This window comes from Pipistrellus hanaki (assembly GCF_964339955.1).
Source record: "Pipistrellus hanaki genome assembly, chromosome: 9".
NCBI lineage: Eukaryota > Metazoa > Chordata > Mammalia > Chiroptera > Vespertilionidae > Pipistrellus > Pipistrellus hanaki.
This window is the reverse complement of record NC_140511.1, coordinates 39520253-39590775: the sequence shown is the minus strand read 5'-3', so window position 1 is coordinate 39590775 and position 70523 is coordinate 39520253. Positions and strand designations below refer to the sequence as shown.

General features: G+C 44.5%; 4 protein-coding genes across 10 annotated transcripts in view; 1 reads left to right on the top strand and 3 right to left on the bottom strand.

Moving 5' to 3' along the window:
* The window catches only part of KCTD14 (potassium channel tetramerization domain containing 14), a 6273-nt gene extending 749 nt beyond the window's left edge, over nt 1-5524 (bottom strand). Inside the window, exons 1-2 of one of the 2 annotated variants that reach the window (XM_084895025.1) lie at nt 5375-5524; nt 1-485 (exon numbers count right to left, since the gene is read on the bottom strand). The exon at nt 1-485 is cut by the window's left edge and continues 749 nt beyond it. In XM_084895025.1, the coding sequence (XP_084751151.1) occupies nt 1-485; nt 5375-5440 (551 nt within the window). In that variant the 5' untranslated portion in view covers nt 5441-5524. Of the gene's footprint in view, nt 486-5356 lie in introns of both variants that reach the window. The other variant, XM_084895024.1, reaches the window with a different exon arrangement.
* Nucleotides 5525-32353: 26829 nt separating this feature from the next.
* On the top strand, nt 32354-38515 carry THRSP (thyroid hormone responsive). Its single transcript, XM_084894679.1, has 3 exons — nt 32354-32439; nt 32536-33114; nt 36152-38515. The coding sequence occupies exon 2, from the start codon at nt 32645-32647 to the stop codon at nt 33089-33091; it is 447 nt and encodes a 148-aa protein (XP_084750805.1). The 5' UTR covers nt 32354-32439; nt 32536-32644; the 3' UTR covers nt 33092-33114; nt 36152-38515.
* A 123-nt stretch (nt 38516-38638) lies between these two features.
* Nucleotides 38639-46826, bottom strand: NDUFC2 (NADH:ubiquinone oxidoreductase subunit C2). The gene is made up of 3 exons (XM_084894680.1): nt 46510-46826; nt 40582-40725; nt 38639-38820 (listed from the first exon to the last, which is right to left on the bottom strand). The coding sequence occupies exons 1-3, from the start codon at nt 46676-46678 to the stop codon at nt 38771-38773; spliced, it is 363 nt and encodes a 120-aa protein (XP_084750806.1). The 5' UTR covers nt 46679-46826; the 3' UTR covers nt 38639-38770.
* Nucleotides 46827-50643: 3817 nt separating this feature from the next.
* On the bottom strand, nt 50644-69254 carry ALG8 (ALG8 alpha-1,3-glucosyltransferase). 6 transcript variants are annotated; one of them, XM_084895021.1, is made up of 13 exons: nt 69103-69254; nt 67821-67899; nt 65952-66145; nt 64705-64814; nt 63679-63746; nt 60927-61053; nt 60582-60685; nt 59689-59809; nt 58114-58212; nt 57272-57377; nt 55869-55966; nt 55498-55570; nt 50661-53457 (listed from the first exon to the last, which is right to left on the bottom strand). In XM_084895021.1, exons 1-13 carry the CDS (start codon nt 69195-69197, stop codon nt 53226-53228), a joined length of 1506 nt encoding a protein of 501 aa, XP_084751147.1. In that variant the 5' UTR covers nt 69198-69254; the 3' UTR covers nt 50661-53225. The 6 variants fall into 6 exon arrangements, with proteins under 6 accessions (XP_084751148.1, XP_084751147.1, XP_084751145.1 ...); XM_084895018.1 differs by having other exon boundaries at nt 50674-53457; nt 57272-57411; nt 58114-58253; nt 69103-69252; XM_084895022.1 differs by lacking the exons at nt 57272-57377; nt 58114-58212; nt 60582-60685 and having other exon boundaries at nt 50644-53457.
* Nucleotides 69255-70523: the final 1269 nt, after the last annotated feature.

Here is a 70523-nt window from a genome sequence, read left to right as displayed (position 1 = left end):
TCCAGGACCCGCAGGGAGTCCGCGCAGTGCGCCGCGTCCTCCTCCGTGCGCGCCGCGCACACCAGCACGTGGGAGTGACGCGCGGCCACGGCCTCTGCGCGCGCCAGGCGCACCATGAGCTCCAGGTTCTCCCCGTAGCTGGGCACCCGCAGCAGGAACTGCTTCCGAGCCACCTGCTCGCCAAAGATCTGCGGCGTGTCCTCCAGCAGCTTGATTAAGGGCGTGATTTCGAAGAACTGAGCCTCGCGGTACACTTCGGGGATGTGCTGCTTGGGCACCTGCCCGCTGCGCAGGTAGTCCAGGATGGGTCCGAAATAGGTGCCGGGGCGGTCGATGAAGAATCGGCCCTCCCCATCCTCCTTCGTGGAGGCCTTGGCTGAGGTGCAGAACATATCTGCCAGCCTCGAACCCGGGATTTTTCTCAGGGTGCTCACAGTAGTGGTGAAGATCTCTCCGCCCACGTTCAGCTTCACCACAGCAGATGTCTGGGGGGTACAAGAGGCAGTGAATCAATAGCGCCACCTCTAGGGGAGCTCACGACTATGTTTTCATACAAAGAAGAACCCCGTAGACTCGGGTAGAGAATTGGCTTCAGCTATTGGAAGGCACATCCTAACACAAGGGGTTTATACTTACGCTGCAAAGCTCCAGAGAATGGGCATTTTAAAGAAGACAAAGGTTTCAGTTTGATCTAAGACTATCCATGCAAGCATTTCAACGTTCTCATTTGGATCACAGAATGTTAGTCTAGGAGGCTGCGGTGGAAACAAGTCCCAGCCACATTACTTCCAAAGTCCGTGGTCTTTGGCAAGGCTTTTTTCCTCCTTGGTTCTTAGTGTCCTCATTTATAAAATGGGATAGGAAGCTGATGTCAAGTCAGGAGTTCCCGATGTGGGATGCTTAGGTCTAAGACATATAAACAAAACAAAACAAAACAAAAGGCAGGGGGTGGGGGTTGAGGGTGCAAACCATTTCCAACTTCCAGAAAGGATAAGAAGCCATACGTGCACTCATCCAGGAAGCATTTCTTGAGTACCTACTGTGTGCCCACATGCTGTGCTGGGAGTTGGGGATAAAAATTCTTATTTCATATAGATCAGAAGTTCTGATTAGCAGTTGACATGACTTTGATTAACAAATAGAACTTGTTTGATAATGGGTTTGTTGTTGTTGTTGTTATTGTTTGTTTGTTTCATTTTGTTTTTCAAGATATGGGCCCATGGGGATTAAATAACAGAAAAACCCTGGGTAGTGAAAAGGCTAGTAACACCAGATACACTGAGTATAAGGCTGTAAGGTTGGTACAAATTTAAGTTAGGTTTACCTGTTCAACAGATTATGTAGAGGCCTCCTCTCTATGTAAGACCTTGGGCTGAGCACTACAGATGTCGGTGAGACCCACGCAGTGCCTGCCTGGGTGCCCACAGCCCGTTGCAGAGAGAGACGTGGAAACAGACTGACAGGCTGCCTTCGGGGAATACTAAGTGCTGCTGCACAGGCCCAGCAGAAGACTGTATAGAATTATTATGTGTGAGGTGATGTATCAGCTGTTGTCCTTACAAACTAGCTTCTGGAATAACTTGTTACCTAAAATTCACTCAAAAAAAAATTCACTCACTCATTCAATAAAATATGCATGTGCCTAACTTTGTGCCAGATACCTGGGGCATAGGGAGGAACAAGCAGAAAGCAGTCCCATTCCTCAGAGTCCAGTAACTGTGCAAAGCATGTTGCAAACAAGCTCTAACTCAATTCTCATAGCTATCCTGTGAAGAATGTATTAAATCCCCATTTTACAGGTAAAGAAACTAAGACTTAAAGAGATGAAGTAAGTTGCTTAAGAGCAACCATATATTAAGGGATGGTGTCAGCATTTGAACTCAGGTCCGACTTATTCTGAAGCTTGTGCTCTTAGTTATTATATAAATTAATTTTCCAATGCCTCCAGCCTTCTTTTCCTTAATTACCCATTCATTTAAAAAAAAAAAAAAAAAAAAAAAAAAGCCGAAACCGGTTTGGCTCAGTGGTAGAGCGTCGGCCTGCTGACTGAAGGGTCCCGGGTTCCATTCAAATCAAGGGCATGTACATTGGTTGCAGGCACATCCCCAGTAGGGGGTGTACAAGAGGCAGTTGATCGCTGTCTCTCTCTCATCGATGTTTCTAACTCTCTATCCCTCTCTCTTCCTCTCTGTAAAAAAAATCAATAAAATATATATTTAAAAAAAATAAAAAAATATGTAGAGATGACCTATTCCATTGAAGCCCCTCTTAAACAGATGGATACGGCATAATCCCTGCCCTCAAGGAGCTACAGGGGAGGGGGGGAAACAGATGACTTAGCTGTGTAGAAAGGAAGACTCAAAGGCAGGCAGAGTCAGCTTCTTGTGGGTGTGTGTTGGAGGTTGTCAGGGAAGGTTTCCTAAGGGTTGCTGCTGCAGAGAAGACCTGTGCAGTGTTTGAAGGCTGAGTTACCAACCTGGGAACTCTAACCACTGGTCACTACAGGACCAGAGCCCAGGAATGTCCTTCTGATTTAGGTGTGACCTCATTCTCAACTTATCTGTGAGCTTTAGCTCTAAGATGAAAACACTGGGATTAAGAGAGCCAGAGACAGCCAAACTGCTAGGGGAGATTTCAGTTGCCATGACAACAGCTCCTACCAGGGGACACTTCTACTGGCTGGAAGGGAGAGGAGAAAGGAGAGGATGCCCTCTGACAGCAGCCAAGCAATACAGCCATGAGAAAAACAAGGCCAGAACCTGTGACTCCCTCTTTCTTCCACAAACCTCAAGGTCCCTTGGCAAGGTTTTTCGGTGAACCCTGAGGTCCCGCTGGACAGCTGGTAGTTAAATGCAAAGTCGCAGACTTTAACACTCTCATCACTCCTGCACCACTGAAAGCTCACCGGTGCTCTTAATGTCCCCACATTGCAGGCGAGGAAAGCTCAGAAAGAAGGGTCACACGGAAGTGATGAAAGAAGGAAGTGATGAAGTTGGAGCTGCATTAATCCATGTCAGTCTGACTACAGTGTAACAGGGATGCCCTATCACTCCCCCTCCCAACATCCAGCCCCACTGTGCCAACGATTAGCTAGGTGCCTGGGGCAGCCCACTGCCTTCTCTGGGCCTAAACGCGTTGTCTGTGAAAGAGAGAGGCAAAACGGATGAAGGGAACGCTAAGTCTCTCCAGCTCTGAAAATCTAATGAATCCACTCTCAACTGTCATTTCCGAAGCTCATTTCCAGATGCTTCACAAAATAGCTTCCTGCCCTGACATCCTCAGCCCCCATTTCTTTGTTTATCAAATAAGACCTAGCTCCTGTCCCCAAGCTTCTTAATTCAGTCCCTCTCCCCCTCCTTTCTAACAAACACTTCCAGGCTCTTTGGAAACCCCATACTTCCAACCTCATCCATAAGCACTACAGTGTGCGTACCTAGCAGATAAAGACTGCTTTTCCACCCTTCTTCTGAACCATCTGCCCTTCCTTGTGGCATCTCTTTTCTAAAAGTCACCCTGCCACAGCATTCCTGAGTGGGATACCTGTCCCTGGCCCGTGTGCATGGGCAGGGGACAGATGGTCTCTAGGAGCCCCTACTGGGGGCGAGGCTAGTACTGGCCATGAGGACAGAGGGATGAATCAAACATGCCAGCTCTCACTCAGTTCTAGTCAAAAGGGTCCTTAACACCTCTGCAACCCCCCACCAAACATCATACATTTTCTTAGGCCACCCTTATTGGAGCCAGTGAAGGGACATCTCCATTCTCATACACCCCAAACCCCTCAAGATCTCCCAGCAACCCACAGCCCTGACCTTTCCTATTGTTTCCTATCTCAGTTGTCTGAGCAAAAACTCAGGCGGTAATCTTACATTCTGCTCCTAATCTCAACCCTTTCCCCGCCTCAAGCACACAAATAATCAGTGACCAAATCCTGGTGATTCTAAATGTTTGGTCAGTTCCATGGCACCCTGCCCCCCTCAAATACCCTCCCCCAACCCAATCTCTACTCTGAAAACAGAGTAGTCTTTCTTAAGGGCAAATCTGGTCTGTCTCCTCCTGCATTGAACATTTCCCTGACCCTACATTCTCTTCCCGATAAACTCTAGACTCCTTCATAGGCTTTCTAGGCCTTTGGCAGGGCTGGCAATAGGCCACCCACCGGAACTGCCTGCTACTTCCCCACCCCCGCCCGACCAGAGCAAGCTGGGCCCGCTTGCCAGCAGGATTCACTCATTACCCACACTCCCTTCACTCCGTCCACTCATCCTTCAAGCTAATGCCTCCAGGAATCTTTCTAGATGGGCTGTCTTCTTGTGATCCCAGAGGGCCCTGCACTTCCACAGTCTGGTAATTACCTATCTTGTCATTCCCTTTATCATCTGTATCCCCATTAGACTGTGAGGTTCCTAATGGAAGACAATCCCTGATTCATCTTTCTAACACCAGTACCTACCCCAGGGCTCCTTGGGCCGGGCCCGGGGATGCTCTATAAATGTCTGTTGAACAGAAGGGAGCTAACCAGCAGCACTGATTTATTCTGATCAAGGCCAATGTTGCCCTGCCTGGCATCAGGCACATGCTGGCTCCATCCCCTGTCCAGTAATTCATTCAGACATTTACTGAGCACCTTGGGCAGCCCTGCCACGGAGCAGGTGACTTTGTCAACGGCCAGCAACAATGACGTTAACATCACCAGATGGGGAAGAGCCAGTCTCCCCACTCCTGGATCTGCTTTCCCTTCCCATAAATCTCCAGATGGCACCTCGCCCAGGAGAGATTGGAGTGCTCTGCTCCTGGAGTGCCTGGGCCCTTTCCAGATCCTCCCCCAAACTCTCCTTACCTAAGCCCTGGGAGTGGGCAGATTGCTAAGGATCTGGCCAGAGGGCAGGAGAGTGTGTGTGTGTGTGTGTGTGTGTGTGTGTGTGTGTGTGCGCGCGCGCGCGCGCGCGTTGGTGGTGAGGGAATGAAACACGGTCAGCCTGTGGCTGGGTCTGCTTGTCCCACCAGCAGGAGGGATGGGAGCAGGGGGAAGAGGCAGACAGCCAAGGAGCGGAGGAATAGGACCAGCCAGGGGACAGAGAGAGAACATACAAAAAGCAGGTAAAACAAAGAGAAAAGACGGAGGAGACTAAGCAAGGCAGCCAAGCAGGAAAGAGGGCAAAGAGGAGAGCCTGGACTGAGCCAGAATGGGATGAGACCGCGGTGGGGGAGAGGAGGGGAGAGAAAAGCGGGAGGAAGTCAGGAGAAAAGAGCGTCCAGCCAGAGGAGGAGGTGGCGTTCCAGAAGCCCGGGGAGCGCAGACGGAGCGGGGGTGTGGACGGGGACCCCAGAAGGAGTGAAAGAAGGGACAGCCCACCTCGGGCTGAGCACTCACGTTAGGCGGGTCCCCGGGAGGCGCTCGGGGGGGCCGCAGGGAGCGGGACGTCGAGGTCAGGCTCATTATCCCCGCTTTGCAAGCAGCTGGCAATGCGCAGCCTGACCGCCGCTCCTGCAGCTGGCCCTGCCCGCCACCTGCGAGGCACCTGTCGATGGCGGAAATGCACCCGCTCCCCGCCCTGGGGGGGTGGGGGGGGGAAGGCTGGCCCCACGGTGTGGTTAGAATCCCGGGTTGGCCTGGCCTCGGACCTGGCTTGCCATGAGACCTTAGGTTTGTCATTGCCTGGTCTCTCACCGACAGCCAAATGGGGGCGGCAGAGGGAACTGACATCAAAGCAGGAGACCTGCCCTGACCGGTTTGGCTTAGTGGATAGAGGGTCGGCCTGCGGACTGGAAGATCCCAGGTTCGATTCCGGTCAAGGGCATGTACCTGGGTTGCTAGCACATACCCAGTAGGGGGTGCGCAGGGGGCAGTTGATCAATGTTTCTAATCTATGTCTCTAACTCTCTATCCTTTTCCCTTTCTCTCTGTAAAAAAGTAAATTTTACATATATATAGACCTACTCACTACAGTTCTAGGGGGTGAAGGACCACCAACACCCATTTTACAGATGAGAAGAGTGAGGCTCCAGGAGATAGGGTGGCCAGTGTGGACTATATATCCACCTGAAACCAGCTGCTAAAAGTACAAACATGACCTTGGAAGAAAAGAACTAAGATGCCTGCTGAGCGGGTTATTTTGCTTGTTAAAACTGTGAAAATTACTAAAGGAAGCCTCAACTAAACTGGAGTCCCTACCGCCTGTAGGGGGAGCTCTCAAGCTTTCTACTCATGATTAATTACTCCCAAATAGGGAGAAATAGATTCCTTGGGTCCAATTGGAAGATGTTTTCTATTTTATTAGCCCAGTAAGAGGAAGGGAGGCTTTCTCCTTGCCTGGCAATAGCTCAGCCAATGAGAGTCTGTCACAGCTTAGCCAATGAAAAGCCATTATGTCTGCACTCGAAGTTTCCTGCAATGGACTCCTTATAACAGCCCTCCTAACTGCCCCCTTTCCTCTATAAACTGTGCCACTCAAAGGTGAAAGCTGTGGAGACTTACCTGTCTCATTGTTTCTGGGCGGGAAACACTCTTCCCTGAAAATGTCTGGCTATAGGCTAGAGTTCAAATAGGTCTGGCGGCAAAATGTCCACTTTTTTTTCATGGTCAAAACCAGCAACAAGCCCTGGCTGGTTTGGCTCAGTGGATAGAGCCTCGGCCTGCAGACTGGGGGATCCTGAGTTAGATTCGGATTCCGTTCTGGGGCGCAGGCCTGGGTTTTGGGCTGGGGGGGGGGGGGGGGGGAAGGAAGGGGAGGAAACGTGCTGGAGGCAGCTGATTGGGAATTTTCTTTCATCGCTGATGTTTTTTTCTCTCTCTCTCCCTCTCCCTTTCTCTATGAAATCAACAAAAGTATATTTAAAAGAATTTTTAAATTTAAAATGGACCTGGGTTGGTAGTGCCCTCAGATGCCTGACAAAGAAAATAAAGACCCTTCCTGTAGGAAAGAGCACAGAGTCCACACCCAGTCCAACAAACTCAAGCTCACAATCTAAAGTCACAAACCACAAAAGGACACAAGGTACCATGAGCAAGAGTCAACAGACCCACACCACCTCAGATTACTGGATATAGAATGTATGTTTAATGTGTTTAATGTGCTTAAATAAACACAAGTGTGTATTTAAAACATGAGTGAAGAGCAAAAAGATATGATAAGAAATGACCAGTCAGATTTGAAAAAAAGCCAAATAAAACTTCTAGAAATGAAAAATAAAATAGCTGAAATGAAATTTTACTAAAACTTAGTAGGGGTTGAGAACATGCAATCAAGGGAACAATGCTGTACTCTTTTTCATAATTTTGGCAAATATTGCTGATAATATGCCAAATGTGGGTAAGGATGAAGGAAAACAGCTCCTCAAACGTAGTTGAGTGGAATGTGAACTGGTGTGCTTTTTTTTTTTTTTTTTTAAAGTAATATGGCAATATCTACTAAAATAAAACCCACCACAGACATCATTTGACTCAATATTTTTATTTTTGGGAATTCATCTAATAGAAATAAAAGCACTACCCTGAAAGGATATATATGAACTCATATGTTTATTACTGTTTTGTTTGTGGTGGCAGAATTGGAAACAAAGGGGTATGGTTGAATGAACCAGGATTTGTTTGGAATACTATGTAACTATTTACCAGTAAAAGAATGAAGTATATCCTATATCTATTCATTCAACCATGATTTATCATGCAGTTAAAAATAAATATTGGCCCTCTCCAGTTTGGCTCAGTGAATAGAGCATCAGCCCACGGACTGAAGGGTTCCAGGTTTGATTCTAGTCAAGGGCATGTACCTTGGTTGTAGCTTCAATCCCCAGTAGGGGTTGTGCAGGAGGCAGCTGGTCAATGTTTCTCTCTCATCGATGTTTCTGCCTCTCCATCCCTCTCCCTTCCTCTCTGTAAAAATCAATAAAATATATTTTCATTTAAAAAAATAAATGAATAAATATTGGAGATTTCTAAATTCTGACCTAGTTTACGGTGACATGGGACCCATTATGGTGCCTCCCTTGTGAAAACGGTGAAGAAAATTGAGTCAGCCAGCACAGCAAGTACACTTGCTCCTTCTATGGCAAACCTAAGTTGAAGAGATGAGCTGTGGGATCTGGCACTGTGGTTCCTGCATGAAAATAGTAGCCGGTGATGCCCGGACTTACAGCACCACTTCTGCTGTCACAATAAAGTCAGCCATCAGAAGACTGAAGTAATTAAAACACCAGTAGAAGCTCCACAATTTGAAACATTGCTAGCCTATAATGAAGGGGTTAATTTACATAACAATAAATAAATCAATAAACGTCAGTGTATACAGTGGGAATCCATTTGTGTAAAAACACAAACATAACAAACGTCTTCTATAAATTTCTATCTAATTTATGTGAGCAAATAATCAGAAAGGTGTAGAATGATACACACTGGGTGACACTACTGGTTATTCAGTAGGGTCTGTGTTGAAATAGAGAGGGACAGTTATTGATTTTTTCCCCCATAATAATATATCTTTGTATTATGTCTCTAGTTTCAGTGAACATGAAAACTTATAAAAGAGGAAAAGAAAAGGCAGTACCATAAGACAAGTTGTTTCTGGAGGAAGTCAGCTTTTTAATTTGGGGAATCTGGGAAGGCTTCACGGAAGAGGTGGCATGGAAGAGGTGGCAAGCTGGGTATTGAAGGAGGAAGAAGTTCATTGAGAGAGGTTTGTAGGGGATTCTTCCCAGCATGGGGCTCAGCTGTGCCAAGTGAAGGAGGAAAATGGAAGGGAAATGACTATGTGTTGAGCTCAGATCTTTCTATCAACCCTTCCAAACAGATTTAATAACAGTTGAGGAAACTGAGGTACAAAGCAGTTAAGTGAATGAATGACTTAAATGACAGATGGTAACTGGCAGCACCGAGCTCAGACTCCATCTCTTTTTCACTCCAAAATTCTCATTCTGCGACTATGAATAATTGTTTTATATCTGGGTTCTATGGTCTGAACGTTTGTGACCCTCTGAAATTCATATTTTGAAACCCAATGCCCAATGTCACGAGGGTGCAGCCCTCATGAATATGATTAGTGCTCTCATAAAAGAGACCCCAGAGAGTTCCCTAGCTCCTTCTTCCACCATATGAAGGCACAGCAAGAAGATAGTCATTCATGAACCAAGAAGTGGGCTCTCTCCAGACACCAAATTGACCAGCGTCATCATCTTGGACTTCCAGCTTCCAGATTTGTGAAAAAGAAATGTTCGTTGTTTAGCCACCATCCAGTTCATGGGATTTCTGTTACAGCAGCCCAAAAGGGACAGAAACGCTGGACAAAGTATGTGCCTTGAACATTATGACTCTGCAAATGGGACCGAGCGATGGGGAGGCAGCTGTGATCTCCTCAGGGCAGGCTGCGCCGCCTGCTGTGCCTGGGCTGGGGAGCCTCCCACAGGCTCCGCACGGCCCACCTGCCCACTTCCCCTTACGTGCAGTCCCATCTTCCCAGGGCGCTGATGGGCTGCATGGGTCAGGATGTTTCCACAGGGGGCTGAGTTCCGAAGCGTCATCACCCCAGAAAGGAGGGCTGGACACTCGGAGGGACAGTGGACTCTTCTGACTGTACCAAGCAGCCTGGGCTTGTCGTGCTATTTTCTGTTTCTCCTCCAGCCCCAGCTGCCCTGAGATACGATCTGCACCCTCATGCCGCTCTGCCTTTGCTTATGCTGTTCCTTCAGCCAGAATGCCTTTTCCCGCCAACTCATGCTCTCTGGAAAGCTCCTACATAGCTCTCAAGGGCCAACTCAAATGATCCTCCTCTTCCTTTGATAGCCATTAGGGCAATTATTTGACCCCCACCCCCCTCACCCCCCGTTCAAAATAGGAACTAGCACCTCCACTCTATGTGTGAGGACCCCCTTCGGCACCGGGAAAACAAAGACCAGGGTTCTAGTTCTGGTTCTGCCATTCGTGTGTCACCTTTGGAAAGTCTCTTCCCTTCTCAGGGCCTCAGTTCTCCACTCATCCCCTGGTGGGGATTGGGATATTGTCTGAGATGCTCTCTGCAATTCTGTCTTGCTTGATGCTATGGCAACAAAAGAATTCAGACAGCTCTTTGGTGTTGCCTCTGACTGGTTCTTGTTTCCCTTTGGCCCGATTCCAAGAGCAAACACTGCTTTCCTCTGCCCTTCTCCCACTCACCCTGCTCTTTGTTCTTCTTCCTCAGACAAAACCAAGAGCCCCTCTCCTCTCCAGGCAGCTGGGCTTTGGGCCAGCAAGCCAAGTGGCAGCTGGGACTCAGATGAAAGGGCCCTCAGAGGACTGCCCGTGGCTGAGTGCCCAGCCCAGCTCAACCCACGCCTGGCAGCCCTGGGCCCAGCTGTTCCACAAGGCCTCCTGCCACCACTCCCACACAAGGCTCCCATTGTGAGTTCTACTGCAAGGGAGACCTGTGCCAACCCACAGGGACCCTCTTTCCTTCCCTCTGCTCCTGGCCTGCTTAAAAAATACCCAGGTCTTGCCGAAACCGGTTTGGCTCAGCGGTAGAGCGTCGGTCTGCGGACTGAAAGGTCCCAGGTTCGATTCTGGTCAAGGGCATGTGCGTTGGTTGCAGGCACATCCCCAGTAGGGGATGTGCAGGAGGCGGCTGGTCGATGTCTCTCTCTCATCGACATTTCTAGCTCTCTATCTCTCTCCCTTCCTCTCTGTAAAAAAAAATCAATAAAAAAAAAATAAAAAAAATACCCAGGTCTTGAGAGAATGGTCCAGGGCTGGGCCAGAGTGGCCTGACTTAGGGCCCACATTTTGTAGAGCTTTGTTCCATTTACTCTTCAGCACAACATTGGTAGCAGAGAATACTGCTTACCTCCTGCCCCTTCCTCTTTTTCACCTCTTCTAGTTCAGTTCTACTGCTAGCATCCAGTCAGACCTGGGGCCCCAGTTTCCTCAAAATGGGGAGGAGATAGCTGGGGCTTGTCGGTGGTTAAAGATCCCTTCTAACATCATCAGTTGTGGTTCCTTCTAGTGAAAGTGATGTCAGGATGAGCCATTGAAAGCCATTAAGTGCCCTAGCCAGTTTGGCTCAGTAGATAGAGCATTGGCCCAAGGACTGAAGGGTCCCCAGTTCAATTTTGGTCAAGGGCACATACCTCGATTGCTGGCTCAATCCCCGGCCCTGGTCTTGGCACATGCAGGAGGCAACTAATCAGTGTGTCTCTCTCACATTGATGTTTCTTTCTCTCTGTCCCTCCCTCTCCCTTCCACTCTTTCTAAACATCAATGGAAAATATGTTCTGGTGAGGATTAACAACAAAACAAACAAATAAACAAACAAATAAATAAAGCAAAATAAAACCATTAAATTCCATTCACTCTCTATAGGTACTTCTTATTTCTTTTTTTTTTAAAAAAAAGAAGTCATATGCTTATCAAGGTGATCATTTTGTAAGTTTATGCAAATATCTAATCACTATATTGTATACCAACTGTAATTAAACTTTTTTTAAGTGAGGGGGAAAAAAAAGAAGTCATGTGGAGGGCAGATTGTATGACCTGAGTTCAAGTCCTGGCCTTGACATTAATTGCATGGTCTTGTGTAAAATCCTTCTTCTCATGCAATTAATGTCTGTTTTGCTACCTGTCTAATGGGGGCACTGGGATAGGTAATACAGTCCCCTCAGTGCAGAGATGGGAATGGGTGGCTGTCACCTAAGTTTATCAACCATGAACATTGAGTGGACAGCTCCTACTGTCCCTCCTTTGTAAAGAATCGTGGGTTTCCTCTGGGGACAGCCCCCTCCTTTACTCTCTACTATCGCCATCTTGCCACTACATGTAGCTTGAGGTTAAAGTTGACATATGAAGGAAAATAGAAGGGAGGGATGATGAGAAATTGGTACCTGGCTATCACTTGAGCACTGATTAAGCTATACCTCAGGCCCTACCTCTGGAGTTTCCAGTTAGGTGACCTAAGTCATTCCCTTTTGACTGAAGCCATTTTACATCGGATTTATCTGTCACTTACATTCTAAAGAAGCCCAATGAGAATGGATCCTGTGCTGTATCTCTGCCATTTGTCCCTCCAGATCTGCTCTATCTTCTCCCACCCTGGGTAGCTGATCCTTAGGAGTTATATCCACAGACTCCTTGACCTCTAGTTTCCATCTGAGTATGGCCAATGGGAGGCCTAGCAAAAGAGCAGAGAGCAAAGGTAAGCTGAGGTCAGAGTATACATTCCCTGATCAGCCCTTGCAGGACAGCCGATCCCTTTGGCACCTTTTCCACACAGGTATTCAGGTATTCATTTTTTAAAATATATTTTATTGATTTTTTACAGAGAGGAAGAGATAGGGATAAGAGTTAGAAACATCGATGAGAGAAACGTTGACCAGCTGCCTCCTGCACACTCCCTAGTGGGGATGTGCCCGCAACCAAGATACATGACCTTGACCGGAATCAAACCTGGGACCTTTCAGTCTGCAGACCGACGCTCTATCCACTGAGCCAAACTGGCTAGGGCCCTACCCAGCTATTCTCTCAGCTCCTTCAGGACCCCACTGTTACTAGCCCCGGGGGACTGCACTGTTCCCTGTTGCTCCCCGCAAGCCCTGCCATACCTTTATACCATCTCTATATTAACCTCTCCTCGAATACCCAGGGCAAGGAGCCACCTGTGTCCTATGTGTGTTCTTGAGAGTGTGTGTGCACATGTGCATGCACTGTCTTTGTGCCAGTCCCTTGGCAATTCATCACCAGTCGGGACAGGAAGGGAACTGGTTTTACTGAGTACTCACCACGGGCCAGACTCCACACAGGACACTTTGTACGCATGATTGAGTTTCATCCTTCAAAGTCTCTGAAAAAGGTATTTTTAGCCACATTTTACAGAAGGTGAAACTAAGACCCAGATTGGTAAAGGGACTCACCTAAAGTCCCATGGCTGAGTGAGTGGGACCTGGATTTGAAACCCATATACACTGTCTCTAAAACCTGTGCCTTTCAGCCCCTCAGGGTACTGCTTTCCAAAACGCCTAGTTCACGCTCATCCTTAGGTCTCAGCTTAAATGTCACCTTCCCCAGGCAGCGTCCTAACTGAGACCACCCTGTTTGAAGGAAGTGGCCGAATGATGTCTTTTTCATAACACATCATTCTTTTCCTTCAGAACATGAATTTGTTTTTTCTTGGTTTGATGTCTGTCCCACTCATGAGATTCCGAGCTCCGTGAGGGCAGCCGGTCTCCAGATCTGTTTTGTTCACCACTGTTTTCCATACGAGGCCCCAGAGAAATGCAGTATCCCTCTTACATGCCGTTGCTTTCACTTTCTGCAGTTTCAGTTGCCCATCCATGGTCAATTGTGGTACAAAACTATTAAATAGAAAATTCCAGAAATAAAAAAATTCATACATTTTAAATTGTGTGTCCTTCTGAGCAGTGTGAGAAAATCTCCCACCTTCCCTCGCCATCCCACCTGGGGCATAAATCATCCCTTCGTCCAGCAGCTCCGGGCTGTTGCACAGGCGTAGCCATCCAGGCTATCAAATCAACGGTCTCATATCCCAGTGCTTGTGCTCAAGTGACCCTTATTATACCTCATAATGGCCCCAACCCACAGATAGTGATGCTGGCAGGGTTTTTTTCTTTTTTTTCTTTTTTATTATATATTTTATTGATTTTCCACAGAGAGAAGGGAGAGGGATAAAGAGTTAAAAACACCGATCAGCTGCCTCCTGCACACCCCCCCAGTGGGGATGTGCCTGCAACCAAGGTACATGCCCTTGTCAAAAATCGAACCTGGGAGCTTTCAGTCTGCAGACCGATGCTCTACCACTGAGCCACCCCGATTAGGGCTGGCAGTTTTGATATGACAAAGAGAAGCCATAAAGTGCTTCCTTTATATGAAAAGGTGAAGATTCTTGTCTTAATAAGGAAAGAAAAAAAAAATCATGTGCTGAGGTTGCTGTAATCTACTGTAAGAATGAACCTTCTATCTGTGAAATTATAAAGAAAAAAGTTTTCTAGCACACCTCAAACTGCAAAAGTTACAGCCACAATGTATGATAAGGGCTTGGTTTATATGGAAAAGGCATGAAACTTCATCTTAGGCATGTACATGTAGGAAAAACAGGGTCCGTATAGGCTTTGGTACTCTCTGTGGTTTCAAGCATCCACTGGGGGTCTTGCAATGTATCCCCTGTGGACACAGGAGACTACTGTAATTGCTAAGTGAAAAAGTGTCAAAGGAAAGGAACAAATATTTACTAAGTGCCTGCCCAAGGCCAGGCATTTTACATAGATAATCTTATTTCCTCTTCAGCACAGTCTTATGAGGTACACGTTGTTATCCTATCATGCTGATGAGGAAATCAAGGTAGAAGAGGGAGTGTGACTTTCCCAAAGCCACAGAGACTCCGCAGGGGTCAAACACGGGTCTCTCTGATGTCACAGCTGTACCCCTGTGTGTGTCCCCTACTCAGGAGCTCACAGTGGGGGAAGGGCCAATCTGTGGAACTCTGTTTGTCATTCAGAAACTTGACAAACAGAAACTTCAGGGAGCGAATAGTGTTTGCTGCGGCCACTCACCTGGCACTGGCCACTCCCAGGTCCGGTGGACACACACCCTCCCAGCCCAGGCAGGAAGCATGCTCTTCCGTTTGCCCTCAGGCTCTTGGCTCAGCCCTACCTAGTCTGTGAGCCTCTGCAGAAACCCTGTCCTTGTCTTGTTTGTAGGGCTGCCTGCATCTAACAACCTGTCCACCCAGTCCGCAAGAGAGGGCTCTGAAGACTGAGCCCTGCATGCAGGCGAGTTCATCAGCTGGTGCCAATAAAGAAGGGGGTCCTGCCAGGCTGGTGTGGCTCAGGGGTTGAGCATCGACCAAGGGGTCATAGTTCGATTCCTGGCCAGGGTACATGCCGAGCTGTGGGCTCAATCTCCAGTTGAGGCATGCAGAAGGCAGCCAATGATTCTCTCTCATCATTGATGTTTCTATCTCTCTTTCTTTCCCTTCCTCTCTGAAATCAATAAAAATATATTAGAAGAAGAAGAAGAAGAAGAAGAAGAAGAAGAAGAAGAAGAAGAAGAAGAAGAAGAGGAGGAGAAGAAGGAGAGGAGGAAGAGGAGGAGGAGGAGGAGGAAGAGGAAAAAGAGGAGGGTCCTCCTGCTAAATCTTCAAGAGCACACATCGGGCCAGGCTGGTACCTGGGAGGATCCATTCCTTCCCCCCTCCTTTGCTCTCAGCCCCTGCCCATTTTGCTTTTTAAAATCAATGCCACCCAAATGGGGGGCTTCTGGGATGCTAAGCAGTGTTCTTTGTCTTGGGCTGGGTGATGGTTATCTTACCAGACCAAACCGGGTCCGAATGCTCAGTAGTCGCCAGTCAAAAGGCAACTCCGAGGTGATTTTATGAAAAAGAACTTTATTGTAAGCCAGCAAGCAAGGACACACCAGGGATCGTTCCCAGAGCATGGTGTTCCTGAACAAAGTATCCAACCCATCTTTATTAGGGGAAGTCATGCATAAACACTGAAGTAGACTTCGTAATTGCATGTAGAGGTGGTAACAGTCCTGGGCATTCGAAGTCGGGAAACATGGTTATTCATGCACCAGCATGTTCAAGCATGATAATGCGGATGCAAGTTCAGGAGGAGGTCATTGGAGAGTCCTTCAGGCTGCTCCAGCTGGTTTTAGGCGAATTAGCAGGTTTTCCCCCTGGTCCTGCAAAACAACTTGAGTTTGTTCCTAAAAAAACATTCTGGTGCTCAAACGTCAGGGCTTGCGTAGGTATGGATAAACATCTAAGTCATGGTCTTTTTGTGAGACTTTCCGCAAACTGCAAGAAAGCATTACACAAACCTTATAAATTTTGGAGTGATCTAAGTGGGGTTACCGGTTAAATGAGACAATGTGATAAACTGTAAACAAAGGTTAAGCTATGGTAGGCGACCTACGAGGCTAATGTGTAGATTAGGTTACAATTACACAGGTGTGTTTGGGTTACTTTTTGTGAAAATTACTTGGGTGCATTCCTCTTTATATACTTCAATAAAATGTTTACAAAAAAAAATAAAAATCAAGCTATCCACTTATGCCCCAGGCTTCCCTTCCTGACCAGCTAGGAAATAAGGCACTATCTTTCCAGCCGTCTTCCCTCTACACATCCAATACACATCCAGAGATCTTTTCATCTAAGAAAAGCATGTCAAACTCAACTTGTGGGCCACATGCAGCCCACAACGAATATTTTTGTGGCCCAGCTAATATAATGGCATGTAAGAAGCATTTTAATAAAAATTTCATAACTTAATTTCTACAATATCCCATTACACATAATTATTAATCATGGAACTACAACATTCGCTAATGACTGATTACTATAATCGTGTTGCATTCATTTCTCTCCACTAATACTAGCAGCGAATATTTTAGCAGCTGGTTGCCATGTCATGAGTCTTGTACTGACTTGTCTGGTGTGCACAACAGGAAATATTTTGCTTTCGGAGAACAAAAAAAATAGGTTTATTTTCATTATGCTTATTAATGTGTGCAGTTATTCAGTGTCTGGTAAGTTAACATTCAAGAAAAAGTATTAATTTTTATTAACATGTTCTCTTATTTTATGTTAACAATTACTCATTTATTTCAGCCCTTTGTATTCAGCATGTCTCTATCGAAATAAACCTACGTTTCTATGAAAATGGAAGCTTTTGGTTTTTTGCGGCCGACATAAACATAAATCTTGTTTATTTGACCCGTGTGAACCTTTGAGTTTGACATGCTTGATCTAAGAGTTTCTGACTGAATCCTGCCCAGCAAAGACAGGGCAGAACAAAGTAACCAACGTGGACGGTACCCCAAGTCCTGAAACCCCCAGAGTCCTGGTGGGAGCTCGTCCCTCCCTCTCTGAGTTACCTCTGGTCCAGTCTGAGGCAGAGATCTATCTATTTCTCACCAGACCCTCTTTCTCAGGGCATGCTGCCAGCCTCAGACTCAGCACTGTGGGGCTGATTACCGTTTATCCTCAGGACCTCTGCCAGCTGGTCCTTCTCAGGTTCTGGGAGAGAAATTAATTGCAGCCCATCCAGCTCCAGGCCCGGTGCAGAGGCCCTAGGTCAGTGGTCAGCAAACTGCAGCTCTCGAGCCACATGTGGCTCTTTGGCCCCTTGAGTGTGGCTCAGAGTTAGAACCACTTCTTCAAAATAGACTCGCACAGGCCAAAAACTCGACTTCTGCTCATGGGCCACGAAGTTTCAATCGCACTGAACGTGTGCACCCGCTGGTGGTATTTAGTGGAAGAGCCACACTCAAAGGGCCAAAGAGCAGCCACGGGTGGCTCGCTGCCGACCACCGCCCTAGGTGATTACCCCACACAGACACCTTTTCACACTGCCCCAGGACACCTGGACCCCAGAGAAGGGAGGGGCTCTGCACGCCTGGTGGGTGGGGATGGCAGAACTCCCTGCGGCTGAACGCAGCCTGAGTGTCAGATCCGGCTCCTGGTGAAAAGCCACGGAGGCCAGTGCCAGCTCCTTAAACAAAAGGGGAATTTTTTAGAAGACTGCCAATGTTGACAGAGGAAGGGGTCAGCCCAGTGGCAGAGTCCTGGCAGCGATCGCACTGCAGAACGGAGCTGGCTTCTGCTGGTCACAGGCAGGGCGCTGGCTTCACCAGGGGCAGGTAGAAGAAGAGTCTAATTCCTCGGACTTCTGTAATTTGAGCAGGGACTAGGACTTACCCCAGGCAAGACTCTAATGGGAATTTCCCCCCAGTGGGAGAGCATGGGGCTAGTAGGGAAGCGCTAGGGTCTGGACTTGAGATTGTCAAAAAAGCAATAGTTTCCTTAGCACAGGCTGAACTAAACTGAAAACACGACTTTGAGCTCAGGTAGGGGAGAGGTTGTGCCACCCCCATTATCACATCCTTATTCACTAACAAAATTAGAATCATATCATTTTAAAGATTAATTTAAACACACACACACACACACACACACACACACACATATATATATATATATATATATATATATATATATATGTTTTTATTTTTTAATATATTTTATTGATTTTTTACAGAGAGGAAGAGAGAGGGATAGAGTTAGAAACATTGATGAGAGAGAATCATTGATCAGCTGCCTCTTGCACACCCCCTACTGGGGATGTGCCTGAAACCAAGGTACATGCCCTTGACTGGAATCAAACCTGGGACCTTTCGGTCCTCAGGCCAATGCTCTATCCACTGAGCCAAATCGGTTTCGGCAATATATATAGGTTTTTAAAATATATTTTTATTAATTTCAGAGAAGAAGGGAGAGGGAGAGAGAGATAGAAACATCAATGATGAGAGAAAATCATTGATCAGCTGCCTCCTGCACGCTCCCTACTGGAGATCAGGCCCACAGCCCGGGCACGTGCCCTTGACCGGAATCCAACAATGACCTCCTGGTTCATGAGTTGATACACAACCACTGAGCCATGCCAGCTGGGCTTTATTTTTTTTATCTAGTATCAAGAGAATTCCCCATATTATTAAGGATTTTTCTGCACCATTATTAATATATATATATGTATATATATATATTCTTTACAGAGAGGAAAGGAGAGGGATAGAAAGTTAGAAACATTGATGAGCTGCCTCCTGCACATCTCGGGGATGTGCCCACAACCAAGGTACATGCCCTTCACCGGAATCGAACCTGGGACCTTTCAGTCCACAGGCTGACGCTCTTATCCACTGAGCCAAACAGGTTAGGGCTGCACCATTATTTTTAATGGCTGTATAACATTGTACTGTGTGAATGTATCATTTCTTTCTCTTTTTTTTTTTTCTACTTTAGTATAAATAGCACTGTTAACAAGCATCCTTTATAGCTAAGAAACTGCAGGAAGTATTCACCTTTTTGAGGATCTTATTCTTTGTTGCCAAGTAACTAGAAAGGCTGTGTCTACCACTGGGCACACGGGTGTGGCTGCCCTGAGTTCTGCTCCGTGTTCAGCATCTGACCCCTCAATAGGGCTGCCAGGGCTATAATCGAGGGCTGAAAACATGAGCTAGCTTATAGCCAGGGCCTGAGAACCAAGCCGGGCCGCCTCCACTGCACTTCTTGCTGGCATCTGAAGCACACGCAATTTCTTCTGGATTGATCCAAAATGCCAGCTAAGGCACTCACCCACTTCCTGCTCCATGTTCTCTCTTTTCTCCCCTCTCACTCTCCTCTGTTTCCTCCTTTCTCCTGCTCTGCTCCTTTCTGTTTCCCCTTTAACTCCGGTATTCTTTCTCTCTGCATCTTTTCTCTCTGCTTTCTCCTTCACTTTTTATTCCAGCCTTCTTCTTGTCTTTTTTTCTCTTTCTCCTGGTGGCTCTCAGTCCTCCACCCACCGCTGGGCAGAGTGAGTCATACTTTCCCCAGGCTGGATAAGGCATTTTCCGTGTAGGGCTGGATTTGAATGAGAGGTGAGTTTGCCTCCCACAAAGGGCAAACTGATAGGTCACAGAGTTGGGAGCTGCCTGGTAAACCAGGGTGACTCAGGGCTTCCAGGTTGGGAGATACACAGACCAACAAGCTTCTCTGAGAGGCCCAGTCAAGCTTGGGGGGTCAGCACCCGGTGCCTGATGGCTCGCCAGGGCAGCCTCGGCATGGTGCAGCAGAGTGTGGTCGCCCCAGTGAGCAGGCCCACTCTCTGTGGGCAGACTCAGGGCTGGATACTGGGGGACCAGGAATGCAGCAGATCCAGGCCCCACAGCCAGCCGTGGTTCTCATTGTGTGGTCTCACATCACTAATGGACAGTCACCTGATCAGGTGACTGTCCATTAGTGGAGAATGTGTGTGTGTGTGTGTGTGTGTGTGTGTGTGTGTGTGTGTATCCTGTAGGGCACATGCAGACTCTGCAGAAAGGAACAGAATGGAGGCCTTTCTTGAAACAAACCGGAGGAAGAGGGCTTCCATTAAGGAGTGAGGGGACTCCAGCAGAAAGAGGCCAGAGTGTGGGGAGGGGTGCAGAAGCTGTGGGGCTTTAAGCATCCTGAAGGAGGAGGCAACCGGGCCCTGTTTTAGGGGTCCTGCAGGAGAATGGTGGGGTGGTGGGACTCCCAGGAACCCACCAAAGTGCTCCTCATAGGAAGGGTCAGTATTTGGAACCTGTCACTCCCAGAGGCCTCTGGTATAGTTAGACTTCTCCTTCCCCCAGTCCTGGAGAGCCAGGGGCAGCCGGGAGGGGCCCGAGGAGCCCAAGACCCAGACAAGGTTGGAGAGAGGCTGCCCAGTTCCCCAGTCCTTCGCCAGGTGTCCCCGCCAGAAACGGCCTCAGCGGGGCGCAGAGCTACAGCGAGTGGATGCGGGCGGTTTTACTCTGACACTGGCCTGCACCTAGCTTATTCACGATCTGAAATCACCTGGCAATAAACGGGAGACTCTCAGGAGAAGCTGGGGGAGCTGCCGAGATTTCCTCCGCGAACAGTATAGATCTGTGGTCAGCAAACTGCGGCTCGCGAGCCACATGCAGCTCTCCGGCCCCTTGAGTGTGGCTCTTCCACAAAATACTACGGCCTGGGCGAGTCTATTTTGAAGAAGTGGCATTAGAAGAAGTTTAAGTTAAAAAAAAAAAAAATGTGGCCCTCAAAAGAAATGGCAATCTTTGTACTGTTGATATTTGGCTCTGTTGACTGATGAGTTTGCCGACCACGACCACGGGTATAGACAGAGAGAGCCCACGGAATCCGTGCACAAGGGCAGTGGCCAGAAGGAAAGAACGAGGTTGCGCGCTCCCACCTGCAGTCAAGCCCCTTGAATAAACAGTTCAACCCGATCGTGACGCCTCTCCTCCAACGGAGAGAGGATTTTCTCCGCTCTCCTCCCCTCCCGCCAACCCCTCCCTATGAAAACCCGGCGGACAAGCATCGCCTGGAGACGTTGGTGTTTCCACGGGCGACGGGCCCCCGCGCTGGCGGGAGTCCAGGGACCCGGGTGCCCAGGGCTGCGGGGCGGAGCCCAGGTCCTGGCCTGCCCGGCAGCGCCCCCTGCTGGCCGGAGCTGCCGCAGGCGGCTCCAGCCTCGGCGCCCAGTTCTGGGGCTGGATCCGGCTCAGCCTCGCCAGAGTCTTTGCGGGGAGACGGGCATACCCTCGCCAATGGAACCAGACTAGGAGAGGTGGACACTTGGAAGTGGGATGAGAGCCTATCCGACGGGGGAGGGGCTGACCTGGTCAGAATGGTCAGCCGGAGCATAAGGCTGGGCAAAAGGGGGTGAGGCAGGAAGCGGTGGTGGTGGTGGAGGGGGGAGCGTTGGTGGAGGTGGAAAAGTTATTGTGGAATTTGGGACAGTGCAGGCAAGTTGAGGAGTCATCAGTACTCTTGTTTACGCTTTTGCTCAAGCTGCTACCTCTACCGGGAAAACATTTCCCACTTTTCTTTCTCTTCTAAGTACATAATGTTAGAGAGCCCTGGCCGGTTTGGCTCAGTGGATAGAGCATCGGCCTTTGGATTCAGGGGTCCTGAGTTCGATTCCTATCAAGGGCATGTACCTTGGTTGTGGGCGCATAACCCATAGTGGGGAGTGTGCTGGAGGCAGCTGGCGGATGTTTCTCACTCATGTTTCTGACTCTATTCCTCGCTGTAAAAAATCAATAAAATATATTTTTAAAAATAAATAACTAAATAAATAAAATATGCTAGAAAATGAATATATAAATATCCATGTACCCATTACTGAACTTGATAAATAAGACTTAACAAATGTAAAGGCTACTCCTCCCTTTCACCCGCCCCCTTCCCAGAGATGGCTCCTTAAATGCATGTTTTCATTCCCATGTTAAGTTTTTATTTACTGTATATGTATGCATCCATAAATAATATATAGATGCATGAAATCAGAAAAATTATAATAGGTATATCCTTTATTACATATACTCTAAAGACTATCTGTGCTATCTATACTTTAATGTATAATATACACCCTGTAGAATTATGTAATATTTACATACATACATATATAGTGCATGTACTGTGTGTATAGTGAATAAATAGATCTAAGAAAGAGAGAGAAAACCACATTTCCCCTTATCATCCTGCACTTAAGGTTATTCTGACTTTTCTCTGTCTTGATCACTCCACAACGTTGTTACTCTTTCAGGAAGCTTCCCCAAGGACCTCTCTTCTCTGTGCCCTGTGCTCCTGGGGTTCTCACCCAGCCAGGCTGAAGTGGCTTAGCTGTCTGTCCTCCTCCCCCATCAGGCTCTAAGCTTCCTGGGGGCAGGGACTGTGAATCCGGGTGTCCCTCCTGCCCAGCTCGGAGCCTGGGCCAGAGGTGCGGCTCAGGTTGTTGTCCTGCTGGCAGAGAATAAAACCAGAAAGGCTAGTTGACGCTTTGAATGGCAGGGTAAGACTTTGGACTGCATCGTGACTGGTGGTTTTCCAGCTGTGCCTGTGGAGTCCCTGGGTTCTCTGGAGCTAACTCTAGGGCTAATGAAAGATGGTCAGCTATAGCCCCCCTCATCCTGCTTCAGCCAAATCAAGTTATTTTCCATTGAGCTTCTGTGCAAAATTTCATGTAAAGGAGTGTCGTGGCATGTAAAAACAAACTGAAAGGGATGAGGAGTGCGATGGGTACAATAATAATGGCTCCCAAAGAGAACAATGTCCAAATCCCTGGCACCTGTGAATAGGTCAGGTGACTAGGCAAAGGGGAATTAGGATGCAGGTGGAAGGAAAATTGCTAATCAGCGGACCTTGAGATCAGAAGATTACCCTGGATTATCCAGTCAGGCCTAATATGATGACAAAAGCCCTTGTAACTGGAAGAGGGAGAGCCAGAGAGCTGGCTTTGAAGATGGAGGAAGGGACCTCAGACCAAGGAATGCTGGCAACCTCTAGGATTTGGAAAAGGCAAGGGAATGGATTCTTCCTGGAGCCTCCAGAAAGGAACGCAGCCCTGCTGATACCTTGATTTGAGGCCAAGAAGACCCATTTTGGACTTTTGACCTCTGAGAATAATACATTAAAACAATTTTTTTTTTTAAATCCTTACCGACAACCCAAATATGTGCCCAACTAAAGCACCCCTCCACCCGCCTCCCTCCCCTCCAATGCCTTCCCCTAGTGTACACAGGAGGACACCCAACCAACTGAGCCACTCTGGCTGGTACATTTGTGTTGCTTTAAGCCACTACACTTGTGGTAATTTGTTACAGAACTATAGGAAGCTAATCCAGGACCTATTGAAGGTATTTGAGCTAAGGAAGGGTGGTTCCTTCTTATACCAAAGGAAGATTGATTGTGTATGGAGGAATGGATGGAGAAGCCAGAGCAGGAGTCACTGTGAACCCTGGCTGGAAAGGCCAGGAAACCCCGAAGATGGCTGGGTGTAGACTGAGGGCTGGAAGGCCTGAGAAGGCCGGGAAGAAGGGTGCTCAATAGGCTACATTTTGTGTATGAGCTCATGGCCTCCTCCCTAACCAAGCCCTCGCCAAACACTCGTTCAGAGTGGGGAGAGGACCCTCAGACACTTCCTGGACTCTGGCCTAGATCCAAGCTTGGAGACCGGCCTTTTGCACAGAATAAGACAACCCCAACCCATCCCCAGGTGACTCATGGAGCACCCCAGAAGGAGGTAGCTGAGCCAAGGCCCATCATAGTTGAGCTCTCAAGAGTCCGGAGCCTGGCATTGGCAGCCTCCCACCTCACCCCTCCCTGTGGCCAGGTTTCCTCTGTAAAACTTTGTTGAGAGAAAAAAAAAAAAAAAAAAAAAAAAAAGAAAGAAAGAAAAGAAAATGAAAAAAAGAAAAAAAAAAAAAGAAGGAAGGAGTGAAGAAATGTCTGGGGAGCACACCAAAGGTAGACAAAATTCCCACAATTTCATTTATTCACCCTTTCAATCAACCCACTAAGGAAACTTCCCTGAGTTGCTGGGGTTCCGGGGCCATAGGGTAGAGTTTGTCTGTCTGCCCTCTGGGCCTCCCAGGGAGAGGAGAGACAGACATGTTATCTGTATGAGTGACTAGTCTTGTCACAGAATCTTAAAGTATCATAGCCTTGCAGTGATACATATGGAGGGTGAAGTCCTTCCAGGAGTATGAACAAAACATGATTGGACATATACATTGGACGCTCAAGTTTCCTCATCCGTAAAATAGAGGCTGGGTCGCAGGGTCACGAGAGTACACCCAGCTCCAATAATCCAGACCTTCCTGACTGACTGAGAAGCTCTTTGTTGACATGTCGGGCCCTCTCTCTGCAACTCCGCCATCCCAGAGCCCCGAGAGTGCCCTGGGAGCTTGTTGCATCAGCTGGAAGAGGAGCTGAGTGTTCCCAGAACTTGGGGAGGGGTGGGACAGGGAGGAATTTGGGAGGAGTGGCTGGACCCAAGACGTGCCAGCTTCCTGGGTCTCCTCGGGTCCTCTATTCACAGTCTTTGAATCAGCAGAATTTGCAGTGGATTCTCAGAAAACCAGAGATACCCATATTCCCGAGTCACAGAAAAGGCCTGGACCTCCTGGGGTGACCTGAGGACTCCAGAGAGGGGACCTGACACTCCGCAAATAGCTCTCTTAGCTAGTCACTTGACTCTTTTCTGTTGTTGTTAATCCTCACCAGAGAATATTTCCCCCCATTGATTTTTAGAGACAGTGGGTGGGGAGGTGGTGGAAGACAGAGCAAAACATCAATGTGAGAGAGACACAGTGATTGGTTGCCTCCCACATGCCAGTGGGGGTGAGGTTGAGAGGGTGAGGGAGGAGTGTGTGTTGGGAGGAGGGGGGGTTGAGGGAGGAGTGTGTGTTGGGAGGAGGGGGGTTTGAGGGAGCCCTTGACCTGAATCGAGCCCATGACTCTTCAGTTCATGGGCTGATGCTCTAACCATAGAGCTGAACTGGCAAGGGCAGTCATTTAACTTTTGATGCTCAAAATTCTCCATTCAGATGATTTTATTTTATTTTCTTTGTTAGGTCAGAGGAATTTTAGAAGCCTATGCATGCAACCGATGGTAACGCAGATAACAGACTAGTGCACCAGACAGATGGTGATACAAACGCTGGTCCCTTCCTGGAACCATGATGGACCAGTGCTCCAGGCAGACAGTGGCACAGATATTGGCTCCATTCCTGGAACCCCTACCCACCCTCAGCTCATGGTCCTTCACCCTCACTGAACACCTGTATTTTTAAAAAAGTGCCTCTCCAGGGAGGACCCAGCTCACCCCACTGGGCGAGAGACAGATTCATGGTCCCAGCCACCCTGAGGCTTCAACCTCGGCATGAACAGAAAGCTCAGGCAACAGCTGTGAGCAATTGGATTGTGAGAAGAGGGTCCCTCTTGGCCAAAAGGGCAGGAGGGGCTAATATAGAATGCTCAGGTGCCTTCCCAGGGGGTCCTCTACACAGTGACTTGTTTGAATTGTCTTGTGCCCATGGTATGGGGAAGTGGGATTTTGATATTTAAATTCAGCCTCGCACTAGGAATGCTCAGGGCCTACTCAAGAAAGCAAACAATCCTTTCTACTAATATTTACAGAGTAAAATAAGATTGTTGTTAGAGTATTAAATTTGACAGTAAAATAGTAGTCAAGTTTTCAGACTAATTTAAATTGGCTAATTGAAATAAGCAAATAGCCGAAACCGGTTTGGCTCAATGATAGAGCGTCGGTCTGCGGACTGAAAGGTCCTGGTTTCGATTCCGATCAGGAGCATGTACCTTGGTTGCGGGCACAACCCCGGTAGGGGGTGTGCAAGAAGCAGCTGGTCGATGTTTCTCTCTCATCGACGTTTCTAGCTCTCTATCTCTCTCCCTTCCTCTCTGTAAAAAATCAATAAAATATATTAAAATAATGAAATAAGCAAATATTCTAGAACAATTAATTGTACTGGACAAAAAGCTGTTCCTAAAGTGTTAACTAAAATTTTTATTGGTAGTTCATCTCATGGTAAAATTGCATAACATGCAATGAACCTAAAGCAATCATATTTTAGTGTAAAAAATTAAAATTTAAAAGTTATCAAGGCTGCATTATAAAATTTCCAAAGCCTACTAATATTAAAAAAAGGGGAGGGGGGAGATAGTAGAATAATATCATGTAAGGAAAAATATTCTGTAAGTAAATTACATCTAGAAATTTTTTACTTTAGAAAATTAACCTTCTTTGGTAATACTGACAGTAAGACACCCATGAAAAACACACATGGTGTCAGAACAAGCCAAAGGAAAATGGTTTGGGCAAAAAATGAAAAAGGATCCCAAGTCAAATTTATAGAAAATATTCCTTTATTAACTTTTGGTCTAGAATATGTTTGTATATTTTCAGAAAACAACTCCAAGACCGTGTGGATTCCTGCAACAGAGAGGAATTGACAGGACTGCTCCAGCCATGAAGACGGAGGAGAAGCAGTCCAGAGATAGAAGACCCTGACGATGCTTTGCCATACTAGCAGTCAGCAGCTGTGTATCACTGCAGGTTGCCCAGGACCAAACCAGAGAGGGTTGGACCTGCATTACCACCATTTGTCCTCCATCCAGAACTGAAATATCATTGCTGATATGTACACATAAGGAACTGTATGACATTGAAATTGGGACTCAAAAGAACTGTTCACCCAGAGAGAAACTCACTACAAACTGATTCATTTGCCTCTCAGCATAATCATTATTGCTTGTCTCATTTTCTGTTCTTATATTGTGTATTTCTAGTATCACATGATCTCACTCATCTATGGGAAATAATGAACAATATAAACCAGTGAACAAAAACAGACCTGGAGACAGGAAAGCATCGATCAGACTGTCAAACCTCAGAGGGTAGGTAGGGGAGGGTGGGGGTAAAGGGGAGAGATCAACCAAAGGACTTGTATGCATGCATGCATATAAGTCTAACCAGTGGTCACCGACAACAGGGGGGTGGGGACATGCGTGGGGAGGGGTTTGGGATGGGAATGGGGGGATGAGGACAAATATGTAATACCTTAATCAATAAAGAAATTTTTTTTAAAAAGAGCCTTAGCTCCTGCCCAGCATGACTTTTCCAGCCCTACCATCAGGACTGGTGAAACTCACCCAGGAGTGCAAGATTAAAAGTTCTTCCTTTTGACTGGCCTGGACTCTCTGTCTTTGTTCCCTGCCCCTCAAACCTCACACCGTTTTCTTTTCTCCTCCCCTCCCCTCCCCTCCCCTCCCCTCCCCTCCCCTCTCCTCCCCTCCTCTCTTCTCTCCTCTCCTCTCCTCTCCTCTCCTCTCCTCTCCTCTCCTCTCCTCTCCTCTCCTCTCCTCTCCTCTCCTCTTTCTCTTTAAACCTTAAAAGAGTTCCTATTTAGTCCAACTCCTCAATTTTCCAGGTGGATCACTGAGTCCTGGAGAGGTAGAGGTTACCAGGTGAGCTAGGTGTGTCTTTAAGGAGAACAGTTTATGTTCAGCAGCATGGGCTGTTTCTGCTACCTGGAAGACAGACTTCCAGGAGCTGAGAGAACCTTCAGGTGTCAACACAAACATTTATTCTTCCCTGGGAGAATAATCGCTGGTTTGGAGTGAATTCCTGACTCCCTGGCCATAAGCATTCCCTGCGGAGCTTGCTGAGATGCAGCTTCTGATCTGAAAGTCCTGGGCAGGGCCCGAGCATCTGCTGAGCCCTGGTGATTTGCTGCTGCCTGTCTGCAGACCACACTGGCAGTCGCAGGCTCTAACGCATTATTTCACTTTGTTTTCTTCCTAGTACGTGTCACAGAGTGATATTATTGTATTCATCTGTACATCTGTGTGTTGTAGCTCTTCCCACTAGACATGAATTGCCTGACTGGGGTGCCTGGTCTGCCTCATGCCCTGTGATAGGCCCAGGCCCAGCACAGTGCAGACACACAGTAGGCTCTCAACCCATGAGGTCCCTGGGTGACAGAGGGAGTCAGGTTCTGGACGGCAGGGACCATGTCCTGTTTCCTCCTGGCCCACCAGGGGCTCAGGGACTGGGCAGCTTCTGGCCCTTGAGCTCATGTGTTCCCAATAAGTCAGGACTGGAGTGACAATGGGAAGAAAAATAGCCTGAGGCCCATCAATATCAGGTGATATGTGTGCATAAAATTCTTTTTTTTTTTTTTTAACCCTCACCCAATGATATTTTTCCATTTATTTTTAAAGAGGGTGGAAGGGAGGGGGAGAGACAGAGAGAGAGAAACATCGATGTGAGAGAGACACATGGATTGGCTGTCTCTCACACACACCCCGACCAGGGCCAGGGATAAGCATGCAACTGAGGTATGTGCCCTTGACCGGAATCGAACCCGGGACCCTTCCGTCTGCAGGCCGAGGCTCTATCCACTGAGCCAAACTGTCTGGGGCTAAAATTCATTTTTAAAACTAGAAAACTTGCTGCAACCTTTGTCTGAGTCCCTTCTGTAGCTGCCTGGGTCCTTGCCCAGCCCGGTTGCTTGGAGACAGGCGGCCCTGGGGCAGGACATAACCATCCTAACCCTTGCACCACATTCACATGGTGTTCCCGGCCAGGCCCTTGGGGCCTTGACGCCAGTCCATCTGAAGCCAGTTACGTTTCTCCAGCGTGGGCGATGCAGATGCCCTGAGCATGAGGCCCATGGCAGCTCTGCGGAGCCAGCCCAGGACCAATGCCTCACCCTGCCTCAGTTTCCCCCACCTGAGAGCAGGAGAGAACACTGGGGATACCAAATGCCGCTTGAGGTCTAGTCCAGCTTCTGCTAATTCCCTCCCTCCCGTTGCCAGGATTCCCACCTGCAGTGCCCCGTTGGACCAGATAACCTCCCACCCCTGGGATGGGGCAACGTGAGAGCAGGGACAGTGAGTCCACAGGGCCCTGCACCACAGCAGCCTCTGAGAAGCCCCCACCTCCCTTTTCTGCCTCTCCCCTCTCCCCACTCCTAGGACTTGTCTGAGCCAAGCCTCTCCCCTTAGATCCCTGCTCTTTGCCTTCTAATCCAAGATGGCTGGCAGCTGCTGATTCAGCAAAATTATGTCCAGGGCCTCCCGTCTGCCATGTAGACCTGGGGGCAGTCTCTGTCTGTAGCCTGCTGGCTGGGTGACGCTGGGCGACCCTGGCCTCTCCTCCTCCTCAGGGCAACCAGAGAGTTCTGCTCTCATTTGCTCACACAACTCACCCTCCCCCCCAGTTACCAGTTTGTTCACACTCTCCCTCTTTCACTAACACACCCATTTACTCACTCACTCCATCCTTCTGGGCCAGTCCAGCAACAAGTCTGGGAACAGACTGGCTTGAGCATGCAAGCACAGGGGCCATGTGCTCAGGTGGAGTTCCTCCAGGTCTGAGCTGGAGAGGCCCTAACAAAGCTCAGCCCCCCATAGGGGCCCGGGTGGCTCTCGGTCACTGGGTAAAAGAGGAAGGAGGCTGCCACGTGCAGGGAGGGCACGCCTGCCCTGCCCCTTGTGCCAGAGTCAGCTCTCCCAGCCCTGGGCACATGAGACATCATGTTTTCCAGTTCTGAGTCGGCAACGATGGGGCTGAGTTATAAGTGCCAGCACTGAGGCAGGGTAACGCTCTTAGGGACCTGCACGTGGATTCAGAAGGAGTTACCCAACCAGGGCTGGAAGGGCCTCTTACCCTTCAGAGATCTGCAAACCTTTTACTTTACAGCCGTGGGCATTGGAGCTCAGAATCCGCTGAGTATTTGCAGTTCTGGGCGCCAGGACTGATATGAACGGGACCGAAATGTGTGCATCAAGCCCCAGGATGGAGGAGTGAATGAGGAACTGGGGAGCAGAGTGTAGGAAAGGGGAAGTGGCAGGAGACGGTGCATATTTATCTGCAGTATACCAGATATTTCACAAACATCATCTCCAAACCGCATAATGATCCATGGGTAGGAATTATTATTCATCCCAACTCCTCCTTGCCTTAAAGTTTAAGGCTTAAACTAATAGTGTGCGTTCTGAGGCCTCAATTTCCTCCTCTGTAAGTGGAGAACACCATTTACATATGATTATTGGAAGGGTTGTTCCAAGTACTTTGCTTAGACTAGTGATCAATGATTGTTATTAGGACATAGAAGGAAGCTGAGGTTCAGAGAGGAGCGTGACTAGCCCAGGGCCACACAGCCAGAGGGAGGAAGAGCTGGCCGGACTCTCTGTCCCACCCCATTACCTGCAGTACAGAAAGGGTTAAAGTGGAAGCTCTGCCCTTCACAGCAGGTGACTGAACCTGGCTGCCCTCTCTGTTCTGAAGAGACAGAGCCAACTGTCCCAATGCAGGATGACACAGGTCACCTGCAGCTGTCTACACAGCCAGCCCCCAAAGGGCACCTGGCGAGAGGGGCAACTGCTCTCCTCTGAGGCCCAGAGAGCTGGGCTGGGCCTCCCTCTCTCGCCTCTGAGACTGTGGGCCACGACCTCCCCTTTTCTGGGTCTCCGTTTCCTTATCTGAAAGGGATACACTTTTGTTTTTCTGCCTCGCGTTGTGGGCAATGAGTGAGTTAGAGGCTGGGCATTGTGTGAAACAGATAAGACCAGTGATTTGGGGGTGGGGTGAATATTATAACTTAAGGGGGAAGGACTAATGGGAGGTAGAATTCAGTTCAACATAAAGATGAACTTTCTCGGCACTCAGGCCACAGGCGCGGAAGGAAGTAGGCGAGTGGGTAATTGTCAGTCCTAGGGATGCAGAGGGGCTCCTGCCATGGGGATAGAGTAAGAGTCGCTTAGGTGAACCCTGGCTCGTTTAGCTCAGTGGATAGAGTGTCGGCCTGTGGACTGGTCAAGGGCACATGCTGGGTTGTGGGCTTGGTCCCCAGTGTGGGTCATGCAGGAGGCAGCCGATCAATGATTCTCTCTCATCATTGATGTTTCTATCTCTCTCCCTCTCCCTTCCCTTCTGAAATCAATATATATGTATACATATTTTTTAAGAGTCGATTAGGTGAGCTGAAACCGGTTTGGCTCAATGGATAGAGCATGGGCTTGGGGACTGACAGGTCCCGGGTTCGATTTCGATCAAGGGCATGTACCTTGGTTGCGGGCATATCCTCAGTAGGGGGTGTGCAAGAGGCAGCTGATTGATGACTCTCTCTCATCAATGTTTCTAACTCTCTATCTCTCTCCCTTCCTCTCTGTACAAAATCAATAAAAATATATTTAAAAAAAAAAAAGAGTCACTTAGGTGAGACATTCCCTTCCCTGGGCTCTCCACTTCTCTCCTCTCCTGCTGAGCAGAAAGTACCTAGAGATTGGTCCACCTGAGGCGGTGCTGTGAGCAGGTGGCCGAACCAGAATTCTGACTCTGACACAAGCTTGCAGTGCAACTTTGAGCCTCCCTCTGGGCCTCGTTTTCCTAATTCTCTCCTGAGTAAGTATAACAGGTGCAGTTTGGTGATTGTGATAATGTGGCCGTGAAAAGAATGATTATTGTCCAAGACTTTGGCCAAAGGACTAGGCCAGCGGTAAAGAGGAAGCACTGTAACGCGTGGGATTGCAGATGAGAGTTGGGAGGGACCTGAGCATCAACCTAGATTCCGCCCAGATAATACATCAGGGACTGTGCTTTGTGGCTTACAGAGCATTCTTTTTAGCTTTGTTTTGTCCGATCCTCACCACACCACCCCGAATTTACAGATAAAGATACAGACCCAGTGACTACAGAGTGCAACTCGTTCAACCTCACGTGATCTAGGGCACTCACCGGAGGTGGGAGAGAGGTGGTCCTAGGCTGGAATCCCAGCTCCAACATGACCATGGGCGGCTCCTTTAGCAATCTACACCTCAGCATTCTTTTTTTAAAAAATATATTTTATTGATTTTTTACAGAGAGGAAGGGAGAGGGATAGAGAGTTAGAAACATCAATGAGAGAGAAACATCAATCAGCTGCCTCTTGCACCCCCCCACACACACACACACACTGGGGATGTGCTCGCAACCAAGGTACATGCCCTTGACCGGAATCAAACCTGGGACCTTTCAGTCCGCAGGCCGACGCTCTATCCGCTGAGCCAAACCGGTTTCGGCTACACCTCAGCATTCTTATTGTTAAACAGGAAGGTGAAATATCATAGGGTTGTGGTGAAGATTAAATGAGATAACTTTGTGAAAGGGTTTAGTGCAGAAATGGATGCAGAGTAGGTGCTGAATAAGTGCATTGAATAAAGAAAAAACAAAAACACACTAGAAAACTGCAGGACTGGGCTTCTGGTTCCCATTTCAGTGCTCTTTGCCCCTCCCCTTCGTCCTCTCCCTTTCCCCAAGTGCTTTCTTTCATGTCCACACACACACACACACACACACACACACACACACACACCCGTTCATGTCACAGCCTCCACACCCCAGGTTGAAGAAGGGAGCTGAGCTTTAGGAGGCTGCTCTAAATGGGCAGCAAGAGGCAGTTGGTCTCGGGTGGTGACCTGAAGGAATCAGTGACTGCCCTGAGGTCAAACGCACTCGTTGCCAAAGAGCAAAGCTTCCCTGTAACTGGCCCCATGAGCTGACTGAGGAGGAGGAGCCAGGCTCTCCCCGAGGCGGTCAGGAGTGGTGAAATGACATGCAGAAGGCTGGCAGGTCAGTCCCTGGGCAGATAGATCATCTAATGCAGGCACTGGGGCCCAAGCACTGGCATTGGCCTAAAACAGATCTGTGTGTTTTTTGACCCACCAGGTGGGCCCTGGCTTCCTGTCAAATTGTCATCCCTCCCAGGCGTGAAAGATAACAGCGTAGAAACAGTGCTGGGCAGTCTGCCGGACTCAGGGTGCCAGAGGACGCGACCATGCAGGTTCTCACCCCGCGCTACCCCAAGAACTGCCTGCTGACCGTCATGGACCGGTACTCGGCCGTGGTGCAGAACATGGAGCAGGTGGTGATGTTCCCCAGCCTTCTGCGGGACCTGCAGCCAAGTGCGCACGGGGGTGAGGCCCAGGCTGGAGCCCCCAGTCTCTACAACTACTTCACCATGCTCAAGGCCATCCGCGTGGATGTGGAGCACGGGCTGCTGCCCCGGAAGGAGGGGCAGGTCAAGATGGCAGGTGGTGGAGCCCATGAGGCTGAGAATGAAGCTGCAGAGACGGAAGAGGGCGAGGAGCTCTTGGGGCAGCTGGACCTAGAGGCCCAGTTCCACCTGCACTTCTCCAGCCTTCATCACATCCTCACCCACCTCACCTTGAAAGCCGAGGAGGTGACGAGGACGTACCAGGAGATAACGGGACAGGCCATTTAAGCCTCGGACGGACGCTAGGAAAGGTAATGGTGGCCATGCTAGCGGGTGTCAGGGTCCACGAAGGGACATTCCAGGGGAACATGGGGAGCAGTGGTGCAACCCCATGGGAGGGGGTCTCAGACCCACTTCAGGGTTCTGGAAACATCACCTGGGAAGGCCCAAGGCCAGGACTGCCTTACTGTCCTTCTGACCCAGAACTGGTGAGTAATGGAGTGACTGCTATGGAGACAGAGGGAAAAGTGACCCGTGAGTGCATACCTGATGTATGCACATGTGTTTATGCACGTGCACATTTGTTAATAAATATGGGTATTTACGCAGGTAAATTGTGAATTCCATGTGTGAATTCTATGTACTGTACCTGATATTTTTTAAGGTCACAGAGCATGAAAAATTATGTAAAGTAGGGGCGATAGGTGAGGCTGCTCACAATATTCCTGCACCTGACTGGGGTGCAGCCAGCCAACGGAAAGCTACAGGACTGCTACCTGTGCAGGCATGCCTGTTGGGATGCTCTGTTGTGAGGACATATTTGTTGGAGTCCGAGCCCATATGTCTGTGCACAGAGGGTTGGGGTTATGAGGTGTGGGTGAGCAGCCAGCTAGACAAGCAGGTGAAGGCACTCGGTGACAGGAAGTAGACTTGGGACAGTTATGGGTGGGCCACTCCTGGGTAGATGGGAAGAAACTTGGTCACACCACCTGCCAGCTTTCATCCTGGGCCACCTGCCAGCCCTGCTCCCACAAACTGGCTTCCCTGGTGATAAACCTTGTTCATGTTCATGGGAATCTCAAAACCACGATGGAGTAGGTGGGGTGGATTTCTATCCCCGTGTTACTGGTAAGGAAATGAAAGCCAGAGGTGAAGCGACTCACTAAAAGTCACCTAGAAAGAAGACAAAAGCAAGACTGGCCCCAAGTTTGAGCTGAGTGTTCTTTTTACCACACCCGACCGATTGTGGCCAGATGTGCTATCTTCATAATTTGCCTAGAGGCCACCTGCAATGATGAGGATGGAACAGGGACCTGAACACAGTCTATGGTGAGCTCTGCGCAGGTATTTCCTCAGCCATTCTTCCCTCCACTACCTCAAACCCAATCAGAACTTCAGCCTAGCTTCTCTCTCCCCTCAAGGCTCCCTAGTTCGCCTTTCAGAGGTTCTTGAATATAACTGAATTGGGTCAACAGCTCGGAGTCAAGTTCTGGTTCCACCACTAATGAGCTGTGAGACCTCTGCTTTCTGGGCTTCAGTTTCTTCACTGAATTGTAACAGTGGTAGCGAAAACAACAACAAACTTGAATAGTTTTATAGGTTAAAATCACTTGTATATTATCTAATAGAATTAGCATCCCCTTTCACAGATGAAAAAGCCCGGAGGCCTGAGAAGTAAAATGAGCCCAAGGTTATTCAGGAAATGTCACAGCTGAGATGCAAATGAGCCCTGGCCTAACTGGCATCTAAGTCCTTTCCTCTGAGTTAGTGAATTTCTTTAGCGCCATAGAATTCTGCAGCCTGGGCTGGAGGTGGGAACTGGGGGAGGGGGAGGAGGGGGAACTGCGTGAGTAGAACATTCACTCTTTGATCAACCCCAAACTGCTTCACAGACAAGAGAAGCAGTTCCACGCAACACTACTGATTTTCGTGGCATAGCAGAAGTTAAAAAACCTGGGCTCTGGTCCTGGCTCTGTATGACTTACCTTTCTTTTCTCTCTCTTTACAAAATAATAATAATAATAATAATAATAATAATAATAATAATTATATATATATATATATATATATATATATATATCGTTTTGTTTTGTTGTTGATTGTTGATTTCAGAGAGGAAGGGAGAGGGAGAGAGATAGAAACATCAATGATGAGAATCATTGATCAGCTACTTCTTGCATACTTCACACTGAAGATCGAACTCGAAACCTGGGCATGTGCCCTGATTGGAATTGAACTGTGACCTCTGGGTTCATAGGTCAATGCTCAACCACACTGGACAGATTCTTTTTTAAAATTTTTTTATTCCTCACCTGAAGGTATGTTTTTGATTTTTAGAAAGAGAGGAATAGAGAAACATCGATGTGACAGAAACATCAATTGGTTGCCTCCTGTACATGTTCTGTTCTGACTGGGAATCGAACCTGTTACATTCCAGGACAATGCTCCAACCGAGCTGCACCAGCCAGGGCTAACTTACTTTTCTGCATTGTAGTTTCCCTTTTGGTAAAATGAAGTTATTGCAGCTCTGATAACATGATTCTTCTTACAGGGCTATGATATTGCAGGCGTCTCCTACAGCAACATCATTGAGCTTTTTCATTATTTTTCTTATTCAGGAGGAACGTGACAGTACCTCAGTGATGTGGTTTTACACTGTGAAAGAAAAGAGCCACAAGCTAACCTGACAAGCTCAGGGAAGGCCTGTGTGGCGGTCTTGCAAACCCAGAGACCCAAGATATCCACAAGAGATGGTTTGAAAATTAAATATCTAACAGGTTATAGTAGGTAGTCATGTCCCAGAGATTTCACCTGACAAAGATCAACTTTGATCTTTTACTGAGCCCATCTGCCTTCGGCATCTAAGATAACATATCTGCGAGATGTCTGGGTAACTTGTAACTTCCTTTTACCCCAGACCCCTCAGGGCACAACAAATGGCCTCAAGACATTCCTCATTGTTATTGTTATCAAATGAATTGTCAACTGTTAATTACGTTAAAGTATCCTGTATCCATCTCTGTGAAAGAAGCTCATGTCCATCATTTAACCTTTTACCCTATCCCAGAGGTTTCCCGCTTCGCTCTGTCCCACCTCCCTAATCTATCACCAATGGATTTCATGTAACTCACCTACGTCCCTTTCCTTTGATTACAATGTATAAATATAGAAATGTAACCTGCCATTCTCCGGAGCATTATCTCAATCCGTTGAGGTTGAGGTTCTGCTTCCACGCACGTGTTGACAATTTTGGCTCAAATAAACTCACAAAAAAATTCTTTACAGGTTTCAATGTTTTTTTTCATTAACAACACTGACTTGGTTTTTTAATATTTCTGAATTCCACAGATCCCTTTATACGAGAGAAGGCAGACTCTGTAATAAGGACTCGGAGCAGTTCAAGAGCCCTGGCGATGAGAGCAGAAAGGCTAGACCTGCCCTGGAAGTGAGGCGACGTGGTTTTCTGGGATGCTTCACTACCTCCCTTTGAGCACCAATTCGTGACTCATCACCGGGTCACCTTTAGGATGCTTGCTGCTCTTTACAACTCTCCCTCTCTCCGCTTACCAGTCTGGGATAGTGATCCGTGGATCGGGAGGGGCTAGATGATATCTAGACGGTGTGTCATGGTAGGAACATAGGTTTTAGCATTTGACCGATTCTTAGCAATTCACTGTGTGATCTTTGGCAAGTTATTTAATCCATTGGAATCTAAATTTCACCACCTATAAATGGGGATAGTATTGCCTACCTCACAAGGTTAGTCTAGAAATTAAACAAAATAGAATCAAAAGTACCTGGCATATAAGCGCTGTTATTTATACGCTCATTCCCCCACCCCCACCGCACCTATATTTCTGTATTTGCTTTAGCCTTTGTTTTTTACACTCCAGAAGTCCCTTGGATTGAGTGGTTCACTTTTGTTCCTGCCAAGCACAGGTGAACTATAAGTTATTTAGTACAGAAACCATCTATAAAAGCCTAAGCGACTGTTATGACATAGGTCACTATGATGTGCACTGACACAGGAGCTGCCCCCTCGTGGTCAGTGTGCTCCCACAGTGGGAGCATTGCTCAGCCAGCAGCCAGGCTCGTGGCTGGTGAGTGCAGCTATGGTGCTGGAAGCCTCTCCCACCAGCTGCTTCGCATACTGCTACATCCCGCAGGGATGTTGGACCTAAACCATTAGCCAAACATCCCCCGAGGGGTCCCAGATTGTGAGAGGGTGCAGGCCAAACTGAGGGACCCCACCGGTGCTTGAATTTTGTACACCATGCCTAGTTAAAATATAATGCCTTGTATTTGTACATTAACAACTCTAAAGTACTACCTTAGTCATGATTTTATATTCAACAAGAGGCACTTGAGAACAGAGATGGCACTCATCTAATTTTACCCAGAAACCACGCTTATAATCACATGCCACCTACTTTGACATCACATGGAAAGAAACAATTTTATTAATCCCCAAAAACTAATCTATATTATAAAAAGCCAGTGGCTAGAATGCCAGAATGACCAACCAACCAGTCACCAGGAGGTGCACCTCTCGATCACTCTCCCCGGCCTGTGAGCTGCTCATGGTGGTGGTGGCGGCGCAGGGCTCTCAGCTCACACAGAATGGCAGGATCGTGCACAGCGGGTCTGGAGTCCTGCTGGCCCAGCAGGTCTGGGTCTTGCACGATTTCAAGGGCTGGGTCTCTAGTCTGATCATAAAATCCGAGCCTGGAAACGAAAGCTTTCTGGACAAGCACTGGATTTGACGAGCAATAAAGAGTAAGCTCAGCCCTTGCTGACTTTGCTCAGTGGATAGAGCATCAGCCTGAAGACTAAAGGGTCCCGGGTTCAATTCTGGTCAAGGGCACATGCCCAGGAGGCAGCCGATCAATGATTCTCTGGTATTACTGATGTTTCTACTTCTCTCTCCCTTCCTCTCTGAAATCAATCAATCAATAAAAATTATATATAAAAAAGAGAGTAAACTTGTAAGCTCATTCCAGTTAGGTGGGATCTTTTACTACTAATTGCACTGAGCTCTGCTGAGAGTGTTAGCACTGAGCCCACTTTCTCCAGGATGATCCATCTTCTAAGAGCAAAGGCCCTTTGCAGAATGTTTTCTGTTCTCCTGGTCTTGAGTTTCCTGCTTGTAAACCACCTGCTATATTGTTCAGAGAGCTCAAAAACGCAATCCTGATCATGTTTTTATTCCTATTAAAAACCCTTTAGTGACTTCCTACTACCTAGAGCAGGAGTGGGGACTGTCTGGCCCACATGCCGCATATGGCCTGAAAAATCACCTGGTCTGGTCTTGCCAAGGCATTAGGGTTTAGTTAAATCTCTGACCACATATAGCAGGCTGTTTTAAGTTGACGATTTTGAATGGCCCTCGAATGATGTTATAAATATCCCATTGGCCCTTCACAGAAAAAAAGGTTCCCCACCCCACCCAGAGGATCAAGTCAAAATTACTCTACATGACTTACAAAACCCTCCATAATCTAGCTTGCTTTGCTCTAGAATGGGAGCAGGCAAACCTTTTCTGTAGGGCACTATTAGATATTTTAGGCTTTGTAAGCCATAAGGTCTCTGTCACAACTACGCAACTCTGCCCTCTGCTGTTGTAGCATGGAAGCAAGCATAAATATGTAAACATATGAGCATGGCTGTGTTCTAAAAGAACATACTGGCATGAGCCAGATTTGACCCACAGACTATAGTTTTCAACACCGAACTATAACTAGACTTCATTTTTAAGTCTGTCAGATGTCTTCTTAAAATAGGGTAAATGAAAACAGACCATTGTTGTTTTTTTTATGATAAAAAAGAGTCAGAATGTTCATGATGACCATTTTAATCACAAGGTGTTAACATACAGGTTAATATAAACTTCAGATATCATGAAATCATTCTCCACAAAATTCAGAAATAACTGTTTTCAGTGAAACCAAAGAAAGTGATTTGAAGACTTCAACGCACTGGGTAGAATTTTTCAAATTTCTCACCATACGTTTTCTTATCTATAAAAGAAAAGATCACAAAACATTTATGTTTAAAGTATGTTTTAAATCATATTTCCTAAAGAATAAAATTAAAATATAATATTCTTACAGATAGAAACCCCTAAAATTTCCTTCTTTTCTTGTCCTCAACTATGGTTTGGTGATCACTGAAACATCCTGCTATACTGAATGGACTTTGAAGAATCTGTGGTGACATCCAGATGGCTGCCTGGAGGGGCAAGGTGCTGCCAGGGGGGTCCTGGCTAAAGGGGTAAAGGAAGGAAGAACAGGGAGGGGCCCAGAGCTGAGGTCATCAAGTACTCCATGCCTGTGTGGTCAATGCATGAGGCTCTTGGCACACCTGCCAGTAATCCGCTGCTCAGAGACAAAAAGAGCCCATGAGGCTCTACACGCTCCCGCTGACAGAGGGAACTACATAGAAATATGGAGGCAAAGAGCTAGAGGTCTGGAACTGAGGACTGCTCTGCCATTGGTTCTCACTCTGGAAATTAATATTCCCAAGATTCCTTCCAGCTCTAACATCTAGCAGTTCTGAATATTTTCTGTGCGTTCTACAACCACTATTCATGGCTTTGTATTAGTCGTTGAGCTCATCGGCAAAAACAAAACAAAACAAAAACTGTACCTTTCAGATCCACCATTAACATTACATATGTGATTAAAGGTTATAGGAATGTTAAATACAGTAATAAAATTTAGAATAAACAGGACCTGAGAGATCATCATTCAGTCTAATAAAATTTCAATGCTTAATATTATTATACATATAGGAAAGTCTATTTAAAATCTATATATTTACAGGTTTAAAATATTGCTTCCTTTTCCTTCCTTCCTTCACATATGTACACATCTGTATTGTGTGTATGTGTAAAATAAAAAGAAGGCAATTATGTCATAATTATAGTTGAACAGAGATAAGCAGTTTGCTGAGGAAATTCCTGTCTGCAGCTGGGTGAAAACTTCACTGAGATGATGAACCTTGAGCAGGGATTTGTTAGATGGGAAGAGTGGAAATGGGACAGGAGGAGGCTCAAGAAAAAAGCACAGTGTGTACGAAGTGATACAGGGCAGGTTCAGGACTGGGCCTTTCACGAGGCAGGAGATGCGTTATGGGAGATGAGGCAGGGTTCTGTGTTGTTCAGGTCAGCTATTATTTATTAAGTGCCTACTATGTGTTGGCTCTGTCCTAGAGGCTGGGACATTCAAAGATGAAGCTGCAGTCTAATGAGTGACACACAACTGTGTCTAAGTAATGTGGTGGATAAAAGGTATAGGCAAAGTGTTTCTACCAGGCAGTTAACCTGAGACATGATCTACAGCAAGACCAAAAACATAGGTGTCTGAAGGCAAGTCAATGATTCAAGCAAAAGATTATTAGGGCCTGAACCAGGATAGTAGCAGTGGAGCAGAGTGGAGAGTTCAGAGATGAGAAATAGGAAGCAGAACAATAAGACTTGATGGGAAAAGACCTGAAGATGATTCCCAGGCTTCTGCTAGAATACACAGGTGGACAGTGGTGCCATCACTGAAGCAGGCTCCGAACAGAAGGTATGGGCAGGCAGAGGGAACATGAGGGTCTATTTGCTGTCTGAGGTACTTAGCCAGAAATCTGACATATGAATTCAAGAAAATTCTGGTCTCTGGACAACCATGTGGGACTCAACAGAATAGAGAAGAAACCTGAAGTTACAGACATGGAAAAGATTAACCAGGGGGAAATGATGCAAAGAAAGGCTTTTTACAATTAACTTGAAATACCTTCTTCAGGAAAATCCTCTGGATGTGATTTTATATATGCAAACATATCATGGTCCTTCACAGCATACATATAGTCTTGACGTTTTAGAAGATAATATCCAACAAAAAAAAAGGAAGTAATATATAGAAGCTGGCGATGCACACCTGAAAATCAAAGGACAAATCCCAAAGAAAACAAAAATCAGTCAGTCAATATAAGATTATATTCTTACATTTCAGATATATAATTTGCTTTTCTTCTAAAATTCTTTTTTTAATTTTTATTTATTTATTTTTAAATATATTTTTATTGATTTTTTTTTATAGAGAGGAAGAGAGAGGAATAGAGAGAAACATCAATGAGGAATCATCGATCAGCTGCCTCCTGCACACCCTCCACTGGGGATGTGCCCGCAACCAAGGTACATGCCTTGACCGGAATCAAACATGAAACCCTTCAGTCCCCAGGCTGACGCTCTATCCACTGAGCCAAACCAGTTTTGGCTAAAATTCTTTTTTTTTTTTTATTTAAAAAGGACTTTCTATATGGCTATTCTGAACAAACAGCCTTGATCTTGAGATGTTTTCTTAAAGCAATTTGACAACTATAAAAGACAACATTAAAGTCTACAAACATCACTACCAATAGAACCAAGATTTTTAAAAATGAGGTTTTATAAATTTCTTCATGGGAAAAGCTTTTTAAGTACCAAATCCTAAATGCTAGACTGAGAACAGAAAAAAATATTTTCTTCTTTGATAAGTTAACTTTAGACCTCAACGAATTTATATTCCAGGATATGTTCAGGATGTGATGAGCTGAGGGGAAAGTCCTCCACAAATGGTCTAAAAGCAATTTTGTTTGTCTCCATAAACTGATTTATATTTGCATAATTAGTGGTTACTACAACAGCAGGCTAACTACAAATATATCTCAATTATCTTTTGTACCATTTAAATTTCCTCCTATTTCATGAATTATCTATTAAAAACTATATTTAAAAATTCATCATATTAAAAAAGTCACTCTATTATGAGACTAGAGAGGATCAAATCACTAGAAAGGACCTTATGGCTTACAAAGCCTAAAATATATAATACCATAGAGAAAAATTTAGTTTGAAGGGGAGATCCAAAGGTATAACTTTATATATGAAATATTTTTTTGCAAAAGGCTAACTGCAGGTTTGACTTTCTAGCTAAGCCCCAGATTTCTATCCCCAGCTCTCCACTTCTTATCCCACACATCTTCCTTTGGAGAGCTCGTTTATTACTATACTTTTATTTACTATCCATTTCTGGTGACCTACAAGTACATCCAACTCATACACGCATACTGAATAACAGATACATCCAGATATGTCCACTTAAATATCCTCAAATGAACTCATTTCCTTCCTATTCATACCTCTTTCTCCTAATTCCAAGAATAAGACCTTTTGCCCAGAAATCTAAGTCCTGGGTAATAAACACAGTAATCATCCTTTATTTCTACCCTCTTCCCCATATCCAGCCACTGAATGCTGTCAATTCTACCTTGTAAATATTTCTTCACTTATCTCTCATTTGCTCTAACTGGTCTCCCCTTCATCTAATTTTTCATTCTGTATGATCCCAGCTTTTATCCTGTCACTAGAGGAATTTTTACTGAAATATAAACCTAGCGTGTTGGTCCCTTCTCCTTCAAGTATGGTCAATAGGAGTGCATTTGACCTCTAAAGCCCTTCATGAGCCAACTTTCCCACCTTCATCTTCTGGCACTCCCGGGGAGGCAGTGTGTGCCAGAAGCACTGAACTGCCTTTAAAAAAATAATAATAATAATTTTATTTTATTATTATTATTTTTTTATTTCACAGAGGAGAGGGAGAGAGACAGAAATATGGATGAAAAGAGAATCATTGACTGGTTGCCTCCTACACACCTTGATCAGTATCGAATCTGGGACCCTTGAATCCACAGGCCGATGCTTTATCTACTGAGCCAAACCAGTTAGGGCTGAACTGCTTTTAACTCCTCACAAAAACTAGGCTTCTTTATGCTTCTACATACCACACACTTATTTCTCTGCCCAGAAACTTCCTGATCCTTCAAGACTTAACTTAGACATCACTTCAGCTAAGAAGTCTTCCCAGAACTTTCCTGAATTTAAAAGGGTGAGCTCATCTCTATTAATATGTAAGTTGCTATAATAATTATTTCTTTCTCTACTACCAGGCAACACCAATGTTTCATTCATTTTTGTATACCAGCACATAGATAGCAATTAATATTTAATTAAGTGAATGAATGACCTTGGGCAAGTAAATTTACTAACTCTAAAACAAAGATAATACCTATCCTACCTTTCTCACAGCAGTGGTATATAAACCCAAAAAAACCAAAACAAAACAAAACAAAAAAAAACACATATAAAATATTTTTGGAAAACGTGTAAAACAACAAAAATGTAAAATATTACTATGACCTGGAACTGGATAGGGCCCAGGCTCTTTTGCATTCTCCCTTGCCCCAAACAGCCACTGTTCTCCCAAACTGGGCCACTTGCAGCACCGCAAACCAAAGGGTGCTGGCTGGGTTGTCCCATGTGCCACTGGACGACAAAGAACGACTTTCTGTGCTTAGCCATGTCTCTCACAGCAAGACTTCATAAATATTCTAGACCCTGTCAGTGTCCCGGCCCTAAAGGTAGGCTTAGCCTCTTCCCAAGTCCCCATTTCCCTAACCTCTCTTCTCTCTTACCACATAAATCACCCCTCCACAATCATTTTCTCCTTTCCTTTACTCAGTTAATCTAAACTTGGAGTCATGGTGTTCTTTGCAGAACCCCATAAATTACTGATAAATTAAACTAGAAATCAATAAATATTTAATTTTGTGGACTACACATAGATATCAACTAACTGTAAATTTAGGGCAGGTAAGTGGTAGCCAGCAACAGGGGTTTAAAAACAAATGACAGGAGAAAAACTTAAGAAAAAATTCTGTTAACTTGAAAAAGATCTGCACAATTTGATTTCACTGATAGAATATTCCAATAGTACCCACAGAATGCCAGGTCCTCTCCAGGACTATATTTTGAAAATTCTTTCCCACTTCTCCAGTTCTGTCACACGTGTGTGCATTAACTTGTACCACAATTTGTCTTTTTAATGGATATGCTCATCTGATTTGTAAATACTTGGAGGGTTGAGACCATGTTTTATATTTCCTTGCAATCTACATAGACTTATTCATCCATTAAATACTTATTGAGCACTACTTTATGCCAGATATTGAGCTAGACAAACACATTATGAATTCAATAAATGCTATTAATGATACAATTTTAATAAAGTCAAGACCTAAATTTTCCAAAGCACCTTAGGGAAAAGCAGGGAACTCAGGAACTCTGACCCCTAGCTCTGGGCTAAGTGCTTTATATACATCATCTCATCTAGTTCTCACAGCCACACAAAGAGGTAGCCATTCTCCTTATTTCATAGATGAGGAAACTACAGCTCATAGTGATGTTACTTCCCTAGAATCAAAGAATCAAATGAAGGTGGTATCAAACCCATATCATAACCACTAAGCTCTTCTGTCTTCCAGAAAAGACACAAAACCTGGTTTGATAAGGTGAGATTAAGTAGTATACACTTCACATTTCAGCCAATCTTTACTTGCTCTTCAACAGTTCCCCTCTGATCTGTACCTCCTATAAGCTCCACAGGCACTCCCTGCTCATCCACTGTCATCAAAACAGGTAACTGTCCCACCTAGACCCATTTGTCTACCAGACTAAATGCTCTTCAAGGTCGGGGATGGTATTCCTCACCCCACATACTTCGTAAGTTGGCGGTCACCACCCGGTGGTCCATGGACCGCGGTGGCCCATGAGGTCCGAAAGGTTGGCGAGCGCTGCAGGATGTAACACTGCCTGGCAAAGGAAAGAGCTCTGTACATGGTAAACAAACATAATACTGAAAACTGTCTGCATAACAACTGCTAAGGAAAGGGAATTTTGTCCAGCACCTTTTGTGGACCAGGCATTTATTTTACCTATCTCACTTGTCACAACAAATATGCAAAGATCAATTACTCCCATTTTGTAGATGAGGAGACTGTGGCTCTGAACTGCCTAAGTAACTTGCCTAAGGTGACACAGTTGGGAAGCAGTGGAGGAAGGCCATTTAGTTCCATAGTGGAGCTCTTTCTAAGACTTGGTACATGAGGACTGGTAAAGAGAAGGGAGAAAGAAAACCCCATCTACCCAGAGGCAGAAATGGTCAAAGATCACTCCTTTCTGTAGAGCAGGGTCATGTCCAAGGGAGAAGGGATTTCAATACTATTTAAGCAATGTAAATGCTGAGATTTGGTGGGCTGGAAGCTGACCTCCAGGTATGACATACAGCTGGAAGGCAAAAGAGGAACAAGTGAGGTGATTCCTGGTTGCTGGAATCACTGTAGTATTAACTTTCTTCCCAACTGGGCTCCTTGGCTCCACTTAGTATTGCTTCCCATTGTTGACAAAGTTGACACAGGTCTGATCATTGCATCTCTGCCTGCCTCTCCCAACTCCCCTGGCAATCAAAAGCTAAAAAAGGTTCCTATCTGCCTAATTCAGTGGTCGGCAAACTGCGGCTGGGAGCCACAGGCGGCTCTTTGGCCCCATGAGTGTGGCTCTTCCACAAAATACCACATGCGGGGGCACACAGAGTGCCATTGAAACTTCGTGGCCCATGCGCAGAAGACAGTTTTCGGCTCTCAAAAGAAATTTCAATTGTTGTACTGTTGATATTTGGCTCTGTATTGACTAATGAGTTTGCCGACCTCTGGCTTAGGGAATAGCCACGAGGTACCTACTAGCCTTATTGCCCTACCCTGCACACTCACTCAATCATCAAACCATCTGCCATCCCAAGGCCCTTGCCTTCATTTATTCCTACTAGCCCCATAGGTCTGGAAGGCTGTTAGGTCATAGATAAGTTCAAAATCTCCCAGGTTCCCTCCACGTTTACCTTTTGAGATCCACAGCCCTCGGCACACCTACTGTGTCAGCTATTAAAGGCTCTGACAGGACGCCAAGGATATACCAGGAGAAAATACAGCCTCCTACTCAAAGCTGGGTCTCTACACAAGCATCATCCATAGTATCTGGCAGTTTAACATCAGGCCTTCTCCCAGACCTAACGAATCAGAATGCACATTTTTAACAAGACCCTCGGTTATGAGTAGTATGCTACAGTTTGAGAGCACTATTTTCAAATATAGACTCCAGAGGTCTAAAAACTGGTTCTGTTGCCAAAACCGGTTTGGCTCAGTGGACAGAGGGATGGCCTGCGGACTGAAAGGTCCTGGGTTCGATTCTGGTCAAGGGCATGTACCTTGGTTGCGGGCCCATCCCCAGTGGGGGGTGTGCAAGAGGCAGTTGATCATGATTCTCTCTCATAGATGTTTCTAACTCTCTATCCCTCTCTCTTCCTCTCTGTAAAAAATCAATAACATATATTTAAAAAAATAAAAACAGGCTCTGCTACTTATTGGCCGTATGACCTTGGGCAAGCTGCTTGCACCCCCGGAAGGCTGATTTCTCATTGTGGATACTAACTCCCCGCGAGGTGCTTTGAGGAGCGAAGGCTGTAATGTACGTGTCAGGAGTACACAGAGCATGGAGTGAGCGCTCATGTTTGCACACACCACAGCGCGAAATGAGAGGGGAGCGGGCAGTCCATGGCCGGTCCTTCATCATAGTCTCACTGCGGGGACGTGAGTTCCACCGCACCCTGTTTCCTGAAGAGCCAAACGACCCCCTGGCCTCGCCGAATTCGGAGGAGCTCAGGGGCGCGGAGGCCCCAGGAAGGCGAGGCAGGGCCTGCGAGGCGAAACGGCCCGCACCAGCGAAGGAGCCAGCCCGCGGCCTGGTGACCCTCTCCCCGCCCGCCGGGCCCGCCCGCCAGCGCAGCCCTCACCGGTGGTCAGCACCGGCCTATGCCGGATCGCGTTATCCAGGAGGCCCGAGCAATAGCCCAAGAAGCCGAAGTAGGCGAGCCGCGGGTCCGTCAGCTTGGGCGGGGGCAGGCTCCGCGCTTCATCCGGCAGGAACTCCAAGGGCCTTCGGCCCGGCCGTCCGGTCATCATATTGAGGCCGTTCTTATGTGAGGCCTGGCCTCAGACCGCCAGCGAGGAAGAGAAGCACCACGACCACCGGCGGGTTCCTCGCCCTAAACTTTCTCCTCCCGGCGCTGGGCTGAAGGGCACTGCGCAGGGCGGTGCAGCGCTCGAACGCTTCCCCGGACGCACAGCTGCACGAGCTAGCCCTGGAGGTTCCGGGGCACTAAGTGACCCCCCCTGCCGGCCGCCCGCGGGCGCTATGTTCAGCCCACGGGGTTGGTACCGGAGTCCAGGGGGTCACGAAAGGAGCCAAATTGGGAGACTAGTGCTCTTTTTCGCCCGACCTTCCTCACCCGGAACTGTCTCTTCCTCTCCCGCCCCTGAAAGTCCCTTCAGCAAGAATTGATCTTTGCATCCAACATCTACAAGTGAGCTTGATGGATAGTTTCAAGAAACGTAATTCATTGAATTCTCATGAGAGCTGTTTTCATTTCCTGGGTGTCCAGTCATTCATTCGTACCGGCACACCCTGCAAAGTCTAAAATTAAGGTCCAATCATCAACAAAGTATTCAGAGGACCCAGGACTAGATCATGTAGCTAAACTTCTGGGCGGCAGCACCTTGAAATTTTTTCACCTCTGGGTCTTCGGGTCCTTGTACGTGACTGAGGGGAGAGGTGTTTCCTATCTGCTCACCTACCTCCAGTACTGTACTGGGGAGTGTCTATCTTGGAACTGTTTTTTTTCTTCAGAAAGCCCTTCCTGATATTGAGCGAAAATATTTTCTTTTTGTATTCATTCATGCTCCCTACCAGGAATTCAGCTCACAACTTGGGCATATGCCTTGACTGGGAATGGAACCATGACCTGGTTCATAGGTTGATGCTCAACCACTAAGCCATGCTGGCAGGGCTATACTCTCCTTTTTAAAATATGTAAATAAAATAGTACAATGCTAAAACTCCTTTTGATCTCAACCTTCATTCTTATTCTCTTTCCTTCCTCCCAAGAGGCAACTTTGGTCCTAATTCCATATATTATTATTATCCATTTTAATATATTCACATTCATAGATGAATTGATAAACTACATAAAACATAATATGTGTGTGTATGGTTTTAAAACTGTATGCCTTCTGTACAGATTATCTCCTTGTTTAGAATTGGAATTGCTGAATTTCAGAATATATGAATTTTATTTTAAAAATATATATATTTTATTGATTTTTTTTACAGAGGAAGGGAGAGGGAGAGTCAGAAACATCAATAAGAGAGAAACATCGATCAGCTGCCTCCTGCACCCCCCACCCCATTGGAGATGTGCCCGTAACCAAGGCACATGCCCTTGACCAGAATCGAACCCTGGACTCCTGAGTCCATAGGCTGATGCTCAATCCATTGAGCCAAACCAGCCATGGCGAATTTTCAATTTTACTAGGTAATATCAGGTTCTCCATAAAGAAACTGATCCAATTTCCATTTCTATCCACAATTTATGTGAACGTAGCAATATTTTCTATTGTCAGACTTTAGTTTTTGTCTATGGTAAAAAAAAAAAAAAAAGGGATCTCAATGTTGTTTTAATTTAATTTGTATTTCCCTATTATCTAGTGAAAATTGTTATCTTTTTAAAAAATATTTTTTATTGATTAGAGAAAGAGGAAGAGGGATAGAGAGATGAAAACATCCAGCCCCCAACTGGGACATGTGCCCTGAATGGGAATCAAACCAGAGATCTCTTGGTTCATGGGTTGATGCTCAACCACTGAGGCACACTGGCCAGGCAATAGTATCTCTTTCTACGGTCATTTGCCATTTGGGTTTCCTTCTGTTTGCCTAGTCGTATTTTGCCTAGTCATACACTTTGCTTATTTTCTCTAGGGTTGTCTTTTTCTAAATGATTTGTAGGAATTTTTAATGTGAAGTAATATAAATCCTTTGTCTGTTATAAGTTACAAAAACCCCCATCTTTTGTCTATGTTTGTCTTTTAACTTTATAAGGTCTTCTATTACACAAAAGTTAAAGTTCTAATGTAGTAACATTTATCTATCTAATCTTTTTCTTTATGGTTTATTTCGTGTCTTTAAAAATTCTTTTCAAAGCAAGGTCCTAAATTTTTTAAAAAAAGATTTTTGGTTTCCAAAACAAAGCTCTAGATACTACTTTTATGCATTTCCCCACCTCAGTAAATGGTGCCACCATCCATTCAGATGCAATACCTGGAATACAGGGATCATCTGATTCTTTGCTTATCCTCAAGCCCTATATCTAATCTATTTCCAACTACTGTCAATTCCAAGTCCAAATCCATCTGCTTCTCCATCACACTGCCACCACTCTTCTTCCATATTCCATAACCTTGCTCCCAGGTAATTCTCAGCAGAGTAACTTTTTGAAAATAGATTTCAACCTCCAAGTAAATAAGAAATTTAATAGAAAAAGTGATAAAGAGCATAAACAGTTTTCAGAAGAAAAGTACAAATGGCTCTTAAACACAGGAAAATACTCTAATATCTCTCATAAGAGAAATGCAAATGAAAATTACCTCGAGACATCATTGGCAAAGATCTAAAATACTAATGACACACTCATGAGGTAGGCAAGTTTGTGGGGAAAGAGACATCATTCCTTGCCTGGGGAACATAAACTGGTGCAACTTCTATGACGAATTTGACATCTACTAGATTATAAATGCATGTAGCCTTCACAGAGCAGTTTCCAGGTGGAAGTCATTAACAAGGAAAACTACACCAGTGCTGGTCTGGAAAGTCAGCTCATCTTCCCTGCAGTTCTCTTCTGCTTCTGGCTCTATGCCTTTCCGTGGGGAAAGACAGTGACCAAGAATACCACGTCCCTCCCACTCTTCTTTTATCTTGTGAGATTTTGGTATAGTGTATGTAAATTAAACAGCAGATTTAAAAAAAATGACTTGTTTATTTATACATCTTGTTTAAATTTTGATAGTAACCTTGGCTTGTTCTTGACTTTGCTACGAATCTAGATTGTAAAAAATATTTGGAAACTATACTATTTAGTAATTGCTAAAACCTAGCAATTTGTTGAAAATTGCCCACATCTCTGCAGTTTAAATATACAAAGTATATTACTTGAGAGAATCCTGGGCTGTAGGCAGAAGTCTGAGTTCTAGTCTGTGCTGGCACCAAAAAGCTATTCATGTCTCGGGAATCATTGCACTCTTGGCAATACAAGGGGTTGAATTGCTTTAAAGACTGTATTAGGGCTTTGAACTCTTAAGCCAAACAAAAACTCACATGAAGCTTAATATATGAAATAGATCAACATATTTGCTTTGGTAGAAGATGGGACAGGGCCGAGGGTCTCTGAGGCAACTCTCAAGAATTTTAAGGGCTCTGCAGAACATTCTGGAAATCTCTGCACCAGGTGAGCTCTTCCAGCTCCGACATCACATCACATTCACAGTAACAGCCTTCAAAGCATAATTAAATTCGGCCTTGTTGAGAGGTATCCAAATTCATCTTCTAATTTTTTTTTGGCTTGCTTACCAATTGGCAAAGATGTGAGGAACTACACTGGGCCCCTTGTGTTGAAGCTGGTACTATAAACATTCAGATTTTAATCATGGCCTTGTGATGTGTTTTCACTTATTCAACTGTGCCAAAAACTGGAGCTATCAAAACAAGTGTGGTCTCTGCTCTCAAATTGTTAGTCTCCTCGGGGAAAACAGATAAATAATTACAGCCATTAATAGGAGGAGACCCCTATGCCCCGGCCAGCGGGACAGCAACGTGGGAGCGAGGAGACACCTGGAAGGGAATGAGGGAGGACAGGAGAAGTGGAGGCAAGACAGGGTTCTGATCAAGCCTCAAATTTTATTTGTTGCAGCCGCAACCTATGTACACAGGTTGTAGGGGGAAGTTGCCGCGGAGACATTCCAGGGCGGGGAGGGTTGTGTATCAGCAGGATGTGCCTGCAGGGGAGGATACAGCAGAGATTCTCCTGGGCGGGGCGAGTTATCACAACAGATATGCTGCTAGGAGTTCTCAATGGCCAGATATGCTGCTAGGCATTTAGATTGTTTCTAATTAACTGCCACACCGCAGCTTGTCACATGCATTCTGTTAAGTCAGAAACTCAGTGTCTAAGATGGAGGGGTCTTTTAAGATGTAGTCACTAATTCTTTTTCGGCTCCCGACACCCCTGGAAGCACATAGTGAGGGTACTCAATTCTGGTGGAGGGGAAGACAAGGTAGAGGGAAAAGACTCATAAAAATATGAAGATATTGTCCTGCCCTGGTTGATTTGACTCATTTGGTTTGAGCTTTGTCCCGTGTACCAAAGGATTTTGGGTTCGATTCCCATTCAGAGTGCATGCCGAGGTTGTGGGTTTGACCCTCTGTTGAGGCTCATATGAGAAGGCAACCGATCAATGTCCTCTTTCACATTGCTGCTTCTGTCCCTTCCCCTCTCTGAAACTAGTAAGCTTAAAAAAAAAAAAAAAAAAAAAAAAATTTTTATTGAAAAAAAAAATTGAACACTTAATATGTGCCAGGCATGGTTCTAAATTTTTGTGTGATCATTTTAAAGACAAGGACATTTGTCTTTAAATGATGGCTAAATAACTTGGCTACAGATTTTTTTTTAACCCTCACCCAAGGATATTTTTCCATTGATTTTTATTTTTTAAAGTATATTTTTATTGATTTTAGAGGGATAGAAACATCAATGATGAGAATCACTGATTGGCTACCTTCTGCATGCCCCCTACTGGGGATCAGGCCTGCAACCCAGGCATGTGCCCTTTTACTGGAATTGAACCTGGGACCCTTCAGTCCACAGGCCGACACTCTACCCAGAGCCAAACCAGCTAGGGCTCCCATTGATTTTTAGAGTGGAAGACAGGGTAAGACAGAGAAATATCGATGCGAGAGAAACACATTGACTGGTTGCCTCCATCATGCACTGACTAGGGCCCGGGTGAAGGAGGGCCTCTAACCAAGGTAAGTGCCCCCAGATGCTCTATCCTCTGAGCCAAACCAGCTGGAGCATAGCTACAGATTTTTAAAAATCATGGAGACAGAATTTAAAATCAGGCTGTTTGACTCCAGGGCCCCAATTCTTAACCACTATACTGTACTACCTTTATATTCATAGATGTAATAGCAATTAAGTTGAATTTTGAGGTATGAACAATCAGATGAGAATAGAAAAATCAGCAAAGAGGAAAGAGAATAAGGGGCATGATTGAAAGAAAGCAAATATACAAATAGCATGGCACAGTGGGAACTTTGAGTTGTTAGATGAGCTGGGACATAGGGTGCAAAGGGCACTGTGGTGAGAAACATAGGCTTGGCGGCTCCTCCCATACACCCTTGGCAAAATCCCCATCTTTATCTCTGCAATGAGACTCAAAAGCAGCCTGGGAAAACAGTGAGTTAAAGAGACGGGTAGCTGGATTAGCATCCCAGGATGCCAATAATCCTGGAGTCTCTCTGATCCTCTAAAAGGCGATAATGGATAAATAAAAATGTGTCCAAGTTCCTACTGTCAGCCAGATAAATGTTGGCTGAATTTGAATGTGGGGAAGATATGAGGCACCCTGAATAAAAAGTGTGTAGGAAGTATGCTGAAGGAAGGATGAGGACAAGACCAGGCTGTTAAACCACTTAAGTTTGCTCAGTTGAGGAAAGTTTGAGAAATGGCAGCTTTATCAAAATTGTAGTGTTTGTCAAAGCCGGTTTGGCTCAGTGGTAGAGCGTCGGTCTGCGGACTGAAAGGTCCCGGGTTCGATTCCGGTCAAGGGCATGTACCTTGGTTGCGGGCACATCCCTGGTAGGGGGTGTGCAGGAGGCAGCTGGTCGATGTTTCTCTCTCATCGATGTTTCTGGCTCTCTATCCCTCTCCCTTCCTCTCTGTAAAAAATCAATAAAATATATTTAAAAAAAAATTGTAGTGTTTGCTGATAGAATGAACTGTATAGGATATCCTTAACTCAATATAAGAGTAGATGTGATTTGTAATCTCTGGTGACAGGCCAAATCATTCATTAAATAGTCCACCTAGCTTTGTGAATATTGTCATTGTATAACTTCAATGAAAAAAAAAAAAATGAAACAAGATTTACAGAATGGGGACAGTACACCATCTGCTTGTGTGCATGCCAATAAGAAGGTGTAGGAGCAGGTAATGATTCAAAATGTTTTTGTGTAGAAATATAAAATGGTATTTTATTTATATCTTCCTTGGCACATGATTCTAATTATGCTTTATAGCCTGACAATGATTATCACAGGCTACAAATAATCAATTCTGTTGATCAGATTCTCTACTTGCCTGGAGCATGCACAGCAGTCTGAATGGTCTGATAATTTTAACAGGGAAAGGCAAGATTTGTTTCGGATGTATTTCACTGCTTAGGAGGACAAGTGGCTTCTCACCATGGTGACAATCAGGTTGCTAGGCTAGGCAAGGCCAAGTCTGGAGAATGGATCTCAAACAGATCTACTGAATGGTTCATGCCACCAGCAACGTTCTTCAAGTTCTGATTAATTTCCCATGAAATGATTGCTTGGAATACATCCAAGCAGTTCCTTTATTCATTGCTTCTTTGTCTTGCTGACAGGAGGGTCAGTCACTACTGAAACGTACAGTTTGAACCAAGCATATGTGATGCCCACTGCACAATACGCTGAGGTCAGTAACAAAGGAAGAAAGGAGTACTTCAGCTTCCAGGAGGTGAAAGGGAATACAAATTCACAGAAGACTTCCAGAGGCCCTAGGCCAAGGAGGTAGAAAGTTTCCATCCAATTAAAAAGAGGCTTTTCTTTCCTGAAGAAAAAGGGAAAGGTTTGATTTAGATGCGTCATTCTGGGTTTGCAAACATTTTTCAGCTAAAGCTTCCCATCTGTGCTGTCTTGAAGTACAGCCAAAGCTAAAGTCAGCCGGGACTGGTTTGGCTCAATGGATAGAGCGTCGGCTTGGTGACTGGAGGGTCCCGGGTTCGATTCCAGTCAAGGGCATGTATCTTGGTTGCGGGCATATCCCCAGTGGGGGGTGTGCAAGAGGCAGCTGATCGATGACTCTCTCTCATCGATGTTTCTAACTCTCTATCTCTCTCCCTTCCTCTCTGTACAAAATCAATAAAATAAAAAAAATAAAATAAAAAAGCCAAAGTCAAAAGAGTGCATACAACTTCACATTTAGAAAAAATGATAATGACATACCATTATATTATCTCAACAATCCAAAGGTACCCAATTATCATCTACCTCTGCTGTCACTTAGCTGAAGGTCTGAGAGAGAATTAGCTATGCATTTTGAAGAGAAAAGAGGGCTGGATGCTGTTATATTAGAATATGGCAAACAATATATAACTTTTTTGTTTTGGTAAAATAACATAAAATTTCCTATTTTATTTTTACAATTTTAAAGTATACAATTCAGTAGCACTGAGTATATTGACAAAGTTGTACAACCATTACCACTATCTACTTTCAAACATTTTCATCACCTTAAGCAGGATTTCTGGAAACATAAAGCAGTAACTTCCCAATCCCTCTCTCACCCCTGTTCCCATAATCACTAATCTACTTTCTGTCTCTATGAATTTGTCTATTCTAGATATTTCATATAAGTGGAATCATACAATATTTGTCCTATTGTGTCTGGCTCATTTCTTTCTTTTTCTTTCTTTCTTTCTTTTTTTTTTTTAAATATATTTTATTGATTTTGTACAGAGAGGAAGGGAGAGAGATAGAGAGTTAGAAACATCGATGAGAGAGAGTCATCGATCAGCTGCCTCTTGCACACCCCCTTCTGGGGATATGCCCACAACCAAGGTACATGCCCTTGACCGGAATCGAACCCGGGACCCTTCAGTCCCCAAGCCAACGCTCTATCCATTGAGCCAAACCGGTCTTGGCGTGTCTGGCTCATTTCATTTGCCCTGTTTTTAAGGTTCATCCATATTGTAGCACATATCAGAACTTCATTCCTCTTTCTGGCTAAATAATATTCACACACACACACACACACACACACACACAATTTTATTTATCCACTCATTTGCTGATGGACACTTGGCTTATTTCCACAATTTGGTTACTGTAAATAAAGCTATAATGAATATTAGTGTACAAGTTTCTGCCTGAGTACCTGTTTTCAATTCTTTTGGGTGTATATCTAAGACTGGAATTGCTAAGTCACATGGTATTTATTTATATTAAAATAAATTTTAATATAATTAAGTATATAGTTTTATGAACACAATCAGATACGAACCATAAACAAACTTTTCTATCAATGATTCTATTCCACCTATAATTCCAAGATAAGTAAGAATTTTTTACATTATTTAGTTTTATGCATCTGTACTTATGTGGTTTTACTCTTAATGCATATTTCACATTCCACTTTTTAGTTCTTATAAAAGATTTTAATTTATGCTAGGTAGTCCCTCCTGAAATATTCCCCTATACTAGGGGTGTCGAACTCAATCAGAGAAGGGGCCAAAATCTAAAATCCAGCCTAAATCGCGGGCCGAATGGTTTACTGAACAGTCATAAACTGACAATGTCATAAACTGACAGTGGAGTGCAGTGATGACAGCGCGGTGCGGGCCACATTGCAAGGCGTGGCCGGCCGGATTTGGCCCTCGGGCCTTGTGTTTGACACATGTGCTATACTATAGATATGATCCACGTTATCATATCAGAGTGATGGGATTTATGGGTAATTTTCTCTCTTTACTAATTTTTCATAATGTTATATTACTGTTAGTAAAAACAGTTTTTAAAAGGCTTATTGTGCATTTAGGAGCGAAGATTTCACAAGAGAAAATGTAATTTTAAGTGTACTTTTTTGGATTACCTGAATAGAGTCTTCAGTGAGGAAATACTATAGATGGTAAATAGTAACATGAGTAGGATTTTAATGGGAAGTTCTGTTGAAAGAAGAAGAGAAAAAGCGGACAATAATTTAGTTGATAAGGGAAAGATTTCTGAGACTTTAGGCCATATAAACACACTGAAACAACTATAGAGTGCTAATAAGGCTTTTTGAGCTTCATTGTGCATTTCTGTGACATCTAAAGGTACTGAGAATTAGGGACAGGTTTTACTTAAGAGAATGGGTGAGCCCTTTCCTCCTAAGAGATTTTAAGATTGTTTAAGGCAGGTAATATTGATCTCTAGGCCCTGATGAAAAAGGCCTGGCAAAGGCTCTAAAAAGAAGCTGCTTACCAGGTGCAGTGAAGAGCAGAGGGAAGAGAGAATAATGTCCTGTTGTAGTCAGAATCAGAAAAATTGAAGCATCACCTGCTTCTCCCACAGACAGAAGGCTGAAAATAAAAATTCTCATAATAATTCCTTAAAACAACAAATGAAACTTACATTTGCAAATAGTTTGAATAAATCTCATCTATTGTCACTTCTAGTACTGGCATAATACAACATACTCGTCTTTGCTACAAGTCCAATTCAATTGCAAATATTAATTTTTTAATGGGAAGCTTCAAGCAATTGATAGAATGTATCACATTGAATCGGAGAATATTAAAAAAAAAAAAAGGATTTTGCTTCCTTGAGTAATTGCCTGCTCCCAAGAAAGGGATATTGTGGGATTGGAGCTGCCTAGTGGTGGGTAGCCAGGAAACAGAACTTGGGGAATTTAATTTCCAACCCTATAGCTCTTCTCTTAGACAATGCCTGACACCTGCTGATGTTCAGTAGAAATTTTAACTGAAGACATTAGAAATTTTGCTCTTTTTTTTAATTTGGAAACTCCAAGTCGCTAAATGAACCCAGACAAGCCATATACTGGCCTCACAAATTTGCTTAAAGTTCTTTCAGAGCTTAAATGATTTCTCTCAAGATTAAAAACAAAACAAAATGAAAAGCCCACGCTAATTCTATTACTACCTATTCATCCCCTGGGTTTACATTATATATAAAATGGACACTCTTGCATTTCAAATGCCTTTTTAGCATGGCACAGTGAAAATATAAGATTCAGTATTATAAGATTCAGGTTTTAGTCCTACTCTGCTACTTGCTAGCTATGTAACTTTGAATAAGTCACTTAAACTCTCTGTGCCCCAGTTTTTGCAGGTTTTAAGATAGGGGATGATAGTCATTTATCCTCATTATCTCAAAGGTTTATGTGAGGCTCAAAAGAAAAAAATGCAAAAAGAAAATTTAAACCCTAAAAATAACAGGTCTGAAAACTCTGAATGTTGTACCTATGTTAGATATTATTGCATAATGGGCTCAATCCTTACCTTAACTAACAACACTTAATAAGGAAGAGTAGACCTTATTTCCAAAGCCCTTGCTTTTTTCATACTGTGCTGCTGCTCAATATCCAGATGTAACAGTCTGGTGTCATTCATGGTTCTTAAATCACCACAGTACCCCTTACACCAAAATATCCAGGAACAACATGCACAATTTTGCATACCTAAGAACCTTCACAGGTTGCAAGGATCCCAAGTTAAGCATCCCTGTCCTTTTCTAGTGTATAAACCTATACATCTTTGCCTTTGCCTCCCCCACTGAACATGTCAAAAAAGGACAGATCAGATAGAAAACAATAATATCACTGTGAAATATTACAGAAATGCTGACCGACTGAACTACCTGCTTACCTCATTGGGAGAATTGCTAGAAGTATGGCTTTCTCATGGACGTGCCAGCCAAACATAAAGGAGCTCAAAGCACAAAGGATCAGACACCGGAGAAAGCCTTTGGGCCCTTGGGGTTTAAACCAAAGACAGAAAATAGAGGGCTAGAAACAACAGGCAAAGATAAAACTTCAGTATCATTTAAAATAGGCATTACAGAAACACTGTTCAGGTGCATTTGCATCATCTCTGAAAAACAGTAGATCAAAAGACTATTCTCCATTAAACTGGGATAACTCATCACTTTGTGAACAGTCCACCAAAAATTAGCATAAAAACTACTCAGAAAAAAAAACAAAAAACAGCATTCAGATATATAGAATTCATCAAAATTAATAAGAAATGATAACAGTTCTAGGATGGCCAGTATAACACTTCTTAAATCTTCATAATTAGTTAATTAATAGTCACTGAACCTATAGGTCAAATTACAAAAATGTTGACTCCGTCATCATCAATATCCAGGCATTCTAGACAACTTTGGGTTTTGGGTCATTTAGCCATGGGTGCAAACATAAACCTGGGCTATCCTGACTACAAGCATCTTTCTCTTTCCCCGTGGGCTTCTCTTTGCCCTCATCCCAAGGTGAACAGATGGTCTAAGAGTCTCTCTCACAGTGGCTTTACTAAAGATCCCTCCTTCCGGGAAGGACCTAAGAATTGCTAAGACATGCCTCAATCTGCAGCAGGGGTACGGCCATGGAGTTCACGCTGTGGTTGAACAAACTGGAAGTTGAAATTTAACCAGCCACACAGAAGAAACGAAGAGAAAACTCAAGAAATGAGTACCATGTGTGGATTCTTACCAATATGGCAATCAGAGTGCAGATGAGGGTGGCCAAGGGAGTCACTGAAGGAAGGACTGTGTGCTGGAACTGCTGAACCAAACCACTCGTCATCGAGGCCTTAGGAATCTTGTTAGGATCAAGAAGTTTCAATTTTAAACCTACACAGTAAGTAGACATTTTATTTTATTTGATCAATGGCACACCATATTTTACCAAACAATTCCTTGAGGAAAAAAATAAACTATGAAATCTTATAACCAGTTCAAAGTTAAGATTTCATTAACTCAGTTCTGTGTTAGTCTACCTAAAATGCTGCTGGTCTTGAGATTATGCCATTTGAGGCAGCTGTCTGCATTGGGACAAGAAATTTGTGCACCTTACCGGGAACCTGCTGACAGGCACCACGAACAGCAATCTGCTCTCTCCGCTAAAATGAAGGAAGTAAACTTTCTGAAATATAGGTCTGACCGTGTCATACCACAGCTCTGAATCCTTCATTGCCTCCAGGATAAAGTTCATGCTCCTAAGCATGGTGTAGTGTCTTCTAGGATCTAGGATCTAACCCATTCCTGCTTCTCCAGCTATCCTCCATTTTCTTAAAAGTGACTTGGCTACAATGAACTGACATACCACTCTCAATACTATGTCCCTTGGTACATGCTACTCACTTTGCTTAGAATGGCCTCCTTACTTTGCAAAGTTAACTCCTAATTCACTTACTCATCTGAGAAAGCTTCTCAATCAAGAAAAGCTTTGTGATTTGCAAAGCCTAAAATATTTATTATCTGGCCCATTACAGAAAAAGTTTGCATACCTTTCCTCAATCCTACTACTTCCTATTGAGCTAGGATGTATTCACAAATGAAGACTGTGAGTTACTCCAAAGTGACTTATCTCTGGTAGAACCAACTCAAGGTATAAATTATTTTTCATCACAACCCAAACTTAAAAATATAGCCTAGGTTTTCCATGTCTTCTCATCTCTTGCTAAAATGCATGGCTATCATTTCCTTATTGGTTTAATACTTAGAGTCATAACTTACACATTCTTCCATCCTGCTTCATCCCATATTAAAGTTTAAAAGTAGGGTTAACTATTCATGTTCTACTTAAGGCAAAATTACCCTTTAAAAATGTCTAAATATTGTATTTTTCCCCTCAAGAAAAGTGTCATCAACCTCATTGCCACAGAGAGCTTTTAGAACAGGGGTCTTCAAACTACGGCCCGCGGGCCACATGCGGCCCGCAGAGGAGTCTGATCCGGCCCGCCAGGTTTTTTGGGCAGTGAGCGCAGCCGAGGTGTTACAGTAGGAATTAGTAGTTCATATAGTCCGGCCCTCCAGCTCTCTGAGGGACCGTGATCTGGCCCCCACTTTAAAAAGTTTGAGGACCCCTGTTTTAGAAGATGCGCTGTTTACTGCACTGAAGCCTCAGTCCCTGGAACCACTCCCATGTTCATTCTGAAAGCTGAAATTCAGGACTGAAGAACAAACAGTTCAACCTCATTCAAAACACAAAATAGGTTTTTTCATTTCTCAATGTGAGTAGTCCTTTCAATAGTCAGAGTCTAAGTAAAAAAGCTTGCTATCGTACCTATGACAGACAGCACTTTGTCCAAAGCATTGTACAAAGCCCAGAAGTTTGGAGCCCAATATGCATGGCAGAGGCCCCGCTTGAAAGGGAAAAGTCGGGAAAAGACTTGAGGCAGCTGGCTCTGTTGAAAAGAGATTAAACAGTGATCAATCTTTCCCAAATTCAAAAAGAGAACTATGTCTATGGCTCAGTGTGTAGCAAGTTATAAGGTCTGAGTTCCAGTCTTTGTTGCTTCAAGTAAGTACTATGATCTTGAGCAGGTCACAAACCACTTTTGTTTAACCTTCTCATCTGTTCAGTAGGACAAGATACTCGAAAGAACTTTGACCACCAGTCCAATATATTGTAATTATAATAATGGAAGAATTTATGAGGTGCAAAGGAGAAAGACTGCAATTTAGCATCCAATTCTACCGAAGAGAAGGTGAGAGCAGGGAAGACTTTACAAAAAATGTAGTGCTCTCCAGTTGTAGCAGGAATTAATTAGTTGGATTAAAGTCAATTAATTAGGGTGAGGGAAGAAGGGAAAAAATATTTGTTGAACATCTTTAACATTCTAGGCACTTTAGAATGCTGTCAGTGAATGACTATGAAAGTGCTTCAAGTATTGATTTTTAGGGTTACAAATAAATTTTAGCAAGTAGGCAAGCTAACAGATACAAAATCTATGGATAATGATGATCGACTATGTATGACATGTAGTTAAACATACAGATATTTGAATATGCACAAAAATGACTCAAGGAATACCATTCCTTTATTTGGAGAGTCATATTAAAGAGAAATAAGAAAAGACTAGTTTTGCCTATTTTATAATTTTAAATTTATTATTTTTTCTAAACAACAGCAACGGCAAAAAACATGTATTATTTTATAAAAAAAGTAAGGCTTACCAAGGCTAGAAAAGGACCCAATGAAAGGGCAGAAACTAGAAAAACAATCAGTCCCAGGGAAATAAGGCGGAAGAAGCTGAAACTGTTCCATCGGACAGACCCATCTACAAAAAAGGAACATTCTCATTAACCAGGAGCATGGGAAACCCTAACTTCTACCATGTTGTAAACCTGGAGGGATCCTGACAGTACGCCAATTTTATGATGTGGCAAGAGCAGAGAAAAGTCAGAATGGGTAAAGAGGTTATAGGATCAATGTGCTTTATAAGACCCTCTTACCAAGCAAGCCACCAAGTAAAAACAAAATAAAATATAGGAGGTTTTGCTATTCTCACAAAAACTTGCCTGGTTTATTTGCAGTGAAGCAGTAAGATCGTAGCAGATATATACCATAAGCTGGTGCTACGTAGAGGTAAATGTGCTTGAAATGTAGGAGAACAGCAAAGAGAAGTGCTCCTTCCATATGCCTTTTCTAGGAGATTTAAAAGGGAATATCACTTTAAAATTCAGAGTAAATTAAATGCAGTAATGTAGTATCCTGGATTGGATCCTAGAACAGAAGAAGGACATTAGTGGAAAAACTGGTGAAATCTGAATGTACTAAAATTGGTTTCTTAGTTTTAATAACCATACCTTAGTTACATAAGATGGTAATGTTAGGGGAAATGGGCAGAGGGTATGGGAACTCTCTTTGTAACTTTTCTGTAAATATAAAATTTATTTAAATAAATAAAATTTACTGCACAATAAAGAACGCCAGAGATGGTTGCACAATAATGTGAGTATACTTAACATTAGTGAACTATCTTAAAATTGATTAAGTTGGTAAACTTTATGTTGTGCTTTTATACCACAATTTTTAAAAATACAAGTATTTTTAAAGATATTAAAATCAAATCCTTTTTGTTCTTATGAACTAACATAATGTTGAAAATTAACAGTACATGACTTTTATAATTTCCCCGTCTCTGACAATTAGGAATTGCATAAGAGATCATAAGACAATGTTAGGAAAATAAAGTGTTAAAAAAAAATGTATTTTAAAACATCTATTCTGAAATACTTAACAAATGAAATATGATGTCTTAGATGGGTTTCAAATTAATCTTTTGTGTGTGTGTGTGTAGATCACTAAGCTATTTTCTCTACTTATGTATAAGATTTAAATTTTCTAAAATAAATTTTAAAAAATTCAGGCAAATATTCTACATGCAATATAAGGTGAATACAGGCAAGTAATTCCAGCTGGCTTTTATAGTAAGTCTAGTGGGTTCATAAATTCCTCATTTTAATAAATATTTATTGCCGAAATCGGTTTGGCTCAGTGGATAGAGCATTGGTCTGCGGACTGAAAGGTCCCAGGTTTGATTACGGTCAAGGGCATGTACCTTGGTTGCGGGCACATCCCCAGTTGGGGGTGTGCAGGAGGCAGCTGTTTTTCTCTCATCGATGTTTCTAGCTCTCTATCCCTCTCCCTTCCTCTCTGTAAAAAAATCAATTAAATATAATAAATAAATAATTAAATAAATAAATATTTATTAAGTTCTAAGCTTGATGCTGAAGTTCAGGATACATCATCCTGACAACCCACTACACACACATTTTCCCTAAGGAACTAAAACCCAGAGAATTAAATTATCCCTCCTCTGCTACCTTTACAAAGTGTTACAATAGCTGTAGTTGTGTAGTTGATTTCTGAAGAGGAGCTAGGGACAACAGTATGAATGAATAAATATAATGCTATGCTACCAAAAAATTATTTAACTCTTATACTATACATCAGGTAATTTAATATAGTGCTATCAGGCTGAAGGCATCAAGGATAATACTTGATCCTAACAAACTACCTAAAAGAACTAATGATATTCTGTTTAACAAACAAACCGAGTTGACTGTAACTAAAGAAGTGTGAACTCTACCTACCTCACAGGGATTTTGGAAGGATCAAATGAGATAATATCCTGGGGTTCAGCAAAGGAAACTGTCAAAGGGACCATGAAAGGCCAGGTTCCTTCTCTCACTGTCTCGTCAGGTGTGGTCTAGAATAGATGAGTTGGGAATGATAAGGAAAAAGAATGAGATGCTTCCAGATCTCTCTTCATCAATTTTATAATTTATTTAAGATTCAGAGAGGGTCTTGCTGGTTCTATAGTTAAACTTTAGTTTATTTGTTCAACAACTATTCAACAATCATTCACTGAACACCAATTATGTTCTACGTACTTTGTGGCTTTTTATGGGTTAAAAACACACACACTTATCCAGATATTTATAGTTGACAAATAACTTTTAAAAAATTATCAAATGTGATCTTTCCAAAGTCCATGTGAGATAGTTAACCCCATTTTACAATTAAAAATGTAACAAAGGGTAAATTTCATTTTATGAAGGAGAAAACTGAGGCTGAGAGGGTTAAATGACTTGTGTTGGGTTAATGGTCCCCAAACTTAACAGTTTATAAAAATTCCCAGGAGAGTCCTAAACCACAATCCCAGAGATTCTGATTCAGTGTACAGAGGGATGTCCAAAAATGTAAATTTCTGATTTCTCCCTCTATAAAAAGGAGACTGATAATTTTAACAATCTCACAGAAGCATGAAGCTGTTGCCAAGTTGCAAGGTTTGTTCAATAAGATATTACATATAATGCACCTAAGTTGAGGCATTTGGTAATCCCCGAGTAAATCACACAGCATTTTAGGGTTAGTCAGGATTTCAACTCAGGTTTTCTGATTCCAAATCCCATACCCTCTGCTACACTATACCACATACTTCTGATGGTAAAGCCCGACCATAATTGTTATTACATTATAAAAACTGCTGAAGATTTCATTCCTAGGTACATAATCCCAACCAAATGTAGAAACTCAATTCATTTCAGGACTGTCATATCTAACAAGTTTTTAATAATACAGTTTTCTTATCTGTAAAATGAAGAAAATTATCAAAGGAGATGAAATTTGTGAAAAATACTCAATAAAAGTTGTTGGTAACTCACAACAGTTGGTCAAATAAATTGACCCATTACTCACTATACTATTGTCTCTATTAAAAAGCAAACTTAAAGGGGAAAAATCTAATTAACCTTTTTTGTTTACCTGAAATAATCGTGCAATGGAAAGTAGCATTAATCCCATTAAAAAACCATTGTATTGGAAATGGATATCTGAAATTAGGTCAAGGAAAGACAACAAAGGATACCAAATTCATAATGAACCTTGTCAGCAGACTGAGTTTAAAGATGATAAATTAAAGACAAAAATACTACTACTGGATTGGACTTCTCATAAATGTGTTTCTATAAACAAGTCAAACCCTGGACAAGCTCTTAAATTAAGATTTATATTAAAGAAAAAACAAGAAAACTTTTCCATGTTTTTTCTACCTTAAAGATCTAGCAGCTAAGGGAAAAAATATTTTATTTTTTAGAATTAGGGATGAGAAAGGAAGGGACCTAACAGCTAGTGAAGGCCACCAGCATGCAGCACCCCAGTCTATAGTACATATACAATCTTATTTACAATCACAATGAACCTGTACGGTAGTATGAGCTCAGAGACATTAATCTACTCATGGCCTAAAGCTACTGTGATGACATAACTAGGATTTGAGTCTAGATTAAATTTGAACCAAAGTCTGGGTGTTTTCCTCTACACCAGGCTACTTCTATGAAAACTATAAATATTACGCTTCTATTATTAGGATTTCAGAACTTTGCCCGTTAATATGTGGTAAGCCAAGGTGGCAGAAAGCATGAAGGCCTGTCTGTTCCCATATGTAACACTATGATATGCTGTTTCCTATAAAAGGTAAGATACTAATGTACAATACTGTTTAATAACTACGTATTAATCTAAAGAGTTAACAAATCCTAGTATATTGCTTTACTTTTGGTTTAATTGGTTCTCACATATCACCACTAAATTTTCAGGGACAAAGTATGTAACAATCAGAGCTTGCAAAAGTTGGGCACAGACTAAAATTTTGGGAACCCAATAATCCACCTCACACCCATTTTCCAAAAGCAACTTATGTTTCAGAATCACCATTATAAAAAGAATTAATCCTATAATTAATATATAACAGAATAAATAAGGGAATAGTACATAAAATGTCAAGGATACGGTCCACAATTAACAGCCCAAAGTTCCACAGCAGTAATACTGACAGAATAAACTTTGGCTTTTCTGTAAGTTCTTTACCTGATTTTTTCCCATCAATGCATTTACAGCACCTACATTGAAACATCAGAAAAGAATCAGAAACAACTTTGATCTTCATTAGAACACCACTATACTTCCACAGAGTGCACTGCGGTACATTCTGGTACATTTCATTAGCCATGGCTAATAAAACTGTCCATGCCGTTTTTTGACTGCTTTAAAGGGTGATAGTAGAAACAAATCCCTCAGGGGTAACTTCCTGCTTCTTTCTTAGTTGTGTTTAGATTTTGATCTGTTAATAGTATTGTAATGCCAGCAGCTAGTACGGAAAGTGATAGGTATTTATGTAAAGAATAGGACAGGCGCCTAGCCGGTGTGGCTCAGTAGCTAAGTGTTGACCTATGAGCCAGGAGGTAATGGTTCGATTCCCAATCAGGGCACATGCCTGAGTTGTGGGCTTGATCCCCAGTGTGGGGCATGCAGGAGGCAGCGACCAATGATTCTCCATCACTGATGTTTCTTTTTTTTTTTAATTTATTTTTTATTTTAAAAAAATATATATTTTATTGATTTTGTACAGAGAGGAAGGGAGAGAGATAGAGAGTTAGAAACATCGATGAGAGAGAGTCATCGATCAGCTGCCTCTTGCACACCCCCCACCGGGGATATGCCCGCAACCAAGGTACATGCCCTTGACCGGAATCGAACTCGGGACCCTTCAGTCCCCAAGCCGACGCTCTATCCATTGAGCCAAACCGGTCCCGGCTACTGATGTTTCTATCTCTCTCTTTCCTCTCCCTTCCTCTGAGAAAAAAAAAAAGGGTAAGTCACAGAAGCCATTGGGGGTGGGGGTGGAGGTGGGGGTGAGGGTAGTGATTGGGACTGCTACAGGAAGGAAAGAAAAGCATATGGAGTCTTTTGGACAGGAGAAATGGTCTTAAAACTCTACTTGAGACTACTTTTCACAACACTCACAATAATGGTTCTACCTCTGCCTTGTAATCTCACTTTCTTCCCCGTTTTCATCCACAGGATTCAGGGACACTGCTTACTGTAATGACTTATTGTACAGTTTAAAACACAACACAGTTTTGGACTGTTCTAAAATTTGCTATTATATGAACTTTGTTTCCCCCAAAAGAGTTATAAGTTAATATTATAATTATTTCTTCAATATTTTCCATACAAAATTATATTCTCAGACTTACTCATGCACAGCATACACAAAGAGTATATCTGTGAAGATGACAGAAAATCTCTGGAAAAGTAAGGTCTTTGAGCTGGCATAATTCAGATTCTGTACATTCAGCATCTCTTGATCAAAATATTTGGCAACATGAGACAAGGCATACTCAAACCATGCAAAAAAAGGTGGGTAATCTAAGGTCCACTCTGAAGTTTCCTGTAGTAAAAATTGAAGATAGAACATATCCTAAGTAACTGAATAAACAAAGAGGATGCAAAGATTCTCTGGGTTTTAAAAAAGCACATGAAATGCAACTGTAATTAAAATATGACACAAATAGAACAATTTCTATGTTAACACTGCACAGAACATCAAAACTTGTATCATAAGTTTGATCTTCAATTTCCTTAGTCAACTAAAGTGCAAAGGAAATTAAGCTAAAACCTTGGAATAATAAACTTGAGTATAATATAGTTCTATTCATCTATATAAAAAAGAGAGCTATGGCATAACCAATGACTCACTAACTTGGGTTCAAGTTCTGTCTCAAAGATGCAATTTTCCTATTTGTAAAGTGAGTATCATATACAATTTAGTAATTCATATCAGAAATAAAAAAATAAGTAACAATAGAATAGTTTATTACTAGATGTTATACATCATATTTGATTCTTTCCTTATAAATCCTCCTATCTAATAAAAGAGCAATATGCAAATTGACCGTCACTCCAAAACACAAGATGACCACCATAAGATGGCCTGCAGGGGAGGGCAGTTGTGGGAAGTTAGGGGTGACCAGGCCAGCAGAGGAGGGCAGTTGGGGGTGACCAGGCCAGCAGAGGGCAGTTGCAGTTGGGGCAGACCAGGCCAGCAGGGAAGGGCAATTGGGGGGGACCAGGCCAGCAGGAGAGGGCAGTTGGGGGGGACTAGGCCTGTAGGGGAGGACAGTTGGGAGGGGACCAGGCCAGTAGAGGAGGGTAGTTGGGGACGAGGCCAGCAGGAGAGGTCAGTTGGGGAGTGGGAGGACCCAGGCCTGCAGGGGAGGACAGTTGATGGGGGGGGGGGGGGGGCGGGGCAGGCTTGCAGGGGAGGGCAGTTGGGGCAACCAGGCCTGCAGGGGAGGATAGTTAGAGGAGACCAGACTAGCAGGGGAGGGCAGTTAGGGGTGACCAGGCCAGCAGGGGAGGGCAGTTAGGGGCAATCGGACTGGCCAGGGAACAGTTAGGTGTCGATCAGGCTGGCACGGGACTGGTTAGCGGATGATCAGGCTGGCAGGCAGAAGCTGTTAGGGGCAATCAGGCAGAGGCAGGTGAGCAGTTTGTAGCCAGCAGTCCTGGATTGTGAGAGGGATGTTAGGATCAGGCCTAAACAGGCAGTTGGACATCCCTCAAGGAGTCCCAGATTGGAGAGAGTGCAGGCTGGTCTGAGGGACAACACCCCCCCCACCCCCTCTGTGCACACATTTTGTGCACTGGGCCTATAGTTGCAAAATATTAGGAAAAGAAAGGATTATAGAAATAATTCATCCCAAATCCTCACTTGCCAGATGAGAAACTAAGGCTCAAAGAAATGAAATACACTTTCTATGCTGTGGCAGAGCCAGGCCTAGAGCCCAATTTTTCCTCTTTCCCAATCCAATGTGCTTTCACAAAGGGTGTTGCAAATATTATAATTACCAATTTATAGTTTGGTAAATGCATTTTGAAGTAAAGGGATTCCCTAAAAGTGCCAGAGGGCAGAAGAACTAAAAAATAACACACTTTTTATAAAGATTTATTTGACCTATGACCACATGGAAAACTGTTTTAACATCAATAATACTTTATGATTTCACATATCTTGAAAAAAAAAGAACACCCTCAAATCAAAAAAGGTAAAAATTGAAACTTACCTCATAATACCACTGTGATACTGGTAAACTGTGAGTGATAGCTAGCCAGTTTCGGTGTACTTCAAAATCTGTGGAATGACTATTCAAAACAATCAGATGAATAAAATAAAATTTTGTCAATTATCAATTTCACATTTCTAATATTATGCTTTTACATGGATCAACACCCCTACACCTACACAGTCACAATTCACTATCCTTTAAAGACACAAAGAGGTATTACAATAATCCTGAAACACCCTACTTCTCTGGAGGCCAGACCTTTTGGAAAAGATGGGGAAACTACAATTAAATGAAAAGGTTCACAGAGTTATCTAAGGGGCTGACCCATACATTTTCTTAAGGAAGGCCCTCAGCCTGTTGTTCAGAGGTGACTTATTAAAAAATAATTCTAACAAGATTCATTATCTGGAAAAAGTCTCACATACAAGCTGTATAGATTTCCAATGATGAGCAGTTCATCAGACAGGGAAGGTGGGGGGAAGGCTCCTGTTTTGCCTTTCCCACATCTCCAGAATCTCCCTGTTCAGTTTCCCCCCTTACTCTGTATAAATATAGTCAAGCATCTCCCTGTAGGGGGAAGAAAAACGTCCCCTTATACCTTAGGTTCTGTGGCTGGTCTGAGAATAGAAATTGACATAAGACAGATGAGCAGGACAAAAAGAAAAGGCAATTTTAATCACTGAGGCATGTACAGGAGCCTCGAAAGATATGGCACTCAAAGGCACCAGGTGACTGAAGTTTATATACCATCCTGAGCTAAGTAAAAGGACAGGGGTCTGGGTCCTAAAAGGGGAAAAAGGCAATTTATGGAAAGATGAGACGTGTATGCAAACAAAGGTTGCCCAGCCAGGCAGATATCTTTCAGGTGAAAAAGTGATTTCAGTAATCGCTGTTTCCCAGGACAGGCCCCCCTTCCTCTCCCTGCATCTCCAGGGCTGAGAACAGTGCCTGGCGCTGCAGGAAGCTGACAAACACCAGCGGAGGGAACAGTGGAAGCGGGTGTTCTTTATTTTGCATATTCGGGATGAGGAAGGACCCCGAGGCTCAGAAAACTCTCAAGAGAACGCCGGACCTTGAACCCAGACTTCCAGGGCTAAGATCTGGTTATATGGTTAAGTTAATAATCAATAGGTAGAATGGGAAGCTTAGTAAAGACAATGCGGCGACTACACCCCCTTCCAAGTTCCCTTTCCAGGAGTCATCCACACTTCTCTATTCCCGCCCTGGCCGATCGCGGGCCTCCTCGCCCAGCCCCTGGCCGCGAGCGCGGGTCCCTTACTAGGTGGGGATGAGAAGGCATTTGAGGAGAGTCACCCCGAGCGCCAAAGCCGAAAACCAATTGCCACCACTCGTCGCTACACCCAGCGCCGCCATCGCTGCCGTACCGCGCGCGCGCTTTCCGCCAAACTGGGTCCGCTTCCGGGATCCCGCGCATGCGGGGTAGGTCCTCGGAGCCGGCGCCGTGGGCTTCGCGCATGCGCGGACCCGCCCCGCTCGCGGGCGGCTGCGGCTCCGGCTTTTAAACCTCCCGCTCGGCGTTCGTGCGCCGCCGTCGCGCCTCACTCGCTACTCGGGAGGTGCTCGTGCGCCTGCGTGGGTCTCTGAGGCGACAAGTTAAGTTTCATTTCTTACGTCATTCTCCACTCCCGCCCCCTCAACCTTCATTCTTAAGTTCAAGTAGTTGCTGGGCGTCCGCTCCAGGTCGTCGTGGTCGTGATTTTGCCTGGTGTTGGGGTTCCCTCGTAGACCTCCACAGGCTAGTGGGGGAGACGGAATTGTGAAGAGTTACAGCGGGAGTACCAGCTCCAGGGAGAGCATGCCAGGAGCAAAAATACAGGGCGGCCGAAACTGGTTTGGCTCAGAGGATAGAACGTCAGCCTGTGGACTGAAAGGTCCCGGGTTCGATTCCGGTCAAGGGCATGTACCGTGGTTGCGGGCACATCCCTAGTAGGGGGTGTGTAACAGGCAGCTGGTCGATGATTCTCTCTCATTGATGTTTCTAACTCTCTATCCCTCTCTTCCTCTCTGTAAAAAAATCAATAAAAAAAAAATATATATATATATTTGAGGGAGGGAGGCAAAAAAATCAATAAAATATGTAAATATATACATATATACATATACATATACATATACATATACATATATATATATATATATATATATATATATATATTTAAAAAAACACAGGGTGAACAACACTGTGCTTCTAGAGTTCTGAGCTATAGGGTCTGGGGGCCGCACCTGCCTGAGCCCCGGGACGGAGCCCCTTCTGGAGGAAGGCTAGACGCTGGTGCGGCTCACACTCCCTCAGCAGGTAACTTGGGTCTTGTTAAAACCAGGTTCTGCCGAAACCGGTTTGGCTCAGTGGACAGAGCATCGGCCTGCGGACTGAAAGGTCCCAGGTTCTATTCTGGTCAAGGCATGTACCTTGGGTGTGTAGGAGGTGTACAGGGGGTAGCTGGTCGATGTTTCTCTCTCATCGATGTTTCTAGCTTTCTATCCCTCTCCCTTCCTCTCTGTAAAAAAATCAATAAAATATATTTATAAAGAATGAAGAAAAAAAAAAAAAACAACCCAGGTTCTGCTTCAGCGGGCCTAACACATGCCTGGATCATGTCAATGCTGCTGGTACCTAGGCCATAAGGGCCGAGGCAACAAGGAGCGGAGTTAGTCTTGTTTCCCTCATGCCCTGATTTT

Bases quoted from the DNA above. Each gene is read 5' to 3' on its own strand.
- THRSP (XM_084894679.1), top strand. From the start codon at position 32,645: ATGCAGGTTCTCACCCCGCGCTACCCCAAGAACTGCCTGCTGACCGTC.
- NDUFC2 (XM_084894680.1), bottom strand. From the start codon at position 46,678: ATGATGACCGGACGGCCGGGCCGAAGGCCCTTGGAGTTCCTGCCGGAT. The intron at 40,726-46,509 runs GTGAGGGCTGCG...TTTGATTTTCAG, and splicing joins TAGGCCGGTGCTGACCACCG to GTGTGCATCGCCAGCTTCTA. The intron at 38,821-40,581 runs GTATTTCAAGTT...TTTCTTTTATAG, and splicing joins AGAGGATTTTCCTGAAGAAG to ATAAGAAAACGTATGGTGAG.
- ALG8 (XM_084895018.1), bottom strand. From the start codon at position 69,197: ATGGCGGCGCTGGGTGTAGCGACGAGTGGTGGCAATTGGTTTTCGGCT. The intron at 63,747-64,704 runs GTATCCTTGACA...ACCTAATTTCAG, and splicing joins TGGGCTGTTAATTGTGGACC to ATATCCATTTCCAATACAAT. The intron at 55,571-55,868 runs GTAAGCAGCTTC...TTCTTTCAACAG, and splicing joins TCTGCTCTTCACTGCACCTG to AACTTCCCATTAAAATCCTA.